Raw genomic sequence first — 72,089 nt, forward strand, 5'->3', positions numbered from 1 at the left:
CACGAACTTTTTCAAGTACCCTCATATGTTTAACTTTATACAAAACTGCCAAACTTGTCTACAGTGGTTGTACCATTTTCTATTCCCACCAACAATGTAGAAATGTGCTAGTTGCTCCATATCCTCACTAGCACTTGGTATTGTCAGCTTTTTTAAATTTTAGATACTCCCATAGGTGTGTAGTGTTATCTCATTGTGGTTTTGATTTGCATTTCCCTAATAGCTAATGATGTTGAGCATCTTTTTATGTACTTATCTGCCACTCATATATATTTTTTTGGAAAAATGATTCAAGTCTTTTGTCCATTTTTTGTTTTCTTATTGCTGTATTATATGTATATATAAAGTCATTATATATCCTAAACATGAATATTTTGTTGCATGTATTATGCAAGTATTTTTTCACAGTATGTAACTTGTTCTTCCATTCTATTAACACTTATGCAAAGCAAAATTTTGATAGATTTCAAAAATTTTAAAATCTAGATGAACAGAAATATGAACCTAATACATACTAACCTAATATCTGAACACTTAAATTCTACTAAAAGAATAGCCTTAAATCACAGATTTACAAATGAAGGAAAAAGGCATCTTTAAGAGCAAAGTTTTGAGCAAACTGTACTGGTTTATTTACAATTGTAATTTATAAACAGTAACACAAACATCTTTACACTAATATGAAAAAGTCCATGGCTGAAATGGGTAAAATATGAGACTTCAGGATATTTCTAAAGGAGGTGCCAAGAAAAGGGAAAAAATGCAATACAACAGTTTGAGGGGAGAGTTATAAATATCAAGTATTGCACCAGGTACCATTTCATGCAAATGTCTCCAACACTCAAACTGTTTTTATTAGACGTTAGAATAAAGTTTCTTGAATTACTCATATGTTGCCTTTTATCCCCTTGATTTCCATTAAGTAAATTAAAATAACTGGCTGTTAACAGGGTACATATGAATATTTCTCCATCAACCCCTTAAAGATAATCCATTATATTTTAGGACATGACAGATTGTAAGTAAGTATTTGCTATTCCCAAATACACTGTATGAAAAATCATTCCATAGCCCCAAATGTGTCTAATATGAACCACAATAAATTAAATTGAGAAAGCTGCAAAATAAAGCAGATCACTTTTCAGTTTTGTCACATTAACAAAATAAAAAGTTTCAAAACACTAGAACTTTAATGAGAAGATAAAACCAAAAGAAAAGAAAGAAATTTCAGAAAGTGATGATAAAAACAATTGTAATTTATACAGCTCTCTGATTATCTGGCTTTTATTAAAGTGGATATTTAGTGTGATCAGAGACCATAATCTCAATGAGGATAACTCAATGTGTGCGCAACACTTGTTCTGAGATATCCTAAATCAAATAATCCACTTGTAATAAAGACCAATGATATTTTTACAAATACAATTCTGTCCCCAAAATGCTAATTTTAATCTTAACACGACTACCTACTTATTGTAATGCTTTTAATTGCTCCTTAGAAACTGTTACGATGAAGTTTAGTATCTCTGAAGCACTTAGCGTCCAAATAATTAGCTAATGAAGCAAAGGTGATTTAGAAACTGATGTTTCAACATTTCACTAGCTGGATTGTATTTTGAGTTGGCTGGAATCTTCATCCATCTCATTAAAAATATTTCACTCTTTTTAAGAAGAACAGAAACAGTGAGCTGATTATTAACCTATGTTTTCAGTTTGTGATATTGCTCAGTGGGTAAAACTAAATGCAGCAATTAAGGAAATCTCTTCAACTAATTCTATTTCTAATTTTCAGTGAAGACATTGCAAATATATATGTGTACAGTTGTTTTTAAACCTGAAAATAATTCATGTCCCCTTAAAACAGTTCTTCAAAATAGAACTGCATTCTGTACCCTAAGTCCACCACAGCACAGGGTCAGTTACTTTAAAGTCATTTAATAACTGACCTTCATTAGAAATCATTTTATAAAACCAAAAATGCAAAAGAAAAATTTTAAAGAAAGGTTAACTGTCCAGAGATTGATTATAATAATTTACACTTTCTTAGACTTGCTATTTAAGCACCCCTGTGAGCAAATGAAGGGTTTCCGGTTAGTATTCACTCAGGAAATATATGTCCTTGTTTCTCTTGGTTGCCTTAATTTCTTTTTAAATAATTTTCTTTTATATTAACTTTCCAAAGCATCCAAAACTTTCATGATCTGTTGTTTTATGGCTTTGGTTGCATCCCCTGCATTTGGAATCAAATACCTATGGAAAAAAATATATACATATATTAATATAGTGCTTTCCTTTGAAGACTCACCTGAGATGTCACCTCCAATGGGAAGCTTTCCCTGATCCACAAAGCCAGCAGAGATGCCCTCCTATATATTCCCCATAACTTATTTCAACATATACTCAAAAGCTTATTTTGAAAGAAAGAAAATCTAAATGTAAACGCAGTGTGATTTTCCATATAGCATAGAGCTAAAATTCTTTGAGCCATTATTAATTATACATTATACCTGGATAATAAAACACAAGATAAAAAATGTAATATTCTGCTGCCCAGTATATATATAATTTAATCAGCTACGAAGTCCCAATTTGATGGTATCTAATTCCAAAGACAATGACAACCTTCAATACTTAATAGTGTGACCTTGAGCAAGTAATTTAAGTTCACTAAAATAGATTCCTATATATAAAATAGTTATAGTTATCCCAATTTTACAGAGGTTATGTACATTAAATAATGTTACAGGATCTGAAATATTAAAAAAGACAAAATGCATGGCAATTATTACAAAATATCAACACCATAGATTAAATATCCATTTTCTTTCCAGGAGCATAAAAATACAATTTTTTAAAAAACATTTTCTGTAAAACCTAACAAAAAATTCCACCGTGTAAATCATCTTAAGTGTTATATGTGCAAGGCAGTAGACAGAACGTAAGTATCTAAGAACAAGGGATGGGGACAGAGAATCTGGCTAATTTATCTTCAACTTTATGACAATCTTTGAAAACTTTGGATTAAAAATAAAGTCCTGATCTATATATAATAAACTTTAATTTGTATAGCAAAATTTATGGAAAAACCTTTAAAACATAATTCTCAACTACTATCACATGAGAGAGTCGTAATTCAAATGTCCTTTGGTTAGGATTAATTTATAAGACGATATTAAAATATGTGTAACCTCTGACCCACTCAATCTATATGTTCAAATTTATCCTGGGAAGACTAACTGGACAAGTGTGTAAATATGGATTTTTAAAAGGGCTCATTAAAAGAATGTTAACAGTGAAACTCTGGAAACAATCTAAATGCCAATAGGGAATTGGTTAAATCAATCTCCTGAGAATATCCAGGTAACAGACTATCTACCATTAAAAAGTTAAGAACTTATATTTATTAAAATGTAAATATATTCACACTATACTAATAAGTTTTAAAAAAAATCAAGATACAAAAAAAATGCATGTATCTCATTTATCTAGATTTTAATATATGTATATATATGCACAGAAAGATATCTGAAAAGATATTCACCAAAGTGTTAACAGGATGGGATTTAGGTGACATATTCTTTTTTTTTTTTTTTTCATTATTTGAATATTTTCATATTATAAATATATTTATTATTACATAAAACAATAAAGCAATTTTTATTTTTTAAAAAGTAGGTATTATTTTCTTTTAGTGTTACATATAACAGTATATATTCCTAAAGTTTGCCACCTGTCAGTACAAGGTGAAAGAAGTTAATTTTCCCTTCCAATTGAAGTTGATTATTTAAAAGTGCTCAAACATTACCTTGAGCTTACTATTTATCCAAGCACTCTTGTAAATAAATTAGTGTAATCCCAAATCTCATGAGAAGAACAACCTGAACTGATGCAAAGTGGAATAAACCACAGATTAGGAGTCAAGAGGGCTATACTTGCTTTTATCACAAGCGAGGTGTCAAGATCTGGGAAGTCATTCAACCCCTCTAGGCTTCACATTTTTATCTCTATAAATTAGAAGAGGTTGTACCAGATTGTAAATCAATTTCACCCCTCGGCACACTGCTTATTCGCTGCTAATTTGTCAAAACAAGAATTTTTTGATGAAGGAAAACAAAAACATTGACTTACATTCTGAGACAAGTTTCTTATTTCATTGCAAACCAGCATTTAGGGCAGCACTGGTATAGATTATTCTTAAGGACCCTTAGGTCAGAAAGTTTATAAACTTAGCTATGACACTTACTGAAGTCATGTACTAAACAGCTAAACGACATATAACTAAGGATTGGGAAGAAAAAGACAGCCAGGAATACTAATGAAACGGTTCAAGTATCCTATTCCACCATCCAGTCTCCAAACTAGAGAAACTATGTTTAATAACGAACTGCAGTAATTCAGATGTCATCTTCAGAAAAATCTTACCTTTCGATTGCCAAGATTTCTATTCCTGAAGCACTGCTGTTTCCATACTTGAAGGTAATTAACTCAGGATGTTTTTTTTTGGACGTGATTTTAACTACAGAATTTAGTGCTTGTCGAGACTGTATATAAGCCAATCCTTTCCGTGAAAGAATCTCCCTTAAACAGTACATATGTGTTGCAGTAATCAACAGATGACTTGAGAGAAAAAAGAGCATAAAAAAAAAAAAACTTAAATAAATGTAATTCAAAAACAGGTGTTGCTTCAACAGCCCCAATTATAAAAAGTGTTCAACTCTAAATGAAATTACTTTGGAGTTAAAAAATTTAAACAAAGGATGATCTATTCACAAATAACCTACATAATAAAAACTTTTAATTTTCCTTTCATTGTATGCAAAATTAATGTTTTATTAAAAGGTAATCCTGTAACTAAGATAAAAGATATAATATTCTACAATAAAAAGCACAATTCAATATAGAAACCTTTAAAATAATAGACTTTTTACTGTGATGGAATATACTACCTTTCAGACTTTTAAAAGTATTATCTATACTCATAAGCTGTTCTTGTTCAACACACATAGCCTATATCTAGTATCAAAGATCAGAATGCAATAGTTGGGCTTTCTTACATATTTTATAATATTCTGTAACTGAACCCTAAAGGCAAAATAAACACAGAATTATTAACACCTCCTTTGTATCACAGCTCACCTTTAATACATTGATAATACTCTTACATTTTTATGTTACACAATAAGACAAATATCACACAAGTCAAGAATATGGAACATTCTGCAGGACAGTTGGCCTGGACTCAAAGGATTCATTTATCATGAAGAAAAATGGGAAGCAAGGGGGATTGGGCAAGTACTGTTGTACACTGGGTGAGACTGAAGAAAAATAACAAATGCAATGTGTGAACCATTATTGGATCCTGAACCAGGATGAAAAAAACAGACTATAAAAGATACTTCAGTGACACTCTGAAAATTTTGAGTTTAGTCTGTATGTTGGATGATGTTAATTAAAAAAAAATTATTAGGTGGGTTAATGGCATCAGAGTTGTGTAGGAGAATGTTCATATTCTTGGAAGATTTATGCTGAAGCGTTTAGGGATGATGGGTCACACCTGTAAGATTCTCTTGAATGGTTTGACAAAAGGGAAGTATATGTGTAAGTGTGTGTATACATACATAGCCAGATGAGATGGTGTAAAAAGATGGTGACAGCTGGTGAATTTAGGAAAGGATTAAAATGGTGTACAATGTACTATTTCTTCAATATTTTTGTTTAAAGTTTTTCAAAATAAAAATTTCATAAGAAATATTTTCAAATTGAGACATAATAATACAAGTGTGTCAAAAGAAAATTTTATCTTATTGTACTTGGATAAATAAAAGTTCTTCTGCAGTTCAATATTATTTTATTAACTTCTCCAAATTCAATTTTACTTCTAAAGAAGACATTTTTAAAAGTACCTAGGAAACATGTGTCCACTTTCTTTCACTTCTTTACAAGGAAAATGATGCTTGACATCTGGCTTGTTTATCCAAGTCTGAATGTTTACAACCTCTTTTCTATCATCATCTGACATTGAAGAACTGTCAATTTCATCTGTAAAAAATTGAAAGTGTTAAAAGTGGATATTACCAACTTTTTAAACGATACATTTCTTAATAGCCTGAAAAAATTTCAGTAGTATTTTGAACATAGGAGTTAAAAAAAAAAAAAAAAAATTCTAATCCTAATCTACTTCCTAATGCCACTAATACTAATACAGAAATATTATGAAATATCACTTTATATGGTAAGAAAATTAGGTGAAAATATTAAAAAACACACTTTTAAAGATTAAATTATTTGGAAAATTTCAACTTTTTTGATATAGATAACATATGATCTGACTAGTTGGTAGAGAGATGGCAAATTTGTCTAACAATAATCACCTATCTTGAGGATAAAGATGGCAGAGTTATTTTTCTCTTGCCGGTTTCTGATTTTAAGAAAAATAAGTATAAAATTAATCCTGGGATAAATAAGTAAAAACCTATTCAGTTTTTTTTTTTTTTTTCGTGAAAGAAATATAAAGCATTCTAATTATTTGGTTTTTCTAATTTAAAAAAAGGGAATTACAGTCTCTAGGGTTAGTAATTATAAATGTTCTTCCCTTTGCCTTTTAATAAATACTTCAAAATATAAAGAGACACAATGAAAAAGGAAATTCCATGTATCTACATTCCAGCTTAAATAAAACTGAAGCCCTCATGTATCTCTCTCCAAGCACATTCCCTTCCATCCTCACCAAGAAGTATTTACTACCTGAATTTGGTGTTATCAGCCATCCACGTCTTTCCTTTAACCATATATGATATTTCTAAATAATATAAGTAGTGTTTTGCAGTTTAAATAAAATGTATACAGAAAGTAGACTATTCAATTGCATTCTTCTGCAACCCTTATGAAATCTATGCATGTTGATATACATAGTTCTAGTTTTCTCAATTTCATTACTGTCCAATTTTCCATGGAGTAAATATGTGTGTGTATAGACATGATAAGTGTAAATATACCACAATTTATTCATCCATTCACCTCTCCCTTTTGTTAACACAAGAAGTTGAAATGTTAAGGGAGAGACAGAGACTGATAGATAACAGGAAGATGGCAAGAGAGAGGGAAAAAAAGAACAAGAAGCTATTAGAAATAGCACATTTACCTCAATTCAAGTTTTCTGGAAAATGATTTTGTAATATCTACTAAAACATCAACTGTGATTCCCTCTAATCATGCAATCTTACTGCTAAGAATTTACCTTCTGGATATATTTTCAAAAATTCACCTAGATATATGTATAAAAATATCCACTGCCATTTGAAACAAATAATTGGAAAACCACCAGTATCAACTGGAAGAAGACTGGTTAAATAAATGATGGTATGTTCGTGTGACAGAAAGAGAATGAAGAGCTATATGGGTGAAAATGGAAAATATGAAATATGTATTTACTAGTAGAAAAAGCAAGGTAAGATTTAGGAGTCTTTTTCTTATTTTGTGCATTTATATACTTTTTTTTTATAACCCTATACGCAAGTTAATCAATATTAATTATGATTACTTAATCAAGATAATCTGGAAAGTGGAATTATAAACCAAATAAATTTTTAAAATATAAAGACAACGACAACAAAATATAGAAACAAATTTCCCTGACACAATATCCCCATCTTGTGGCCCTTCAGAATATTGCCTCCAGTTTCAAAGGGCTTTGAAAAGATGTCTCAATTTTGAAGTTCTCTGAACTTCAGTCCCACAACTCTTAAATCTCCTAGGTGGATGATCAAAGGAATTTAAATACTATCCCATGGATTTAAATACTGTTTCTACACTGATAACCTACAAATTATCATCAGGTAAGACCTCAGCTGAAGACTTCTATAATGAACTGCCTCTGCTTGGATTTTTATTTTTTTTTGTTTTATCAGTATACAATGTAGTTGATTTTCATGTCCCTTTACCAAATCCTCCCTCCCGCCCATCAACGTCATATCTGTTTGCTTGTCTTAACAAGTTCAAGGAATTGTGATTGTTGTGTCTTCTTTCCCGCCCCCACCCCCATTTGTTTGTGTATTTATTTATTTTTAGTTCCCACAAATAAGTGAGAACATGTGGTATTTCTCTTTCTGTGCCTGACTTATTTCACTTTATATTTTTTTCTAAGTCCATCCATGTTGCTGCAAATGTATTTTATTCTTTTTTATAGCAGAGTAGTATTCCATTGTGTAGATATACCACATTTTCCGTATCCATTCATCTGATGATGGACATTTGGCTGCTTGGATTTTTAATAAGAACAAATTAAGATGTCTGAAACCAAACTCTTAATAGAAAGCCACAGACTCTCCAATTCTCTCTACGGAATCTTTTTTTTTTTTTTAAGCAGTTGTTTGGCACGTTCCAGAATAACCTCTATAATTACTCCTGGTGACTGAGGAAAGCAATCTGTTTATAGGAGCATTACTATACCCGTGTCATACTCTTCTTCATCCCCAATGCTGAAAACAGGCTTTACGCCACGGTAAGGCTTGCCCACTCTGTCACTGCTGCTCACGTGCCTATAATCAAAGAATTTTAGGGGTGAAATCATCACTTCAGAAGTTATCAAAGATTTTCACCAAGAATCATTTGAATATTCAAACAAAATGTAATGCTCTTTGCCCCTCACATACCACCTATAGTTTTAGGATAGCTAAGTTATTGAAAAAAGATAAAGAAATTGGTAGTTGAAGTTACAAGTTAGTAAATTACAAGTTAGGCAGGGGACCTGATATGCTGTATGCTTTCAAATCTGTAAAAATTAAATTTTAAACAATTTCAATACTCATATTAAAACCAATGTTTAGATTCTGTTTGGCCTTAGGGAAGTTACTTAACCTTTCTGTGCCTCTGTTTCTTCATCTGTAAAATGGTGATAACAGTATCTACCCCTTAAGGTTACTATGAGAATTAAATCAGTTAATTTTTTTGTAAGGATCTTAGAACAATGCCTGGGAGCAAGTGCTTCACAGGAGAGTACTTCAAAATGTTCATGGAAAGACTCATATCTTTTACTTCTATTTTTCCACAAGCTTTTTGAAAATAGGTTATGGAACCAGATACCAAATTCCAATAGCAGTACTTTTAAGGCATCTCATATAGGTACAAATGTCTTAAGGTTTTTACTCCCATTTTTTATTACCATTAGTTTTAATAGAAACTAAGATTCTACTTCTGTTGTGTAAATATAAATAAACCATGAAAATAAATCTGCCTTTCTTTTTCAAATGGTAGAAGCATAAATGACACATAAACTAAATTTGACCAGTTCTACAGGATGTGTGACCTCTCTTTTTAAAATAAAAACTAATACCTGATTACTTTTCAGGTAATCCCAAATAAACCAAGAGGCAAAATTTAAATATTTCAACAAAATATTACATGTGTCTGGGGGAAAAGCATTGTTTTATTTGTAGGATAAGATTCAGCTGAGATTATCTACTACAAAGGAGGACTCTATAGCTTTCTTTCCTCTTTGTCATATATGAAGACACTTAGAACCTATTCTTTTCAAGAGAGATTCCAATGTTGAAAAAAAATCGTTACATGTCTTTACTTAGTTTTAGAATTCAATTTTCCCACAAGATAAAGATCAAATCTATATTTTAATAATTTTTAATATATATCATCAATAAAAATCTTATTGTAACCTAATTTTGTTGAAATATGCTTAAATCTTTACTTCTTTCACAACATTTCTCAATAAAAAAACCAATGAGAGTTTAGTGTGTAACAGATACTCTTTGGAAATTACAAGTTAGGTTGGTTAATCGATACACAGCTTAAAGTTTAAATTAAAAGTTATAAAATCACTTGATTTTATGTTAAAACATATCTATAAAATTATCCTGTAAATTACCAAATTATGCTCATTAGAGAAAGACAGAAAATGAAAGAAAGAATTCAAATACTTGTGAAATTCAGACTCAGCTTTCTTACAAAAGGCAAGGACAAATGTCTTACAAAAGGCAAAGACAAATTATCTAAAAATGCTTTATTGCCACCTAGATTATAAAATTCAATGAGATTAAATTATAGGTTCTCTCCTGATATTAAAGCATAATTAAACTGCTATAACATAGAAAATAACAAAGGTAGTACTTACAGTAAATGCTTGAACTATTAAGCAAGTATAAGTAAAGAGACATTCCTAAAACACAAGTTATTCCTTACTGATCTAGCTTTATAATACAGTGCAAGGTTTTTATGAATAAGAATGCTAAAGATTATTGAGATATTTCATAAAAAGACTGGCTAAAAATTAATGAAATTCAATGACTGAACAATTCTTAAAAAGCAGTGTCTATATGGCTTTTGCCAAAGTGATAAAAGAAACATCTACAAAACAGTTTGACCAGGACTTAATTTACTGAGCTCAGAAAGAAAACCAGTTCATTCTAACTTTTCATTAAATTCTATTTTCAAAATAAATTTATCTGTTTACGGACCACAGAAGATAATTTAAGTTAAAAAAAATCAAGAAATTGGAATAAAACTTGGCAGTTAAATTAGACTGATTCAATGGTCCTGTAACAGGAGAAAATAGATGATTCACAAATAAATAGATTATGCTTTTAAAAGAAGCAATCTCCGTTAAAATATTCTTAGGTAAAATTATAGGAAGTCCTGTAGTTGGCACTGTGTAGGAACAATCACAATAAATAACTTACTCTTACCTGAAAAGAGTAAGTTATTACAGAGTAACAATTGTTTTTAAAAATACAGTTTCTAATCACTGAAAATACTGAAATGAGCTAAGAAAAAATCAACTCCATTATTCCAAAGCTTAACTTTCATGCAAAGTATGACTAGTTTTTTAAATTTCACAGGTATTGCTACAATTGATATTCTGATTTAAATTTCAGACATTCTGTTAGTATAAAAACTGTAAAGCCATATAGAATTATTAAGTTAGTAAAGTTCTTTTGCTCTTCCTAATTGATGATCCAGTAGATTTTTAAACCTTAAACTTATGAAATCTTTATCTTTTAATGACAGTAAGATGGGGTATCTTATTGGGGGCTAAGAAATGATGGATTATATATTAAAATGTCCACCATGACCTAATTTCTTTTAAGGAAAACCAAAGGTAGAACCTCAGAACTGTGGTTCTTTGGAATAGTTTTATATATGTTAACTCGCCAACTTAAGCACCTCTATCTTATTAAGAAAAATCTAAAAATATTATAAAATTACATAATGTACATTAACAAAAATTTAGAACCATGAACTGTCCCTGCTTTTAGGTGCTGTAATTTTCTCTCCTGTTAGAGCAGGAGATTTGAGAATATGATCTTCAAAACTAACACCCTGCCAACTCTTGACTACATGCATACTTTGTTTCACCTTCCCCTGTCTCACAATAAAAACTGCAGGTTTGATGAAATTCTTGGGTTTGAATGAAGTTGATTTTCATCTGAGGCATGGGAGATATAAAGAAGCATGCAAGGAAAAAAAATCTAAATGATAAAGCAAAAAACAAAAAGAAAAAAAGATCAATCAGCATGACACACTCCTAAAAGCAGAATGAGAAAAGTTCAGCATTTGAAATAGCTGATGAAATTTTAGCCAAGACAGCAGAAGGCCTACAGGTGGCATGAGGCATGCTAAAGGAAAAGTATGGTTCGATACAGCTGCTCTACTCATTGGCTTACCGCTCTGTACATGATCTGTCTGGCCAAGGGAGATTGAAAGACATTCTATAGCAAATCGAGGCAGAGGACAGAACAAAATGATTATTGAAAAAAGCAACAGCTTTAAAAAATATATATAGTATAATCAGTTTTCTAACCAAGAGTATACATTATAAAGAAAATGTTTCAATCATCCCAAATAAAAGAAAACTGAAGAAAAGTCAGTTTCAAATGATAGGACAATAAGGTTTTACAGTTATCACCAGTTCATTTTAAAACAAATGCATCTTAAAATAAAATTTCAAATGTCTATACTACAAAAGGTAGCAATCATAGGAATTAATACAAGTAAAAGGGTTAGTTAGGCTTTTGAGGGTAGACATAACTTTATTGAGCAAACATATCTTTCAGGCTTGATAAAACAGTTATCAGTTGACCATTTTAGATAAGATACATTTTTTTGTATTAGTGAAAATAACCTGTTATCTTCTTTGCTATTTACTAATAAACGGGAAAAAAGGTACTTTTGTAGGCATATGTACTATACATAATAAAGTGACAAACAGCAAATTCCTGACATTCAGTGCCTAAAGGCAACTATTTCAACTTTCCCGATATACTGCAAGTAAGCCATAATAGTGAAACCAAATAATGTAACACATTTCTAAGATCTAGCTTGGTTAGAAACAAATTCTATGTTGGAATTAAATGTAGCTTTGAGCTCTAGGAACAAGAAAGATCAATTAGACTAATACATGGAGAAAAAAATATATACTCACAGTCACAATAACAATGCTAACAGACATTCTTAAACTTGCTTAGCAATTGTTAGCCATGCCCCTCATTTGTAACTCACCAGAAAATGGGGTTCACTTATATTCTGTATACAAAATTGTAAAATCTCAACTCCTAAACTTGAGAAAGTGGGTGTCTGCCATAATTAGCACGAACAAATTTTCTGGGTTTTAAATTCCTGCAGCAGAGTAAGAAATTTCTGCTATGAGACTGCTGCATTTAGAAGATAATTCCCCATCCATTTGATATTTGAGAAGCAGCTACTACATGAAGGAGGCCTAAATGTTTTTTAACAAATGGCATGAAAAGGCAGATTCATTATTTGCATCTTTTTTTTTTTTTTTTTTTTAAAGATGACCGGTAAGGGGATCTCAACCCTTGACTTGGTGTTGTCAGCACCATGCTCAGCCTGTGAGCTAACCGGCCATCCCTATATAGGGATCTGAACCCGTGGCCTTGGTGTTATCAGCACCGCACTCTTCCGAGTGAGCCACAGGCTGGCCCTTATTTGCATCTTTCTGAGCAGTGGGAAAGGAGAGAGTAATCTTTATAGCCAAATTTTGCAGCAATAAAGCATATCCCTGCAATTATAATGAAAACTACAAAATCACCTAATAGAAAATGTACAGGAATACTTCAAAAAGTTCATGGAAAGATTCATACTATCTTTTAATTCTATTTTTCCACAAACTTTTTGATGTACCGTCGTACTTTATGATCCTTTTTCTAGAACACATTTAATTCAGCTAACATTCACTTACTGTAAGACACATTTTCTTAGTTTTGATTAGTCATCATAAACTCATTCTGCACAAGCAACTCACCGGTCCACAGGAGTTGATGTATTCTCAATAAAACTGATAACTTTTTCCCTGACATTAACAGATTTTGTCTTCAAAGCCACAGTCATTTTATTTACTAGTGATTTCATTCCTCTATCATTTGACCCATTAGAAGATTCACCCTGAAAATATAGAACATAAATGGATTAACTGCTTTCCAAATGATTAGCAGACACACTACATACAGCTAAAGGTTATCTACATGTTACAGACTGAATTGTACTCCCACCAAATTCATATGTTGAAGTCCTAATTCCCAACATACCTCAAAATGTGACTGTATTTGAAGACAGAGCTTTTATAGAGGTAATTAAGGTTAAATGAAATCATATGGGTGGGTCCTAATCCAATGTGACTGGTGTCTTTATAAGAGGGAAAGAAACAGAGAAAAGACTATGTGAGGATATGATGGGGAAGGTGGCCATCTGCAAGGCAAGAAAAGAAGCCTCATGATAAACCAAACTTGCCAATGCCTTAATCTCAAACTTTTAGCCTCCAGAACTGTAAAAAAATTAATTTCTGTGGTTTAAGCCACCCAGTCTATGGTAGTTTGTTATTGCAGCCCTAGCAAACTAATTCATTAGGTGAAACCATTTTAAGAATGGAAGGTCGAAATGAAATATTAGGATATCTTCACACATACATAGATGTGGAGTCTGAAATTACTTTCTTTGTTCAATAAGAAATACAGTTATAGACCTTTTTATAAAATTACATAATGTACACGAATTAACAAAAATTTTGAACCATGAACTCTGCCTATTTTTCAGTGCTGTAATTTTCTCTACCAGTCTTAACTCAGACGAGTCTACAAAAATAAGTGAAAGTATAATCAAACTCCCATTAATGCAGTTAAACTTGGAAACATTTATTCCTTGTAAATTTTTGCTTCTAAAAACATTCTCACTTAGGCCTTTAATCTCTGAAGAAAAATTATCCTGAGATACATAATGTAAAAGGTGTGAGTATAATTCTTAAATTGCTTAGTGGGATTGCTCACATATACCCTAGAGGGCAATTTGGTGACAGGTATTAAACATTTTAAAGTGGTTCTATCTTTTCCCCATTAATTCCTCTTCAAAGCTTATAGGAAGGAAACAATCAGAATGTGAATAAAGATTTAGGTAGTATTTGATAAAAAATTATACAGCCAGAAAAAAAAAAAAAACTTTAAAAAAAGGATTTTAAAACACTAGAAAATGCCCATGTTCAGTGAAGCAGCAGAAAATAAAACTATGTACACTATGGTTACTACTTTTAAAATAAAATACTAAAATACACATGTGCATTAAAAAAGATTTCATGAAAATATTTCAAAATATGAATAGCAATTATCTCTGGTAGAGTTAAAGGTGATTTTGTTTTCTTTATACTTTTATTTACATATAATGCTTCAAGGAACATGTGTTACTTTTGTTTTTTAGAGATATGTCATTAACAACACAAACCATGTATATTTCCACATCTCAACTCAAAACCAAATTAAACTGACTGTGGAAATTCTTTGGTACTTTTGAATAGAACACGTCTTTAAGATAGTTTCTACAATGGCCTCATCAGTGTTTTTCAAATCTGAAGATAAAAGCTTCAATGGAAAGACTATCCAATGCTGTGGATGAGAATATAAATTAGAATAATGTTTTCTGGAGGGCTATTTGATAACAATGCAGAATTCTAAGGATTTTGATAAGTAATCTTTTATCAAGTTATTCCACTTCTAGAACTAAAAAATCATGGAATAAAATATACCACTATAAAAATCAATTGTAGTAGTGTCTGTAATAGAAAAAGACTAAAGGCAATGTAAATACAACAAGGGGCTAACTGAATAAATTATAACACATACATTCAATGGAATACTATTTAGTTATTAAAAGTGAAAACAACAAACATTTGTTAAATAAAACGTGATTTCACTAAAAGAGCTCTAAGATACCTAGAGGATAAATTTAAAAACAAAATTCTCAGAGAAGACTTATCTGCTGATAACGTGACAAAAATCTGTTATGATTTGCATGGCTGAAGATAAACTTCAATTAATACATCTAGTGAGTTACAATTGTAATAACTACTACTAAATATTTGATGATAGGTCCTACACCTTACATGCACTTGCACATTTAATCCTTAAGTTATCCTTATGAGAAAGATTCTGTTACCATTATCTCTACTGCATAGGTGGAGAAACTATAGCTATTACTTGCTAAGAAAATGATTTAATGCCTAATTTAACTGAAATGGCACAAAAAAGTTATTACCAAGTATTTCCAAAGTAGAAGAAAAAAATGTTTTTATGCAGTACGGCACATCTCAATAACTAAAAATCAAATATAATAGGATTGGCAATTGGTTTCTTTCTTCCTCTGCCTGGCCCATTCTCAAATGTGGATAGAATGAAGTCCTAATTATGTAAGTTTGTGGTGGGGAGAGGTACAGACATAGTGGGTAAGAGGTGTGATCATGAGCCCCAGTATTTTCCTGGCCAAAACTAATTTGGAGATTCCTGAATCAGCTTGCTTAAGTCCCAGCTAGTCAGAGGACCCAGAGTAATCTCCATTGATATTTAAGCTGGAGCATAAAATTGTCACTAGGTGATAGCAAACTGCAACTGGACAGGGAGAAATTCAAATTTAACAGCTGAACCTTGAGAACTCCTGTTAGTTTAGCAGTGCAGGCTTGCTCCATCATTTCATTAACCTCAAAATAATACAACTCCTCACTGTATATGTTTGAAATATTTTGACTCCATTTCTGTTATAGTAGGGGTTTAGTAGCTAATTACCTTTTATGTGAATGTACCCAAATCTGGTGACATACTCTACACATACACTTACATCAACAGAAGAATTGATACTGCTTCTTGAGCCTGAGGTACTAGCAATCCAATGGCCATATCCATTTTCTGGTCCATCCACATTAATGTCTGCTAGGTGCTGCTGTAGTGCTTAAGATAAATAAGAAAAACAAAACAAAATACGTACAAGTACTGATACTCAACACTGTACCCCACAGATATGTATAATCAACTATGGTTGAATACATTTTAAACAAATTAAATAAAAACAAAAGACATAACGTGACATATCAACTCCCTTTGGAAAGATTCATTACCAGAGAAGTGTAATAAACACGTCAAAACAGAGTGAGGAAAGACCCAAGGACATAATCTCGGGTATTTATTTCTGTGCCTCTAAAGAGGAGTAAAGGACTCCAGGCTACAGAAAACCTTCCTCTTCTCCTTCCTGCTAAAGCCCTCAGTACATGTATAACTTTTCTTAACTGACCATATGGGTGATGATAACTATACAGGCTTTATGTTTTCCTCTTTGGAAGGTAATCTTTTAAGCATTAACAGACAATCTCCGTGGACTTTTTTATGACATACAGGATTAATAGAAAACCTATGGTGGCTTTTGTTATACCATAAGGAGACATCAATCAACCTTTCCATAATGAAGCAGTTTTAGGCATTAACAATTGTGGGAAGAGAGATTATGTATTTCTTGGTAAAAGAAGTACAGTTGGCCCTTGAACAACACGGACTTCAGCTGAACAAGTCCACTTATACTCAGAATTTTTTCAATAATTCTACTGGAAAATTTTTGGTTAGACTTTTCATGAATGCATGGGATACCTAACCAAACAGTTAAGTACTGTACCCAACAGTAGTCTATTAGTTAAGACCAACAGGAAACAGATCCTAATTTACCAAAAATTCCAAGTTAAAGCATAAGAAAGTTACATTAGGTCAGATCTTCTTAAAATACTTCCATGATTAAAATCCAAGATTCTGTTACCTTCAAAACATATTTGATTCTAACATTGCCTTTTCCCAGCATTTATAGTTCAGTATTTTTATGATACCTTTTCCTAATGTAAGATGGGCTCTTTTTTAATCTTATTACACTGACCTAATCCTTCATAACTTTCAAATATTTCCCTGCAGAGATCATGCTAATTATTTCACTATCCTGGATTACCAGGTATTAGTCTGCAGACTTGAAAACATCAGCTTATTTATTTTATTCCATTCAGCCAACATTTTTTGTAGCAGTAAATACCTTCAAGTAGTTCAGAGATGAAATAACGAAATACTCAAATAGTACAGAGGGTATACTGTTAAAAGTATTCCTCCAACTCTTGTTGTTCTAGTCCCATCTAATCCTTTTTCTCCATAGAGGCAGATAATATGGGCAGTTTTTCATGCATCTTTACAGAAATACTTTTTGGAAACACAAGCTAATTAAATACATCTATTTAAATAGTCTTTCATCAAATATTCACTCATTTCAATTTGCCCATTATGTTTTTCTGTTATCTGTGCATCCTGCTGGCCTTGTTTTTTCTGAAAATATTGTATGACCGAAGAGAGAGTCTACCTATTAACGCATTTGATCACTCCAAATCAGCTCTGCTGATAATCAATAATTTCTTCTAAAAAGTGGAGGCAAAGAAATTAATAAATTGAAACCTTACCCATAAATCCTCCACTGGCAATACTCACATATTCTTTGTTTTTCTGTAATGGAAAATAAAATTAAAATTATTCCAAAACGCAATTTAATTAAAACTTCTGATAGTTCTAAAACACTGTCAACTGAAATATGTGGTTATATATTAAATTTCCAGACTTTCTTTTTTCCTTGACATTTTAGACTTTGGCATAGAGAGGTATGTACATTTACCTTGTGTATGGTATGGTTTGGTGCTCGGGTGGAAGACGGAGACAACTTCCTGGCTATTAACAAGACTGTGAGTTTACTTGTATTATAGTCCCAATAGTGCAACAGCCAAACCAAAATTAGTTAAATGATATTTTAGGATGTAATCAGAGCGTTTTTAAAAAAGCTTTAAAAATATTTTGTGTCCTTTACAAAAATGTAATATAAAAGAAAATATTGCAGCTAATTATGAAGAAATGACAGAATATTACCATTTTGCAAACTAGTAAAAACATAATAAATCTAAGTAATGATAAACAAAACAAAACAAAAAAAGAGAGATACAAAAATAGAAACATCTGGACAGTATTTGCTACCTGACAGAAGCACACACCACCTCCCCAGGATCTTCTGGTCCCCCACAAAAAGCAATCTGATCGTGTCTCTTCATCTAACTACCAGCTTAAAGGAAATACCAGGGATAGAATCTGACAAATAAAACGATGTGAATGTAATCACCAAAATCCAAAATGTGGGAAACTCTATAAGACAAATTACACCGTGCATATATTTGTTGAAATTGGAAAGGGGAAACACACAAATTAAGAAACTTAAAAGACATCAACCAAATGCAGTGTCTTGTTTGAGACCCTATGAAAACCAGGGAAACTTGAACACTAATTAGATTTCTTTAATAATAAACTATGATAACAATAATGTGGTTATGTCTTTATAAAGAGTTTATGCATCAATTCTCCCTACTTCTCAACTTCTTTGAAATTTTGTATAATACAAATTGGGAAAAAAATTTTCTAAAACCACATCAAACACTTGAATAATAGAAAAAAAAGTCCACAATATTTCAGTACTGTCATAAAAGAGCTCTCGCAATATATGTTTACACTAAAGCATTTTTAGAATAGGCCGATTAAATTTATGATTAAAATGAGTTTAGGTCCCTATTTTTGCTACTTTGTATATGTTTCTAAACTATTTCCTTTAACAAGATTTAAAATGATCTTACAATTCCTCCCCCAAAGAGCTTGTTCCTTCTCTGATTTTGCCTTTCAGGGATTCTGCTGTTAGACTAATTTTCTCAAACCAGATTCCCAGTGAAATACAACACAAATAGAAATTAATGCAAATTGAGTGGCCTGTGTAACACCATGACTACTGTCTTTCTGATTCCATAGTTCAGGATCACACATTGTAAGGACTTTAATGTATAAACTAACAAAGAATACCTAATAAACAACTATTTTTTATAAGGAATGAGCCATCACTGAATAAGGCTTTGCAAGAAAGCAGAGGGACAGGTTGCATAAAACCACTAATACAAATTAGTTGTGCTGAAGACACATTCAACACAAAAAGGAAAGATGGCTATGGGCCATGAATAAATATGCATGTATATTTTTTCAATTTCAAAATGAAAATATTAATATGAATTATATAGCTACTGTAAAAAATACTAAGGCATAAATAGGCATAAAGATCAATGCAACAGAATAATCTAGAAATAGATCCTGATGCACAGAGGAATTCAGTATATTAAAAAGGTTGTATTTCAAATTGATAGCACAAAGTCTGGCCTGGCCGATTAGCTCAGGTGGTTAGAGCGCAGCCCTATAACACCAAAGTCCTGGGTTCAGATCCCCATTCTGGACTGCTGCCAAAAAAAAACAAAAACAAAAAACAAACAAAAAAATCAATTTGATAGCAGAATTGGTTAGCTATCCAGAAAAACATTTTTTCTGATTTCTATCTCACTTCTTACACAAAAACAAATTCCAAATGGTTCAATACTTAAACATAAAAAATAAACCACATAAGCATGAGAGAAAAATCTGAAGATGACCTTTCTTAACAAGACAAAAAACCAAGAAGCTGTAAAAAAATACAGATAAATCTGATAGTGTACATAAAAGCAAAAATTATCTATACAATTTTCTTAAAGATGATAGCAATAACCAATAATCTATATCAGCTTACCTGTAAAAAGTGTGCCAGAACCATGTTCATATACATGTCTTCTTCCTCCCTGCCACTACCCATAAAACAGAGGTGCTCCCCACCAGCTATGGAGCCGGACTCAATGGACTGCTTCTGTGCTTCCAGCAAGGATTTTACTGACTGTGCAAACTCAGATGGATTCTGGAGCATCTAGAAAATTTTTTTAAAAATTATAAACATGGCAAGCCTGTGTTTCATATACATTTGCAAAACTTGAAAAATTTTTCCAGGGGAAAAAACCCAACATCTAAAGAGCCATCATGAAAACAAAGGAAAAAGAAAGAAAAGGCTCCTATAAACAGGATCTCTGCAAAGGTCACATGTTACTTTAGTGATTATAATAAATGTTATTTAAAAACAAAAATCTCTGGGATGAGATATATAAATTTATCTATAACATGTTACAACAAAAGTTGAAAATTCCCAGAAGTATTAAATATATAAAGAAAATACTTCTCTACTAGAAAAAAATTTCTTTTTGTTGTTTTTTGTTTCTTACATAACAACCAGCTACAGTGTCCTTGGGTATCGTAACAGAAAGATTTTAACACTGAGTGGAAGACCCTGTGAATACAAACAATACAGTAGAGCTCAAACAAGCTCTATTTTTTAGTTTCCATTTATAAGACAAGCCATGTATTTCTTACAGGACCCAGTCAGATATAGTAGAAGCCATTTATCCATTTATTTATCAACACTATTTTATGTACTGGAGATACAAGGATAAAAAATTCATTTCTTACCCTCAAGTAAACAAGTATGCCAATAACTACAAAAATTTTTAAAAACTGTTATAATGCAGCTACATAAAAAGTACAGTAGAAATCCAACAGAAAAATGGACTGACCATATAGAAAAGCAATTTAAAAAAAAAAAAAAAAAAAAAAACCAACAACAGCTCACTTGGGAGAGTGTGGTGCTGGTAACACCAAGGCCACAGGTTCAGATCCCTGCACCAGCTAGCCACCAAAACACCAACACAAAACAAAACCAAAAAGCCCAACAAATGTAAACAACACACAAAAAAAGATGTTCAACCTCACCAGTAATTATCGCTATTTTTCACCCATCATTCTGGTAAATAAAAAGACTGATAATGTCCAATAATGCTTTTGGCATGAAACAATCACTCTTTACAGTTGTGAAATGGAAGGTGGTTCAGCTTTTTTAAAGGGCAATATGGTGGTCTTTAGTAAAATCATATGCCCACACCCCTCAATCCAACAATTCTACTTTTAAGGATCTATTTTACAGAAATATTTGCCTAAGTTCACAAAATATGTATACAGATGTTAACTGCAACATTATTACAAAAAAACTGAAAATAATCCAAATGTACATCATTCAGGCAATAAATTATGGTGTACCTGTAACACAGACCACTATGCACCTTCTTTTAAAGAATGTACGTAAATGGAAAGATCTCCAAGAAACTGTTCAGTGAAAAGCAAGTGGCAGAGCAAGAAATATATAAATATGTATTAAAGGTCTGGAAGATTAAACAAGTTGATAATGGTGGTTAACTCTGGTGATATTCTTTGAAAATTTTTTAAAAAATTCAGTTATTCATAAATCACTAGAGCAAATTTTTAAAATAAGCATTAGAGAGGAATCAAAGAGAAAGGTACAGAGTTCACCTACAGGACAAGAATGAGTTAGGATGGCCTTTCTCACCTACAGTGTCTAAAACTCAGTTCTTCTACCTTCATTTTCCATAAGTTTCCTCTCAACTATACCAATGCTTTTCTACACACATCTTCAGCCTCAGCATTAACTTCTTCAGACAAGTTGGGAAGGAGTAAACTGCACAGTCAACAGAAGGGGTTACTAACCTACTCCTCTTTCTGTTTTTCCCATTGCTGAGACCCTAATAACCCAAAACAGCTTAAATGATGTCAGTATCAGTGATGTCAACAGCTCTGAGCATCTGACAATATTTAATTTACTTTATCCACTCCTTCAACTGAAATGAACCCAGGATAGTAATTTTAACAACTGAGCGTTTATATGCCAGATACTACCCTTATTAAATATTAGTTTATTATATGCATAAATACTCACAATTTTTAAAAATGCCTTTCAGTAAAAGTTTTTAGAATTCTTACTCAATTACAATAAGAGCTGAAATTTATAGCGTACTTACTAGGTGCAAGGCACTATGCTAAGTGCTCTATCAGGTAGCTCATAGTAAGTTTAGAATTTACTGACATAACAATGGTAAGCAATAGTAAGCCACAGCTAACAGTGTCGTCATCTACCCTTTATGATGCCAAAAGGGTGTCCTGTGTGAAAAGGAAACCTGAGAGCAACACTTTTCCTATAAGGGCAGAGATTCTTTCCTTAAGCAGAAAGAAAAACACCCCTAATCCAGGACATATTTATTTAAGAACTGGAAGAAAAAAAATTTACCTCCTCTCTTACTTTTTACAAAAAAATTAATAATCATTTATACTCACCAGATCTGAATCTAAGTGGAAAGCAGTTGATAAATGCCCAGCATTATACTGTTCTGCAGGACGGCAATCCACCACAAAGAACCGGACTCCTTCCTAAAGGGGAAACAACATTTGAGATAGTGGAATTTGCCATGAGGTCCACATTACACAATATAACATTAACAAAGAAGGGGAAATAAGTTTAAGAAAAAAATGAATCTCACATAGAAAAAGAGGACCCAATTAGTACAGACACAACACACAAGGCCATAAATACTTTTACTCATTTTAAACAGTTAAAATATTTTTTATATATTGCTCTTGACCAAAAAGTTTAAAAATATTTATGTAGCAGGACAATGTCAGTTTAAGCTACAAAAGTAATTATACTGGAATTTGACAATTTTTAAATGTTTATTATGTAAACACTATATAGTTAGAAACACAATTCTAGATATACTGTTCTTATTTTTGCAAATAATTTACGAACTTATCAACAACTCAATTTATGTAAGAACTAAACCTCTTTCTTGTATGCTGAAGCAGGACAGGGAGGTTCTGCAATGCCAGTTTGAACTGAAGAAGTACAGATGGAGCTCTTTAAACTGAGTTGTATGTTTTCATTTGTTTTTTAATATTTTTTCTAATAAGAAAAAGATGAGACGCTTGTATTTTGAAAATTCTGAACCACCAGTACAGATACAGTGAGAAGTCCAATTGAGATCTATCATAAAAGGCCTGGTTTCCCATGTTCATTCCTTTCCCCTCATCAACATCAGAAATACATCCCACTTTCCAAGTATATACACCCATGGCTAACTGTTACACTACTATTAAAAAGAGCATATATTGAAAATGCCACTGGTCAAACTAGCTCATTAGATTTTCATAAAGATCGCAATGGACAGAAAAGTACGGTATATTTTCGCAATTCTCCTTTGCTATATGCTTTATGGCTTTAAATCATGGTATTGAATTAGCTGTATAACTACACCGAATTTAACAGTTAAGTGCTAAATTCACCCTTTTAAGTAGTTTATATGATGCCACATTCACCTGCTTTGCTGAAATATGAAAAAAGATATGGCAATTTATAAAAACTGGTGTCAAGAATGACAAGAATAATTAATTGTTGCCAATTAAAATAACGCACAAACTGGTAGTTTAAAAATGACCATCTGGACAGAAGATTTAACATATAAGACATTCAAAAATGGCAAAATAGCCACATTGTTGTAGTAAATCGATTTTGTGGGAATCAATGAACAGGGAGAAAATGTCAGTTACTTGTATTTGAAAGGGATAGTCCCCTGAAAAACTGTGTTTCCATGACTTACTCCTTGCAGCTGATTTGCTTGGAGGATCTCTGACACTGAGACAGCGAGACAAAGAGCCTGACTCAGATCTGCATCATCATCCTTAATTCCCAACAAAGTACTACCAAAGAGATGGTGATTATCCTGTTTGAAGAGAAATTTTTAAACATTACAAAGAAAAAACAAAGTCAAACCTTCTTCCTAAAAATATTCTTATTAAATCATGATAAAAGGTAAAATAATTATATAACATCCTTGAATCATGTGATTTTTAAAATTTATTATATAATTTCAAATCTTACAGGTTGAAAGCTACAAAAAGGCCATAAAGTCCCGTTCAGAGTTCACACAAGATGAAAGACTAAGAAAAAAATAACACATTCTATACATCTGTTTTCTATAGTATCACATATAGTTAAATATTAAATTTTAAACACAGTTACTCACAACTTGTCATATCTTAATAACAAAAATTTGGCAGAAATAAACTGCACAAATTATGTAATATACTGACCTACAGCCTGCTCTAATTTGCAGCTCCTAGTGCAGATTATTTACTATGTCTAAAGAATAAAAGGTGCTCTTCTTAAAAGACTGAAAAAGAAAAGAATAAGACTTCTTTTTCACCTAATATCCTAAACTAGCAACCCACAATCTGATTTACCCAACACTGTTGGGAACTGAAGTAGTCTCCATGAGGAAGTTATTTAAATAGGTGAAATTATCCCTAGAAATAAATCTTTTATAATTAATTATTTTTGAGGGAAGTGTTCTTAAAAGGTTTCTTTTACCTGCCTTCTGAAACATACTATAGTGAACATAATTTAACCTTATCTTAATATTTCAGTGACATGATGACTGCCAACTAGAAATTATTACGGCAAAATGCTTTTTTAAAAAAAAGACAATAATGTTCTCATGGGTACCTGAATTCACAGACAAACTTGTTTGCTTTATAAATATAAACCTGTGCCTCTGCCATAAACTTTTGCTTCTTAGAGTTTTATTTTCTAGGAGTTCATACCACTCATGCTTCTAATCTGCTGTCCTTTATTGAAAGCACCTGTCTGGACTAAGGATCTAATTCTCTATGGGGCTAAGTGACCCTTTTTTGTTTAGAAGATAGCTCTGAGTCACTAAGGTTGTACAAGGCTGACCTCCAGATAAAGGAAGCATAATTACACTTACTCCTCCATCGGATTTTTGTAATATAATTTTTAAAGTCAAGAAAGAACTAATTTAAGAAATATCTGTCATTTTCTCATGATCAAAAATAACTAATAATCAGAATAGAGATAAAATGGTTCCTACAATCTTTTTTAACCTGTCTGTTCCTCCACTATGGAGAATATTAAAACACAAAAAGAAAAGAATGACAACCAAGAATATTTTAACTGAAGCAGATACAAAGTAAGCAATAAAACAATGTACAAAACGTGAAATATAGAATAGCTGGTTATTTCTTGTCTTATACCTTCCTAAAAGAAGCTGGTGTTTTACTGCAATAATACTGAGCCAGAGAGAAAAGGTCTTCTATATCTTCTAAATTCAGACTGGATGGAGTATTTTCCAAGAACTCTGAAATATGATTTTAAATATGATATTTAATAAATTGTTTGTGAAAAATACAATAACCAACATTATTTATGTACCAAAGCTGAAATATCTTCAACATAATAAATACTATATGAATGGAATCTCAACAGTGATGTTTTTAAAGCTGCTGTGGAAAAGTGGATTCTCCAAATGAGCTGAAACTGTTAATGTAATTGTTCTGTTAATGAAGGACAGTGTCAGTCAATTAAATCAAGTTACTTAGCCTTAATCAATATTTTCTGATTTATTTACTCAAAAAACACACATGAAATGCCAGGATCCCTGGAAATAAAAAATGACTAAGAAATATCCTGAGTTAAGGAACTTTGTCTTATGTAAGAAAATAAACCATTATAATGTACTAAGATGAATGTCATTAGATAGACAGTACAAAGTGCCAGGCATTATAGAAAGGAAGTTACTATCTGTGTGGGGGCTAGAGTGGGGAGAGTCCAAAAGAAGAACCAAAATTTCACAAGAGATACGTAAGCTGAGTATTGAAAGGTACATTAAGGAAAGAACACTGATGGAGAGAGGATGACATTCTATTTGAACACTGAAACCAAAGAAACAGTATATGGAAAGGAATGAAAGAGTGAAAAAATACAAAGGAATGAATGAGGATGGCAAAATCAGGGAAAACAGTGTTTAAGGTCTGAACCTGGAGAGTACTTAACAGAATTTGAGGGTTGAATGAAACCTCAGAGCTCATCTAGACTAATCTCCTAAATTTATGGATAAGGAAACTTGAGTTTTGGAGAGATTAAGTGACCTAAAGTGTTTTCTCTAAATTAAATGATACTCACGGATAACTTCTTCTTTGCTGTCTGACTCTTGTGTTAAAATAACTTCTCTGTAAAGGGAATCAAATGAATTAGAGTTAAATATTAATAGAGTACCCTGAGAAAAGAGAAGGAAAAAATCTAACTAACTTGATACTTACTTTGCATTAACAAGTATAATTAACATTAAGAAATAAATAAAAAATGGATCTGCTTGTTGAAGATATCCATCCCATATTGCCTGAGTGACTTCGACAGAACAGTAACATGCAAAAAGGCTTCCAAGCTGTAATCAGAAAAGGAGATGAGGGACATAAAACACTGGAGCTGACTTGTTCTTTCTAAAAGTATTAGCAAATGAATAAGCAACATACATCACATTACTTCCACCTAATATTTAATGTGTACCTTAATTTTAGTGTATGAAATCCAAAGGCAAAACATGTGGATTCAAAACACAATGGAGCCATTTACTAGCTGTGTGACTTAGGGCACGTCACTTAATCTCTTTAAATCTTCCATTTCTACTTCTGTAAAAAGGAAGGAATACTACTACCCATGTTGTACCACTGTTGTAAAAAGAGAGATAATTAACCTAGAATATCTAAAGTAACTAGCACATATCTCTGTCATAGCATAACTAGTATAATTACCTACAGAGCTCTAGAAAGGTAACTAGCATAATTATTACTAATAACAGCACAGTATTTAACTTACAAGGTAATAATGAGGCTCAAAATTGGTAATTTAGGAGCATCTAATAAAATTTTAATGACAACATAAATGTGAATTCATCCCAAAGCTTACTTGTACATCATTTGAAAGAGATGAAACAACATTCACATCCTTCAATAGATCTCAGGGGCTCTATGGTTGTGTATTTCAAACAAAAAGAGTTGTTAATTTACAACAGGCTGGCCAGCAGCTCATTTGGTTAGAGTGCAGTGTTATTAACACCAAGGCCAAGGGTTCACTTGCCATCTTTCCATTCTTCTGAAGTGAGCGTTTAATGCAATAAATTTCCCCCTCAATACTGCTTTTGCAGTATCCCACAGGTTTTGGTATGATGTATCATTGTTTTCATTCGTTTCAATAAATTTTTTGATTTCCTGCTTGATTTCTTCTTGGACCCATATGTCATTAAGTAGAATGCTGTTTAATTTCCATGTATTTGTATAGTTTCCAGAGTTTCGTTTGTTATTAATTTCTAGTTTTAATCCATTGTGGTCTAAGAAGATACATGGGATAATTCCAATTTTTTTGAATTTATTGAGACTTGATTTGTGACCTAATATGTGATCTATCATGGAGAATGATCCATGTGCTGATGAGAAGAATGAATATTCTGAGGTTGTTGGGTGGAATATTCTGTAGATATCTGCCAATTCCAATTGGTCTAGAGTCTTGTTTAGATCTTGTGTTTCTCTACTGATTCTTTGCCTAGATGATCTGTCTAATATTGACAGTGGGGTAGGGCCAAGGGTTCAGATCCCTATACTGGCCAGCTGCCCCCCAAAAAAGAGTTGTTAATTTATAAGTTTCTCTACAGCTGAACTGTGTTTTAAACTACAGTAATTCAGTGATTATTAGGGCACTGAATTTCATTAGATAAAGAAACAAGTCCATTTAAAACTTTCAATTTAAAACATTTTTAATGGCTAAAGGCAGCTGATGTGAACACATACACTTAGTGCATATTTTGTACCAGGTACTAAACTACTGTCACAGATTTATTAATTAGCTCATATTTTAATTCTCACAACAGGCCTGCAGAGTAGACATTTTTCTTCCTATCTGAAAGGTGAGGAAATAGACTTGGATTAAATAACTTACCCAAGTTCACAGAGCTAGTGAGTGGCAGTGTTGGGAACAGAAAAAAGCCTGAGACTCCACAGTCCATGTAATCATCACTACACATGACCACAGGCTTTTAAAGTACATAATGCTACTAATGTTTTTTGTTGCTGTTTGAGAAATTACTATTATAAACACAGATTAGAAGATATAAATACAAACAGAATAATAATATACACCCATCCTTAAACTCACTTAGCTAAACTAAAGCTACCACTGCATTGCTTACGGGTTCCCAGGTTTGAGAATTAGTTTTTAATTGTTTCATCTCATGATTTAAAAAACACCAAACAACAACAACAACAAAAACTCCATTTCATTGACATAATACTAGTAGCAAGAACAAACTATTTGGCACATCAGCTGAAGAGAAACCAGTTGTTTTAGTACTCAGTTAAAACCTCCTGCCACCAGCACTGAGTACTAATTTAGAATTCTGACAACCGAAATGGCATTTCCTAGGCAGAAAGACTTCTATTACTTATTAAAATGCTTAAGAGAAATAGTTTCTTACTTTAACATAAATAAGTAGACTTAATGGCAACATATGACTCTTGGAGAAACTATAATTTTATAGGTATTTTATTATTTTAGCTCAAAGTAACAAGACTGTGGCTAAGAGGGAACTAAAGATAGGTTACTGAGATTGAGATTTAATGAGCCCAGAAGTAAAACCAGTTAGGATTCTCTAATTACCATTTCCTGATTGCCACCTCACCCCTTCATCCTCTGAGATAGGTACTATTATTATTCCCATTTTACAGATGAAGCTCAGAGGCTAAGTGTCTTAGATCATACAATTAACAAGTGGCAGAAATGGGATTCTTCCTGAAGAAAAGTTAGGTAAGACATGATCAAAAAATGTTTAATTTTTGAATATACTGTGTAGTCTTCTAACAATCATTGTTTTAGAAAGACATTCAAATTAACCTAGAACAGCAGTTCTCAAATTGTGGTCTGAAGGCCCTCAGATGTCCCCCAGACTCTTTACAGGGGAGTCTGTGAGGTCAAAACTATTTTCATAATAATACTTAGACTTTGCTTGCCTTTTTCATACTCGTTCCCTCATAAATGAACAATAGAATTTTGCAAAGGCTACATGACCTGTGCTATCAACACCGATTGAATAAAGAAGCAAATATGAGAATCCACCTGTCCTTGATTTAGCTAAACATTAATGAGATTTGCAAAAATATAAAACAATGCCACTATTCTATTTTTCTTTTGGAAAATATAATTGTTTTTCATTTAAAAATAGGCTATTTATGTTAACATATATTGGGTTTATCATTCCTCTTAAATGAATTAATAAATGAATATTTAAAATTCCTTAGTTTTAATTTCTAATCAACATAATCCACATAAACAATGAATCATCAATAAATTTTAAAGTGTAAGGGGTCCTGAGACCAAAAGGTTTAAGAATCACTGACTAAATAAGACTTCCCACTGAAAATACAAACACAGAATTACGGAATACTGAGTTGTACTTTATATTCTTTTACATTAACCACTTGATCTTAAGTTGTTTTTCTCATGATTGGATACCAATTTTTATACACACCATCAACAATTTAAACACACCAAGTTTTAAAGAGAACTGATATATACCATATGTTTACATATATTACACACATATATTACACTTATGGGGGTACAGCAAAAAGTTCACAGAAAGGTTCATATTATCTTTTAATTCTATTTTTCCACAATTTGTTGAAGTACTCTTGTATGTAAATATACTAGTTATACTCACACAAATATATGTAAAACACCGAAAACCTAAACTTCACATCAAATAATCTGAACTAAGATAAATGAAGAGTAAAAAAAGTTATTTTGAAATGCGAATAATTTCACTCCTTTGGTTTAAGTAGTAATAATCTATAATTTAGTAATTTTCTTTCTCTCCCTTGAAAAAAAAAACTTCACCTAACTATAGTTTTACATAAATCTATTTTTCATTAAGTGTTCCTACTTTCACTTTATTACCCAGTTGAGTGCATAGGAGTCTGGAGTAATTTTCTTTGTATCAAGTAAAGAACAAAGCTCAGGCTCATGGTATTGGATGAGTAATCGGAAGAGATGAAATGGTCTTCCCTTCAGGGAACAATCCCTAAAAGACAAGATAAGTGAAGATTTTTGCATTAACAGATCAGAAATGATTACATCAGTAAATACTTCTCCTGTAATACCCACCTCCTTTCCCCACCCCCAAAACACCTGAACACCACAACATTCACAGCAAGCCTACCTGATAGAACCAGACAGAGCTCTCTCATTAACACCTTTTAATATAACTGACTTGACAAAAGTTTGTAGTAACCGCAAGTCTATAGCCACCCTAAAGAGATTCTCTCCACGTGAACCCAGGAAGTACTCAAGCAAGAGGAATACAGGGATCACTGAAAATAATACTTTGGTTATTTTGATAAGGCTGGGATCTCAAAAGGAGATCTGGAGAGTCCTGAAGAACTCCAGCCCACTCTTTCCTTCCCAAATATGAGGAAACTCACAGAAAACTTCAGGGTAGCTCCACAGTTTACATACTCAACTAGGGATGTCCTCCAGCAAAGGTACAATTCTGAAATGGCCACAGATGAACATTTCAGAAGAGTGGGCCAGAGCCTTACAAGCCATAGAAGTGGCCTGTGTGCTCAGAGAGAATTCCAAAAGGTATCAAATACTCATCTTGTTGAATATTTGTCCTACTTCAAAGGGTTATGTGAGAGTAAAATGGGAAAGTTGAATGTGAATGTTGTTTTCTAGTAAAAGGAAACAAATATATACTCTGCCTTTTTTACTATCACAATGTCTTTTTTTTTAAAACCAACAGCACATTTCCCTGCCAAAGACTTCAAAAGTAGAAATTATTTCAAAAGTAGAAATAATTATAAAAGGCCTAGGGATACATTCTGGGCCATGGATTCCTGGCAGTTCCTAGCCATTATCTCAAGAAGCATCTCAGCCTGCTCTGTTTAAAGAAGGCTCCTCTGCCCAGGGTCATGGTAGCTACTCACAGCTCTGACCTGAAAGGTATCATTCCCACACTCAGATACCCAAGCATCCGAGCCCAAAGAAGACAACCCACTGGAGCAGGTCCAGACCTGGTCCATGTACTAGGGTCACCCTAAGAAAGCACAGTTGCTTCCTTCTTCCCACGCTTAGTCTCTGACTTCAAACTCAAAAGCCTTATCTTCTAATTCCTACACAAGCAGCACTCTTAGAAAATCTTTTGTGCCTAGAGGATTTGCTAGATACTATCATATTCACATTAATTCGTTTTAGGGTGTCCATGTTTGTAATACCTCAAAACTTAACTGAGTTACTTCATGGAAAAAGAATCTCTCAAAAAATACTAGATTTCTGGTATTATGACCTTACTCAATATAGGGAGATTATTACTCTTTAACCAGTATAGTTAAAACCAAAAAGCAATATTACAAACAGTTACTTCCAGACAGTTTGGTTGGTTAAAGTATAACGTTACCGTGAACAAGGTGATGACTAACTCAGTCTTCATTTGGACCAGTAGGCTTTACTAATTCCTCAGCTACTAATTATAAACTTTATTCCATTCAGCATTTGTACTGAGATGCATTCTACTAGTCACAAGGGAACGAGGCAAGAATGTACCTAATGAAGCAGCAAAAACTTATGACAGCTCAAAGCACAGGTCATCATACAAGCATTTAATGAGGAAATACCATGTTCCAGACACTTTAATAAGCATTTTACAAAGCCATTTCATTTTATCTTCACAAACAATCCTATGAAACATATATCCATTTTACAAATGAGAAAACTGAGGCTTAATTGAGGTCAAGTAGTTCACCAAAAGTCATACAACTAAGTGATAGAGCTAAGACTTGTACACAGAAACTGGGCGATAAATCATTATGCCATACTGTCCTTCCATATGCAGATGCTCTTCAACGTACAATGGGATTATATCCTTACAAAACCATCACAAATCTAAAATATAGTAAGCTGAAAATGCATTGAATATACTTAACCTACCAAACATCACTCCTTAGCCTAGCCTACCTTAAACATACTCCAAACACTTACATTAGCCTACAGTTGGGCAAAATTATCTAACACAAAGCCTATTTTATAACAAACTATTGAATATCTCATATAATTTATTGAATACCATACTGAAAGTGAAAAACAGAATGGTTGTATGGGTACTCAAAGTACGATTTCTCCTGAACGCACATCACTTTCACACTATCATAAAGTTGAAAAATCTTAGGCCAAACCACTGTAAAATTAGGATTATCTGTATGTAATTTGATATTTCAGCAAGTGGTGTTTTGGCAGGGGTACAAATCCCTAAAAGAGCAAACTGTAACAAAAATGAAATAAGGTAAAAGCCTTTATGTAAAAAAGTTAATAAATGAATGTCACAGTTTTAACATTAAAGCATTGATAAAGAATGTTTTAAAATGCTTTTCAAGGAGGAATAATGAAAAATAATTTCTACAAATCTAAGATGTGAGGTCAATGCTAGGATTTGGTATGACTCTCAATATACCACTTACTGATATTGCAGCTGGCAGGGAAATTTTACAGAGAAGGCCCCAGGTTGGCAATTCAGATACCCAGAAACAGAACCGGATTTATATTGGCTAGATTACCTCCTAAATCTGAACACTTCCCCCACTGTATAAATACAAGGCAATAGAACGCTGAGACAGAACACAGAAACAGGCAGTGAATAGGGGCATAAACTGTAGGAACAAATGTCTAGTTCATGGTCTCATCTTCTGAAAAACTGGGGCATCTCTGGGAGTCAGCCATTGCAACATCTATTCATTTAATAGCTGTATGCTGCAAAGCTACTCTCAACTGCAAGGCACTGTGCTTGATGCAATCCTACCCATCTTATACCTGAATCTATACTAAGAAGGTATGTTAAAATGGAGTTCTCCTAGCAGCATTCTGAGCTCAGTGTTCTCTTTCAAGGGGCATTAACATCGACTCTGACTGGAGTGCTGTGCTGCATGTGGAATTCATGGAAACAGTAACTATAGGAACCTGACAAGACAGTGTTACATAGCTCAATGTAAAAGTTTCTCCCTCTACTCCTAACTACCAGTACCACCTTTCTCTAGAAAGATAGGACATTATGTCCCTTGCTATTGCTAGCTCTGTTACAGTTAAAGGTGGCAATTAGAATGATAAAATATGGGCAGTTCAGAGACCTAGTTAGTATAGGAGAATGACTCCTAAATATGAGTTGCCATCTCAGTTCTGCCATGACCTGAGCCTTGTCTTCTGGCATGTTTGGGCCTGTTTTCACTACATAAAGCAGTATGACTTTAAGGTAGCACTTAGGCTTTTAAAAAATAACTATGCCTATGCTCAACTCAGTCCTCATATATTTGAAAGTCCGGGGACCAGTATGTTTTAAAAGTTCTTTGGCTGAAGAGACATTACTCCCAAGTAATTATTTCTAATAAAGACATGAAAAGATGCTCAACATCATTAGCCGTCAGGGAACTGCAAGTTAATAACTGTAATGAGATACCACTTCACACTCACTAGAATGGCTATAATCAGAAAAACAAATGTTGACAAGGATGTGAAGAAACCAGAATCATCATTCACTATTGGTGGGACTGCAAAATGGTGCAGTCACTGTGGAAAAGTCTGACAATTCCTCAAAAGATTAAACAGTTACCATACGATCCAGCAATTCCATTCCTAGGCACATATTCGAGAAAAATGAAAATATATGTTCACACAAAAACTTGTATTGGAATGTTCACAGTAGCATATTCATATAAGCAAAAAAGTAAAAACAACCTAAATGTCTATCAACTAATGAATGGCTAAGTAAAATGTGTATGCATACAATGAAATATTATTTGACCAAAAGAAAGAAAGAAAAATGAAATACTGATACATGCTACAATACGGATGAACTCTGAAAACATTATGATAACTGAAAGAAGGCAGTCATAAAAAAAGACGTATTATATAATTCCATTTATATGAAATGTCCAGAATAGGTAGATCCATAGAAGCAGAAAGTAGATTAGTGTTTGCCTAGGACTAGGAGTGTTGGAGGAAAATGGATAGTTAACTACTAATGGGTAAGGGGTTTCTTTTTAGCTGATTAAAATGTTCTAAAATTGACTGTGGTTATGATTGCACAACTCTGTGACTATATTAAAAACCTGTGAATTGTGTACACATTAAAAGGGTAAATTTTATGATATATGAATAACATATCAATAAAGCTATTACTAAAAAAGAAGAAAAGGTTGTTCTTCAATTGATTTGAACAAGCAACCAGGGTGGAGAACCACGTTAGTAAAGCATGTGTTTTCCATCCAAACTTCAAATCTTAACTCAGCCACACACCAGAAGTGTAATCCTGGAAAAGTAATTTAATCTCTCTCTTTCTTTGCTTCAGTTTCTGTAGTTGTAAATCAGAGATACCTACATTAGAGTGGTCACTTTAAGTGAGAAAAAATACAAAACACTTACACCTAGTATAGTGTGCTATCACATAGAAACTAATAAAAAATAGTTAACTTTCAAGGCCCAGAATAGTGGTTCTCTACTTTGGCTGCACATTGGAACTGGGAAACTCTTAAACAGTGATGCCTGGGTCCCATCACTGAGAGATTTTTTTCTTTTTAATTATTTATTTTTTGGTTTTGGCCACAAAACAAGTCTTAATACACTCTAAAAGACTAAGATCATAGAAAATATATTCTGACCCCAATAACAGAAGGAAGTTTAGAAAATTCACAAATATGTGGAAATTAAACACTATCCTAGATAAACAATGGATAAAAAAATATATATCACAGGGAAATAAGAGTACTTTGAGATAAAAATCAAAGCGTAACATATTAAAATTTATAGTATGCAGGGCTCATGCAGTGCTTAGAGGAAAATCTACACTTGTAAACACCTATATTAAAATGCCACATTCTTTTTTAAGGTATTATTCTCTTTGTAAATTTCTTCTTTCATATCCTGGATTTTTTTGTTGTTGTTTCATTGTGTCTAACTGAGTCTTCTCCTATCTCAGTGAGTTTCCTTAAGATTGTTGCTCGGAATTCCTTTTCAGTCATTTCAAGGGTTTCCTGTTCTATAGGGCCTGGTATTTGAGAATTACTGTATTCTTTTGGTGGTGTCATATTTTCTTGGGTTTTTGTATTTCTAGTATCTCTACATTGATGTCTGGTTATCTGGTAGAGCAGTTGCTTCTTCTATTACTCTGAAGTGGGCTTTGAGGAGAGAGATGTCCTCTTCTTTTGCCGGTCTCCACTGGTGACTCTTCTTGTGTCAATGTAGTCAAGTGTCTGGCAGGCTGCCTGCATGGTAGCTGTGGCTACTGCTGTGGCATCTTCTGCTTTGGCAGTAGCTGTGGCTGTGGCAGTAGCTGTGGTGGACCACCCACATAGAAGTAGTGTTTTTAGTTTGCTCCTGGGGATATTTCCCTCAGCTCCTGCCTCAGGACCCTGGGCATGCTCTGTTTCTTGCTTGCTTCTGGGTGGAGGGGGCTGGCCCTAAGCTCCTGCCTCAGTACCCCAGGTGTGCTCTGTTTCTTGCCTGCGTCTGGGCTGAGGGGGCTGGCCCGCAACTCCTGACTCAGGACCCTGGGTGTGCTTTCCACCAAGAGATTTTGATTTAATTAGTTAGGTATGCAAAAAGGCAGTAGAATTTTTAAGAGCTCCCCCAATAATTCCCATGTGCATCCAAAGCTGTACAGCCAAGCCACTGTTTTAGATTATGTCTAAAGTTTCTTTTGGCTCTAAAATTCTATCTGACCCCTAGCACTGGGAACTAGAACAACTCTTTTTGGCCTCATGAATGCTCCTCACCACCATAACCCCTATCACAACACCTACACATCTGTCTGGTCTCAACTGTAGCATTAGTTGCCCAGGGAAGCCATCTCTGACGTCCAGGGTAAGTTAGGTCACCCCCATTATTCATTTCCATAGCACTCTATATCTCACCTTCCTAACACTCAGCACAATTCAACTTACTTCTTCAAGGTCTGTGTTTGTAGGACTTCCAAGCTGTAGACCCAGCACCTCACATAGGGTAGAACTCCAAAAATTTTGCTTTTTACTTTGATGTTGTTATGTTATTTTATTGGTAAAGAAATTAAAGTAGGGATACTAATAAGTACATTTGGAGAGTACTTCTTAAAAGTAAATTTTATTGTATATACTTAAGGTATACAACGTGATGTTATAACACACACACATATATATTAAAATGGTTACTACAGTGGAATAAATTAACATATCCATCATCTCACATAGTTATCCACTTTCCCTCTCTGTGGCAACAGCAGCTAGAATCTACTAATTTAGCAAAAATCCTGAGTACAAAAAAAAATCCTGAACAGAGTACACTGTTATTAACTACAGTCCTCAGGTTGTACATCAGATCTTCCATCTTGTTCATCCCTACATATCCAACATATTTTCTATTTCCTTCCCCCAACGCTGACCTGGTAACCACCACTTAAGAAACATAAATTCTTAACTAAAGAATCCTTTCAATAATGCTTATAACAACAAAAATAAATTCAAATAACAATTATGATTGAAACAACCTTAAAAATTATTTGAACTTTTTACTTTACCACCAAAGTAAATCTAACAACTTTAGTTAAAGCAAACTAGACCTTTATTCACTTTTAAAAACCATAAAAATTAAATCATATCTTACCTGGGAATGTACTTATTCATGATAGCATAAAAGCAGTTGTATAAATCACTGCGTGGCAGTTGAAGATGCACCAATGGTTTGAGTAGATGTATCCAGCTAAGGGATGTGCTATATTTAATGTTACGTGATTTACAATAAAAGGTAATTACAGATTCAATATCCAAAAGTAATTCTGCTGCCTTCTCCTCTGGCACTGAAAGCTGGTCTAGAAAATAAGTGTGAAAATAAAGTTATCAAGGGCCTGTTAAAGGCTCAGTTATTGCACCTAACACTTGTTTACAAATATCCAATACTATGTTTGTTCATTTAACATAGGCATGGCAAAGGCAAAGTAAAACTTCATGAAACACATTTTTCCTTATACTTATTTTAATAATTATTGGTTCACAGACACAAAACCCAAGAAAAAAACATAGTCAAAGCTCTTTATAATATTCTTGTTTTTAGCATTAAGCAAGATAGTTGTTTAAAGAAAAGAAAACTTAAAATAACAATCAATTTCACTTAAGTATGTGTTTTCTTATCTAGTCCCTTGAGAGAAAGGAAAGAGACAAAAAAACTATAATTTAAAGATAAGCTTCTGGAACACAGCCCCCTTTAAGGACTGCATACAACCATATGGTCTTCAGTTTTACAAAAACCAGGTTTAAAACTGCAAAACTGTAAAAGTACATGAAAAAGCAAATATACAATGCAAAGAAATGGCAAAAACTAGGCTCTCTTTCTTAAAATTATTAGACATTATTTCATGAGAATTTCCAAAGAACAGTTCTAAAACTATTTACAAGCTCTCTACAAATTCAACATAGTATAACAAATTATAAGAAGATAATTCTATTAAAGAGTGACTTCACCCAAAAATTATTTCCAAAATTTTTCCCTTCTTGGAAATGATTATTAACTTACCAATAAACTGTAGGCAATCCTCGTGAATACTGTTCTGTTCTGGAAGGTCCAAAATTCTATCCCATGATGCCAAACTATCACCTTTTCCTGAAACATTCAGAGCAATCTGAAAGAAAGATAAAAAAAAGCAACTAGTTTCATATGTTATTTCTTAATCTTGGAAAATATGCTGTAATAATGAAAGGCCTGAATTTAGGAATAACACCAAAAATTACATAGTAAAGTATCTATCACCAAATGCTGAGCCCTTAGTCACTTAACAATGTACCAACAGAATTATTTTAAATCCTCCTACATGAGATATTACTACTTCATGTCGATTCAGTGAATAGATTACACAAAATATATATTTACATATGTAAATTCCTTTCAAGCAATCACCTTTTCTGTTATTTTTTAAAAATGCAAAAACAATATAGAATGTGATATTGGATATGTGCCATGTACAATTAAAATTATACAAAAGAATACATGATAAAAACATGTTATCTATAAATTTTTAAAATTTTTTTAATTATACAGAAGAACATTTAATTAATTGAGAATATATTCTTCCTATTTTGTAAGTCTTTTTTTAAGAATGTTAAAAAACACCGTATTGATTAAAAGAATCTTAAGTGATGTATCAACCAAATGCAACAGGTGGGTCTTCTATAATTCAGATTTAAACAAATCACCTATAAAAATATATGTATGAGACAACTTAAGACAAATTTTATGATATTAAGGAATTACTATTCTTTTAAGTGTTTGGTGGTACTGTGGTTATTTAAAAAGAATCCTTATCTTTCAGACTTTCATATTAAAGTATTTTGGTATGCTACCAAGGATTTTCTTTAAAATAATCCAGTGGGTGGCGTGGGGAAGAAAAGATAGGGGTACTAATCAAACAAGACTGGCCAAATAATAGTTAAAATTGGGTTATGGGCACATGGGGGTTCAATATACAAGTCTCTATACTTTTGTATGTGCTTAAATCTCTATAATAAAACATTCAGAATGCTACGTACAAGCATAATTCCACTTTTGTTGAATATATATGTGCACAGGGAAAAAAGTAAAAAGATATACATTAGGACATTATTACATGTTTTACCTATAGGTGGTAGAGAAAAGATCATTTTTATCCTTTGTGCTTATATGTTATACAGGTTTTCACAAATATATGTATTTCTTTTGTAATCATAACAACATTTTAATTAAAAATTTTAAAAATAACAATATACAAGCACTGGAGCACAGGTGAAAAGAGGAAAATAAAGCAAAGAAAAATCTCCTATAACCCCAACACCCAGAGACATATTTCCTTTTTTCTTCTTTTTAACATAGCTGAGGATCACTCCATATCTGCAACTATATACCCTATTTCACTCATTGGTTGTATTTCCCTGTTTCATTAAAGAATCAAAAACCCCAACAATGTTACCTTTCAAAACCTAATCCATTATTATCAAATATACCAAACACTACAAAAACACACATTTTAGTAAGTTGTTCTATTTGACAAATCTAGATGTGGCATGCTCATAAGATAAGGTTTGTCCAAATGAGACAGCTGAAAATAAACTTTTTAAAAATACTATTCTTAGGTGATAACATTTTATTAATTTTAGTTTCCAGTTACCTTCCAAACTTTGGCCCTCAGATCAGCAGGCAGTGGTCTCCCTTGAATTATATTTCTTAAAGTTTCAAGATCACAACCTCCTGCTTCCAAAGCTTCTTCAAGATCTTTTTCCCTAAAAAATAAGTCGTATTTATTATGATAAACTTTACTTCATATTTTTTCCTATTCACGATTCATTAATAAGCATGGCCTATTATTAAAGGCTGTGTCTAAGGAAAAAAGGGTTCTTGGCAGCCAAAATGTAATGCCACAGCATACATAGCATTATACATTCTGTTTCCTTGAAGGGGAATCTCATGTGTCATACAGTCAATTAATTCTTATTTTGTACTTACTTCTAACAAGTTTGGTTATCTGTTTTCCCAGATTAGAAAATTTAAAGAGAAAATTTTCTCAGATCAGAAAATTTGGGGCAAACAGACTGACAGTATTGAGATGTCATAGTAATAATATTATTCATGGTAGCAGTAATAACTAACACATTATGTTAGCACTATCTATCTGCCAGGTAACACTCCAAACATTTTGTGTTCTTTTAAATCCTCACAACAACTCTATGAGGTAGGTTACATCATTGGCCCCAGTTACAGATGCAAAAATTGAGGTAAAGGGGGGTTATGCACATTTATGAGACAACTGAAGAAACCATTTTATATTTAAAAATTACTATTCTTTCAAAAGTTTAGTGGTGAGATGGTCACAAGTCTAATTAGTAGTAGAGCCAGGAATCAAATTTTAACAGTCTGGTTCCTGAATTCATGCTCTTAACATTATACTCAATAATGGCAAGAAGGAGATACCATAAAATTCAGCGAAGAATTCAAAGCAGTGCACTCTGAGACTATTTAGTACACAACCACATGGATATCATGCCTAGAGCAAGTGCCTGGCTTACAATAAGTATTCGATAAATGTTAGAGGAACAAAAAAGACTCTACTGGTATTATATATTAAAGCAAAAATAATAATACCACATCAAAGTAAATTATCAAGTAAATCACCAAGCATTGATGTCCAGTCTACTATATTTAAAGAGAAAAGTAAGTAAAAAATGAATTCTATTTTCATTTGTGTATAATTAAAATAAAACTTTCACAAAGGTATGAATGCTTTTTAGCCAAAAAAAATAACCAGTTAAATTAATTAATTCCCTAAGAATTTTCAAAAGCTGAGGTTTCAGTCATTTATAATTTTAGTATACAATACATTAAAAATCTGTACATAAGGGCTGGCTGGTTAGCTCAATAGGCAGTGTGTGGTGCTGATAACACCAATGTCAAGTGTTCGGATCCCCTTACAGGCCAACTGCCAGAAATAAAAGTAAAAATCTGCACATATTTAAAATTTTTTCATAACTCAGCCAAACAATTTCTAACATTCTTTGATGCAGCCTAAAAGGTACATCATCCCACTAGGATCAGGAAATCAGAATTTTTGTCCTATTTTTGCGGTTCTTAATAAAATAAATTACTCCCATTCCTCAATGTAAACCTTCCCCATTGATAAGATTCTAAGAATATTAGTTTAAAAGTATAAATTTCATAAAGCGCTGCCCTCTTACAGGAAAGTAATTAAATGAAAACATAATTATTTGGGACCATATTCAACAGAAAAGTGCTGATCAAATTTGAAAGGTTCCTTAACAAAGCTACTACAAATTCACATGAACAAGAAAATAGACCACACAAGAAACATTTTGTTCTTCTGCTATATGGTTAACAAAGTGTTGGAAGGGAAGGGAGGGAAAGAGATTTCAAGTTTATCACTGAGAGGCAGTTCAGGCCTATAGTTGATAAACACTAGGGTTTATATATTCTATTCTGGACAAAATATAAAAGACAGCCTATTAGAATTTGAAGGACTGCTTGTAACTGTGAAATTAAGAAAAATTTAATGGCATCTTTGGTCAATAAATACCATATATTTAAGTGGTCAAATGTGTAAATGAAATGAGAAGCTGAAAATACCATTTAACGAGAGGAAATTATTTTATCAAATAAATGAAGAACTATAATTTTCCATTTTTCAGTGCAAAATCCTTATTTTCTTTTTGAAGTTACTTTGCCAAGTCCTTACTATTCCAGACAACAAAGTGAGTATTTTGGGGTAAAATGCCCAAACCTCAAAGTACTTTTTAACTAACAATGTACAAGAACATCTCTGTTGATACAGCTGCTGTTGGATTCTTTGATGCTGCCCCCAGGGAACAACACACGTGGTCTCCAGAAGTAAGTACAACCTTGAGCAACAGCTCCTTTGGAGACCAGAAAGTGCTACTAGTAAAGGACACTTATCACAAACCTAAATAATTAAAAGTAACATTATCTTCTGAACAAGGCATTCAAAGGTTCAGTTATGAGACCTTTACCATTACAAACATGCTTGTAAAAGTAGCAAAGAGCTGAAAATTGTGCAGTTAAATAATTCATAGAAGGATCAAGCCAAGATTGGAACTCCACGGCATTTAGCTCTCAAACAACTTATTTTCTCCCTAAACCATGTTTCTACTTTAGAACAAGCAAAACAATTATAACATACAAAAGCAAAACGCATGTCTGGTCTGACCTTACAAGGCTGGTACTAGACATGCAAAGTCTTAAGATAGAAAAGTACAGGCCTTGTCCATTTATTTTAGTAAGTATGAAAAACAAGTAATGTTCTCCTTTTCTCAGAAAGTTCAGGATAGAGCAAATGCAAAGCTTTGGGAATGGAAAGGAGGAGAAATCCACCTCCTCCTGGCTCTGTGACTTTGAAACTTTAAAATGTTAGTATAACACTAGAGGTTATCATCAATGATTTATCAATGACATTTTTTTTTTCTGACCGGTAAGGGGATCACAACCCTTGGCACGGTGTTGTCCGCACCACGCTCTCCCAAGTGAGCTAACCGGCCATCCCTATATAGGGATCCGAACCCTTGGCCTTGGTGTTATCAGCACCACACTCTCCCAAGTGAGCCGAGGCCAGCCCAATCAATGACATTTTCAAAACCAAAATAAAACATAACATCTCCCCTCACCTGTTGTTTTGTGGCAAAAATCTAAGCACTGAAACCCAAGGTGCTTTATAATTACAGCCAGGCAAACAATGTGACCAAATTTATATGGAATTAGTTTAATGTTTATACTCAAGCTAGCAACTATCTTAGATTTTTTTCCCTCAACCAAATGGTGAGTAAATTCTAACATATGTAAGTATTTGCACAATGTTAAGAAAGAAAATTCTGACACATGCTACAATATAGGTGAACCTTGAGAAAATTATGCTAAGTGAAATAAGCCAGTCACAGAAGACAATTACTGTACAATTCCACTTACATGAGATTCATAAAGACAGAAAGTAGAACAGAGGTTACCGGGGCTGAGGGAAGGAAGAATGGGGAGCTGTTTAATGGATATAATCAAGTTTCAATTTTGCAACACAAAAAGAGTTCTGGAGATTATCTGCACAACAGTGTAAACGCGCTTAATATTACTGAACTGTACACAAAAAAACAGTTAAGATGGTAAATTTCTCATGTGTATTTTACCACAATTAAAAAAAATCATTTTTGCTGAGTATATCATGAAAGTTCATGATTTTGGGCTTTGGAGCCAGATCTGAACTCCCATATTGGCCCAACTCAACAGCCATGTGATTTTATGCAAGGAATATATGTAGAAATACGTGTCTACCCTAAAGGGTCAATAAATGCTTAAATAAATATCTGAACACGAAGTATTAAGTGTAATACTTGGCCACATAATAATTCTTCAATAAATGGAAGCCATGAATACTATTAGTCTTGTTATTATTACCAAACTTTTTAAAAATGACTTTTTTCTTACCATAGTCATTTTAGAGAATTGGCCAATGTATAAAAAAATAAATAAAAATTCTACTACCATGAGAAAATCACTGTTAACATTCTGTGAATTACTTTCCAGTTTTGCACACGTGTATGTGTATATGAATGAATGTGTGTGTCTATATATATAGAGAGAGAGAGACATACACATAAAACAAAACTTAATTATACTGAAAATTTATTTTTGTACACTGTAGGTTTCACTTATTTATATTTCTCAAAAAATCATGAACATTTCTCTGATCATTCAATATTTTTTAAAAATAGGATTTTCAATGGCTGAATAATTGATTTGGCTATTCTTCTACTGCTTGGTATTTGGTACTTAGTAAATTTTCCTTGCATTAATCTTTTCCCACTTCTCCTTAGCACAAATTCCCTCAAGAGTTATTCAATAATCAATAAATATGGTTTCATGTTAATAATCCAAGTAATGAAGGCATCAAATATTATTTAGAATTATGGCAATATCCATAAGAACAAAAGACAAAATCATGAAAGGTGGATACTTCAGAGAAATGAGATGGGAAATAGACTTTCACATCTCACATGGCATCAGTCGGTACACCTTGTGTATATTTATACATTATATTTGAATGTACTGTTTAACTAATTTAAATATTTATGGATTCCTTTTTAACATTTTACCTAGCAATAATTGAGAATGAGTAAAATGATTTAGCTACAAGCATGTTCAAAGCAGTGCTTATTATAACCATGAAAAATACAAATAAAGTAACTATCCTAAAATAGAAATTGATTTAAATCAACAGATGAAATTCTAAATAATAATTTGAAATGCTGAAAAACAATTAATGATACACAAAAATGTTTACGATATTAAAGACATATGTTAAGTGAAAAAAAGTTTTAAAATCAATGTACAAATATATATGCATCTAAAAGAAAGTATACTATTCCTACCCACTCTTTGCGATACACATTAGGGAGGATATTTTTTAAAACATTCATTTCTAGTGGTATGCTTATCGAGGAGTTTTAATTTCTTTTCTTTTGGGGGGAAGGTGGTTTCCTGTATTCTCTAAAATGAGCAAATATAATACATTTGAAAGGAGAAAACATAGAATGATAAAAATTCTCACCTCCAACACATATTTCTTTGCTTAGAGTATTAAGTAATTGCTACTTAAGAAAGGACACTTTACATAATCATTAGGAAGGAAACAATGCGGCAGATGTGCTACTTTTTATATTTACTTCTCTTTATATTCAAATAAATATAATTTACTTTATATTTATTTGAACACTGGAAGCATAAACAGGATAAAAAAGCTCAACCCGTAGCAGACAACACTATCTTCTAAAGATTTACATATATAATTGAACTTGGAAGAAAGTTAAGAGATACAAAAATATTTAGTTCAACTTTTGAATATGTTAGAAAATTTATTTTGGGCTGGAGGTGGCCTCCTCATGCTCGCTGTGGATAGAGTCAAGGGTAAAGGGTGGAAGGGTGGCATGGATTCGTTAGAAGAGCTTTTGTGAGGCCGGCCTGTGGCTCACTCGGTAGAGTGCGGTGCTGATAACACCAAGGCCACGGGTTCGGATCCTATATAGGGATGGCCGGTTTGTTCACTGGCTGAGCGTGGTGCTGACAACACCAAGCCAAGGGTTGAGATCCCCTTACCGGTCATCTTTTTTCTAAAAAAAAAAAAAAGAAGAGCTTTTGTGTGGCTTTATGTCCTCACTCTTGATTGCATGGCCCAAGACTTTTAGCACATTCTTGACAACACCCTCAACTTCTTTACTACTTGGTCTTTTTGCCACATTCAGAAAGCTGAAAATACCCGACATTGGGTTAATCTAACCAGTTCTGCCTTCTTTGTTCCTACAGTCTGCTCAATGCAGAGTTTGTGGGAAAATAAGACTACTTTGTGATGCTATCATAAATTCATCACCTTCTATGTCTGCTAGGCATCAATGCTGCCTGAAAATCTTCTATCCACCACTTTCTTCAGACCCCTTACACAGCCACTTTACCTCAGGTGACTTTATTTCTGATTCCAAAGAGAAAATATAGCAAAGCAAGCTTCTGTTCCCTTTGCTCCTCTTCCCTCAGCTCCTCTCCAAAAACAACCAAACAAAAACAATGTATCATCAGCCCAGACATCATTTCCTTCTTTCCCATATTCACAGGAGACTAGGTATCCTTTCTCTAGTCTAAGACTGACAACTTCACCGAGTCTTATCTACCCCGCCCCAACTCCTCTGGAGCCATGTGCCATCAATTACCCCTCTCTCTTACCTCCCACTTCCCTCTCTCTGCTGGCTCTTTTCTCTGAGCCAAAATGCTCAAGTATTGCCATTAGAAACAACATCATCAGCAATGGCAACCACAAAAACTCCTCCAAACTTTCCCTTTCCATCTAGCTACCAAACTCTTATTTCTTCTTTTCACAGCAGAGCTTTTTGAAAGAATTCTTCACAATATGTCACCATTTCTCCCTCATCTTAAACCTACCTGCCCCCTCCCTTACACATCTCCATCATTTCTCATTCCTATTTGGCCCCCACCACCCACAGTGACCACTCTCCCTATCATCTCTGCTTCTTTCCTAATAATCAAATTCAAAAAACTTAAGATAGGATGTTTTCTGGATTGAAAATTTTTTATAATTCATGAAACCTCTCTATCAACTTAGTCTATCAACTAAGCTGTATCAATTGCACTGCTTCTCAAAAATCTTAAAATCTAATCCTTTTCTGTAATCATAAAAACAATGAAAGAGTACATAGTATGTCAAAAAGACCACTTAGGACTAAGAATATAAGTAATCACCCTAAACTTAAATACAGAGTACAGAGAAATTACAAAGAAAACCCAACTACCAAATTAAAAAAATAATTTTGTGTCTTAAAGTGGTCAGGGTCTAAGATATATTATTGTTTTTTAAAAATATACAAAAGCTGCATTACTGGGAAATCAATAAAAGTCCAAAACCCGCTGTGTGAACATCTTAAATACATTATTTCTATTGCATAGGATACTGTTCAAAACTTTGAGTCTTCTAACAGTATTAAACAGACCCAAGAGAAAAAAACAGATGCAGACATCTTCACTAAAAGTACTTCTAGCATTTAAAAATATAAATGCAGCCTGTGATGATTATTCTCCTTTCCTCAATTATTTTCACATTTACTTATTCAAAAGGTCCTATACATAACCTACTCCCCTTCAAAAAGTCATCTATCCTTCCCTTTACAGTTCAGCTCTCTGAAAACAGTGGCCTCCACTCATCTCCACTTACTCTCTCCTCATTCACTCAAAACCTCCATCACTCTACTAAGACTGTTCCATGAAGTCATTAGTCATCTTTCGCAGTCCTCGTCCTCTTTACGTACTCTGCAAAGTTTGATTCTCTTCTTAAAACACTCTTTCAGATATTCCTCTACCTTCCTAACCCATACTTTGAATTCCTTCCTTCCCTAAGTAGTCTTTCATTCAAACCTTCAGTAAGTACATATCAAGCACCTACTACACTAGCCACTGTGTGAGGCACTGGGGATGGGCAGCAGACAAAAAGTCCATGCTCTTGTGTAGCTTACACTCTAGCTGCCTATCCTAAGGGTCTAGCCCAAGTCCTATTATCTAAATCCTGTTGAACAGAGGTGGGAGCAGCTCTTTCTGGGGTACAGTTCATTTAGATTTGTTTAGAATATAAATTACCATTAAGCACAGATTAAACCATGACAGCCCAACTTGCCCATGTATATATCATAACCATGCTCAAGCCTCTGACCAATTATTTAAAACTCTACAGCTCATTAGTTGTAAGTACTAGCAATTGTGTGACAGTGAATAAGCAGTGGCAAGCTGAGTTGTGGTCAAGTTGTGTCAAGTTGTGGTTTCATGGCTTAATTTGTGCCACCACATTTCTGGTATTTCTTAATGCCCAGGTCATGAGACATCAGCACCAAAGCTTTGTCTGAACTTATTTTGCTACTATTGTTAGCATACTGGTTGCAAATTGCTACCAAAACTCCTTAATCAGTTCCTGAATATTTTGTGTAACCTTCAATAGAAATGGAAAGAGGAAAACCTCATTACAGATTCACTGTACAGTAGATATGGATGGAATTCAATGACCACAATATGTACACGTACTGTGCAAGTCATTATTTCTAAATACCAACTTCAAACCATCAAAACTTTCTAAGTATTTCAACAATAGTATGATAGCACATTCAGAAAAGACCTTGACAACCTATATTGTTATGAGAGCACAATTTGATAATTTGAAATCTTGAAGGTCTCTGAATTTGCATCAAAATCAGACATGCTTATTACAACGTTTTAACAAGATATATATTTTATGCCAAGGGGAAAAGCACCCCATTCATCAGCTTAAAAAAATTAATAAAATTCTGTATTAGGATCAGATCCACAAAAGCAGCTTTAGGAGATTCCTTTATCAAATAACGTAATCCTCTCCAGAATTTGTGTTTTAACCAGGATCTTGAGCCAAGTAAAGAAGGTGCTAAATCTAGTCCTCCTGGCTTGACGAGCCAGACAAACACGATAGCTACAGTATTTCATCACTGTGCAATAGGCAGATAGAAATCACAGAAATGTTGTTCAGTAAACTACTAAAATTAACTACAAATGGAACAGATGCTTTAAATCTTCTTCACAGACTTATTTTTGGTAAAAAAATACATGTAGCTTAAATTGCACCAGTGGTACCAATGACACCCCTTCCTCTGCTAGGAAAAAACTCAGGAGTTGCTGCTATAACATTTTGCCTACAAAATTAAAAGATAATTTCTCTACCAATGAACAGTTTACTTCAACGAGTGCTCTAAATCCTTTCCTCTTCCATGCTTTCTCAAAAATCTTCAACACTGTCCCTTTCCATCCATGTAAGGTGACTTTCCAGCACTTTTAAGGCACAAAGAAATGCATCTGTTTTTTGGGTTTTTTCTACCACCAAAGCAGTTTATTTGGGAACCGAAAGTAGAGTGTATTCTCTGCCTAAGATAAACGATGATATGAAAACAAAATTCAGAAAGAGACAATACATATGGTCTATCACAAATTTCCACTTTATCCAAAGTGTAACGATAAAAGAAATATCATCAATATTCCTTTTCCTGAAACTATCATTTTGGAAAGTAAAGGGACAACTATTGCAAATGAAGTGATAACATTTGGGCAATTCTTTCCAATGGTATTTTGCCAATGAGGATCACAGTTTGACAAAGAAACATGCTGGATTTATTTTCTTGACCTGGATTTCAACCATCAATTTAGATTTATTTGATAAAAGAGTATCTCATTTACTTTCATGTTGATGGTTAAATCTAAATAGTATTTACAAAATAAAGCCCAAGAATTTCTGCTATTTGATTACACACCAATATGAGATGTATACATCGTTCGAAACATCACTTTTATACTTCAAAACAAAGGCCGGAAACTCTTCAAAGGGGAAAATAAACACACAGGAATTATTTTAAAAGCAAGTTTCTTATTTCTGCAACATCATTAAATAAAAACAAAATATTATTGAGCTCATAAAGTTATTAAAGAAGTATCCTTGCTTATAAGTTCTAAATATTGCTGCAAATCAAAACAAACTAATTCTATTTTAATATATATGATATAGATACATATAGCATAATATAATTACTTATTATATTTATATAATTTATTATATAAATACACCTATTAAACATATAATCTATATTTTCTAGATGATATATATAACCATAACATCTTAAAGTTATGAGAACATATTATGAAAACAAAAGGAGTATAAAGCTGTAATATATAATGCTCTGTATCATATCCCACCATATCAATTATGAATTGTCCCTTCTGATACATGCAAAAGAGACAATGTGCTACACAGCTTATACATATCCTTATAGCCTTACAGGCGCCATAGATAATCAATACACACATACGTTCAACAATGCACATCTTTGAATACATCTTTCAAAACACGTGGTTGACTGAGTATATGATTGGCACAATTTTATGTAAGCTCCCTCTGGATGCCATTAAAGTATATGTGAAAGATACAATATATATGTAATCGACACTAGAAAAAGCACAGGGCTTAGAGTAAGGAGACATGAATTTAAGACCAGATCTTCCACTAACTGGGCTTGTCATATGACCACACTAAGCCTGTTCTTTAATCTCTAACAAGGCAATAACAATAATTCATAACTTCCCTCTCTCACAGAGCTGTTGTAAGATCCAAATGAGATGATACACATAAACATTATATATATTATTTATATGTTATATATCATAGATATTATATAATTATATAAATATTATATTATAAATATAAAAGTTATATAAAGGGTAAAGCTCTATGCAAATGTATAATATTCTCATACCTCCTTATGAAAATGATTAAATATCACCATAACAACTAGTTTTATGTAATAACTACATTAAAAATAAGAAAAGAACAACACACTACAACATTCCCACCCAACTATGAAATGCTTTGTCAGTCAGAGGACAAGAAAAAGCTCCTTTAACCTTCAAGAAAAAGGATGAGGACTTGAGACAAATGACTTAGTCATCATTTTCTTAGCTCGAGTTAAAGGGTTAGGTAGACACTTAAAAACAAAATATACATTAAATTTCAGGAAATAAGATTTTTTAAAAAAGTATCTCAATGTATTGCTCTTTTATTTCCACAAGAAACCATCTGATCTTAACCTAATGTAAGGGGTTCATTTTTTCCATTTGTAATTCTCAATATCTAAGTAAGTTACTTGAAGTACTGCCTTTTTTCAAACTGTATAATCCTACTCTGCTAGAGCATGCAATTTCCAAAATTTGTATTTAGATATCTTCAGAAGGTATCTTGACATATTATTCTTGGAGATAAAATGATGAAAAAATTAAAATGCCCAAGCAAGACACCACAAAGTACAGTTCTGGTTTTAAAACTGTCCTAAAACTCTACATAGTGGCATGAATATAACCAGTATTCAGTGAACATTTGCTGAACTGTGAACGTTTTGTTAAACTCTGTTTTGCTTTTTGATACATGAGGGAAGGCATTGTCTTTGGTTTATACCAAGCAGATTCCACACTTCAGCACCATGCAGCAGAAACGCTTTGTCAAACATTTTAACAATTCTGTTCACAAGACTCCCACTCATCAATTGGCTGTATATTGCAATACACTTAACTGGGTGCTCCAGAAATACCTTTATTACCTCACTATACTTATACAGGGAATGCACTTGCCCCCTCTCTGCAGTGAGTACATATAGATGAAAATGAATTACTTGAAATACATTTTTAGCATGCAAAAACCAATGACTAACTATAATCTTAGGATATTAAGACATCTACAAGAAACAGAATCCTAGAAGTGAATTATTACTTAGGAATTACCTCTAAAAACTGTAAAATCTGAATTATAATAAAGACTTTAATGTAAATAGTATAAACAAAATAAGTCTTAATTTCTCATCTTTGCCTGCCTTGTAATTATGGTTTACAAAATCAAACAGCTGTCACTTAATAACCCCTAATTTAAGAAATAAAGTTCATTTTCTCTTCATTTTTCCTAAGGTTATATCTTGCCTCCTGTCCCACAAACTTTCAAAGTTCTCCTTAAACAAAGGGTTCCTTTCTCTTTCATATTTAACATATTCTTTATTGATTATATCATGTCTGAAATTGCAATCACTGATCAGTCCTTATGTGACACTTTAAATCTTTCCTCATATTTTAATACTTATGAAGTGGGGAGCATCAAGAGTACTACTGACAGGGCCAGCCTGTGGCTCACTCCGGAGAGTGTGGTGCTGATAACACCAAGGCCATGGGTTTGGATCCCGTATAGGGATGGCCGGTTAGCACACTGGGTGAGCGTGGTGCTGACAACACTAAGCCGAGGGTTAAGATCCCCTTACCCGTCTTAAAAAAAAAAAAGTACTATTTACAGAGTGCATAATACTTTGAAAAAGAACCTATTATTCTCAAAACAATTCCTATTCACATCTCAAATTAACAACAATAGAAGCTTCTTCATGGAATTGATACTTTTACAATTCTAAGAAAAGTTTAGCAATAATTAAAGAGTTTAGCAATAAATTAGAACCACTAATTAGAAGTGAATATTGAGTAAAAATTTTGAATTAAACAAGCTCAGGACATCAAAAGTTGTGTAACTAAAATCTAAAAAGTTTTTTTAAATTATGACTTCAGATCTTTAGGAATTATTCCAGGAAGAAAGCCTCAGAAAATAAGGAACATATGTTGAAATTTGAGGCCGGTTTCTTCAATACTAAGAAAGAATAATTACCAATTTTGAATTGTAACAATTTAAACTGTTTGATTTTACAAATACTGATTCTCATAATTTATACAATTTTTAAAACTAAATTTAAATAATTTCAAACCATAAAAATTTTTACAAGAATTTCAATTCTGTTCACAAGACTCCTACTCATAAATTGAGCTTACATGGCTGAAGTCCCAGTAAGCTTGAGAGATGAGGTAGTTTCTGATCACCTTGGCTTTCCATAATGAATGGGAATTATACCAGCAGACAATAACACAGCTCACAAAAACACTGGAGTCAGGAAATTTATAACAAGTGACAATTGGTATGCTATATTGCACATGAGTATACACAATTCTGTATTCATTCATGCATACATTCATTCAACATTTACTGAGCCACCCGATATCAGTCATTGCCCTTGAGAAGTTCACAACCTGAAGAGTAATTAGTCATGTAATTAGATAAATTATAGTATAATGTTAGGTGATACAATAACATTTAATAAATAATATAAAGAGATAAATTCCTCTGAGCTATTCACTCTGAGATATACATTATCTAGTACCTTACTAACTAAAGTGTGGTTCATGCACCAGAATTGGCATTACCTAAGCGCTAGTCAGAAATACAGAATCTCGGGTCCCACCCCAAATCTACTGAATCAGAATCTACATTTTAACAAGCTCCCCAGCTAATTCTAACATACATTTAAATCTTGAGAAGCACTGATCTAGAACATAAATGAAAACCAGAAAATAAGTAAAAGTGATACCATGGAGTCCATGTACTTTTAAGATCTTCAAACCCTGTCCTGAGCCTTAGGAATGTATATAAAATTTTAACAAGTTCAACGACCTAGTTTCACAGATTAGGAACAAATTGGGAGATACGAGTGACAACAAATAAAGAAAACAGGAAAAACTTATAAAAAAAAGCAATCTCAAGAAGAAATGGCTGTGTGGGGGCAATATAACACAGCAATAATCTACCGTATGTGCCTGGATAGGCCCTAAAGGTCTCACCATATTACAGTAGCACAAAATTGATGTTCTTAAACATGTCTCCTGTAACTAGACCATAAATTCCTTGAGGACAGGGATCTAGTTTTATTCTTATACACTTATATTTGTAAACTAAAGGACTCTAAGTCATTAAGATGAGTTTGGTTTAGGCAGTGAGATGCATAATACATTTTAGACAAACTTCCACCTGACAAAGTTAAAATAAAAACATTTACTCTTTTTTTAAAAAGAGAAGGAGAATAGAAATCACAACAGAACATCTCAGGGTTCCTCCACTCATGGGGGAAAAAAAAAAAAAGAAGAGGAAAAATAAGTAGCCACACCAAAGATACAGCAAAAAAGAACATATGCTACCCCTAGCAACCATTCACTCCACTGTCCCTTCCCCTGTGAACCAGACACATGCTCACAATCCTCATAACCTAAGAACTCCCCAAAGACACATTACCTCTGAAAACATTTCCCCTCATGACCCTCAATCAGCTGATTACAGCCAACTTATGATACAACAATTCCCTCTTCCAAAAGAGCAAACTTCATGTTATAGCCAGCTAGGTCATCTTCTGAAAAGTTTCACGATGTCTGTATCACTGAAAGGTCTCTTTAAGTGGTTAAGAACTTTTTGTTTTTCCAGACCTATTTTTCTACAACTTCTCTTCTGACCGGCAGTTCTAGTTATTACTCTCCAAACAAAGCATTAGTTGTCTTTCCTGTGCCCTTGCTTATGCTTTTACTACATTCAGAGGCCTTTCCCATTTCTTAACCTGACTCTGCACTATCCAATGTTAGCCATCAGCCATGCATAGATATTTAACATCTGAAAGGTAGCTACACTGAATTGAGATGTAGTGTAAATGTAAAATGCACACTGGATTTTGAAGACTCAGTACAGAAAAAGACGTAAAAGTGCCTAACTATTATTGTCTGACAATGATTACATGTTGAAATAATAATATGTTGGATACATTAGACTAAAGTAGATCATTAAAACTAATTTCACTTGTTTCTTTATAGTCTTTAATGGGGCTCCTAGAAAATTTTAAATTACATTTGTGGCTCACACAATGTACTTCTATTGTACAGCGCTGGTCTAAATCCTACTCATTCGTCAAGACTCAATTAAAAAATCACTGCTTCCATCAAGCTTTCCCCAGTGACTCCAAGTGGAAGTGGCTTTTGCTTCCCTGAACTCCCATAACACTTTTATTCATACTCCCAAAGAATGAGGTTAACTTTTTCTTGTTACTGAGTGTACATGTCACAGCTCCCCCCTCCAATGTAAGCAAACTAAAAAACTACATCCAGGTCAGCAGAAGTTTTCCTCCTATACCTTGGAGAGTATATACACTTAGGTAATGTTTGTGTCTGCAACATTGAGAGTTGAATTTATCAATTACTATATTACCTATCCCTTTCAAAGATTTCTATTTTTTCTTAGGGATTAATGCCAATGGAATGTCTTGTACCATATTTAGATAAACAGAATGCCAGTGAGCTGTATGCATATAATACGATGAACAAGCAAATCCAAAACTAACAAATGTATGTGGTCAATACACTTAGATTAATCGTAAAAATTAGACAAGCGTTTAAAAGTTCCTTATTTTTATGATGTTGTCACTAACAGTGTATTGTGAATGTCAACTATTTCAAAAGAAGGAGTCTTTCCCAAAGATTAACAACACTGAGTGAGTAAAGTCTCGAGTATAAATCAGGTAAGCATGCAAAGGCTTGGGAGCAGCAAGAGCAAAGCACCACGTTGCACCCAAAGATGTGAAATCTAACTCTGAGGAAAGTGGTAGGAAGGAAAGAGACTTGTGTGAAAGAGACAAATGGTGTAAACAGTAGGAACGCGAAACGAGATAAAAATCAGAAAAAAAAAATCTCAATTATGTGGAAGGAATCCTCCCTGGGTGTATCTCTCAACCTCTGAACCCTCAGGCAAAGGTCGAGGTGGTAATTTCAAAAAGTCCTTTTTTTCAAGTGGTATTCTTGTGCCTCAGACCTGTATCCAAGAAACTTCCTTAACCAGCCTTCTCCAACTCCCCCGGCCAGGGACTCCGGCCAAACCTAGCCCTGAACCCACCGTCTCAAACACTTTTCGGAGACGGGTGGACGAAGCGGAAGTGCAGGACTACAGCCCAGCAGGGGACTACACACCCTCCCTTCCAGTCCCGCCCCAGCCCCTCAAGCAGGACTTGGCACGCAGGGGCGCAGGGGGACCCGGCAGGCAGAGGGGGCGGGGCAGGGCACCGGACTCTGCGAAGACGGGTCTTCCTGTTCCATGCCGACACTAGGTCGGTGCCTCTGAGGGCGGCAGGACGATAAGAAGGAAAAATAAAGCGCCAGTGGGAATTAACCCCTGGCTTTCTCTCACCAGCCGTCGCCGCTTGACGTTGGCAGTGGCAGGACCTCTTCTCCTTCCGCCATTGCTGTTGACGTCCACGTCACTTTGCCGAAAAGTGGACCCGGAGCCCAGGACGACTCTGAGACCCAACGTCGTAAAACGTCTTCAGGAGTCCCAGACTGAGCTTCTCCAGAGGGAAAGAGGGAGGAGGCAAGGGACGCGAGGAACTCTACGTCACGACGCCCGAGGGCGAAAGGCGCTGTCGGACGCTTTGGGGAGGAGACTTGGTGGAGACGGCTGCTCCTCCAAAGACTACACGTCCCAGGATGCCTCGGGGCTCGCGCCAGGCGCAGTGGGCGGAGCTTGGTGGGGAAATCGGTCCCAGTAGGGACCCTGTCTGTCTCCAGCGTTGCTTCTTGGCGTCCTGCTAGCGTCTCCGTTCCAATTGGGCGTCGAAGTGAACAAGGTTAAAATTTGGAGTCCTAACTAATGGAGAAAGGAGGGAAAATGGGAATCACACAGGGAAGATGAACATAGGAGGAGAGCCACATTTCAGTAACTTCCTACAACTGGATTTGAGGAAAGAGTGTAAGGAAAGGGCACACTGCCATTATTTGTGGGGCCCGGTCAAAAGTACAAAAGGAGACGCACAGGGCGGGCCCGTGGCTCACTTGGGAGAGCGTGGTACTGACAACACCCTTACCGGTCATCTTTATAGAAAATTAATTTTAAAAAAGACAAAAGGAGACCCACATACTTTATGTCTGAATATTTAAGAGTTGTAAATCAAGCATAATCAAGAAAATATGTTCTAGCTTTCTACGTTATATCTTCCTAACAGCTTGGGAGGTCAAGCCAAAATTTAAAATTCTAGAACTGGAATTACAGTCAGGGAGAGCTGCCAAGATCCTTCTCAACCCACCCCACGTTCCCTTTACCCCACATGGATGGACACCTTGGACTCTATCTTCAAGCTCCGTCCACACCAAAATACTGGCCCCTGACCGCCCTTGACCACCTTGGGAGCCTTGGGGTGCGCTCGCTCAGGATGATAGACCTAAGGCAATGCTTTTGCAAGCCTTGGAAACAAAAATGAAGTACAGCCACATCAAACTATATGGATAAGCCTGAAAAATATGTTAAATGAGCAAAACAGCAGATGGATAGGTAAAGTAGGGTGTAATTTATATTTAGTGTTAAAAACAGGCAAGACTATATTATGAATAGATGCATATGTGCTAAAATAAAAATACATGGGAACGATATATAGGAAAATCAAAATGGCAGTTACATTTGGAGGAGGGGAGTAGATAGCTTCCATTAAATTTTTAATATTTTATTTCTTCTTAAGAGTTGAGAAGTGACTGCATAGGTGTTCAGTATTCTTTATAGAGTCTATAATTTGGTGTCTAAAATGTTTCATCATTTTAAAAACTATTTGATTAAAATAAACACAAAACATAGTACACCTATCTCATTTACAACCAAAAATATGCTCACTTTCTTCCCAAAAGGGAAATAATACAGAGTTGCGTGTCATTGCACTCACTTCCAAGCCCAGGATCTCTGAGATGTTAAGTTCTTCACTGGGGAAAATTTCTTTTAACACAGAAGGCGGCTTTAGATGCCTGCTATCAAAAAGAATAAAAGACGTGAATCTAGGTCATCTTACCGTACTAATATTCACGACCTCCACTGGTCCCTTCATTTATTGCCAGTAGGTTTTCAGAAGCTTTTCTAAAATGGCTTTAAAAACTATTCAGTCGGTGACATGATAAGCCAGTGTCCACTGGTTAAGGTGATTCTAACCCCTAATTGTAATTTATTTTGAGTGTAATTAAATCAGTGACTTTTCTGTGTGGTAAAAATATTATTCCATTAAAAATATGTCACTTCACATTTTCAAGCATTTCTTCATTCTGTAAAAGTTAAGTCAAAACTTCAGACTTCCAGGGGCCAGCCAGTGGCTCACTTGGGAGAGTGTGGTGCTGACAACACCAAGTCAAGGGTTAAGATACCCTTACCGGTCATCTTTTTAAAAAAAAACAAACTTCAGACTTCCATTCTCTTTAATAGGGCCAGAGCCAGCTTCACGGGCATGCAACCTGTGCAATAGCATAAGACCCCATGCTCAGCAGGACCCTGTGCTTGGTTTAATGCTCTTCTGTTGACATCTTGAAATTAATAATTTTGGAACAAAGGGCCCCTCACTTTCATTTGCACTAGGCCTCACAAATTAGGTAGCCTGTCCTAGATAGGGTCATGTATTAGTCTGTTTCTTATAACAAAATACCCGAAACTGGGTGATTTATAAAGAAAATGAAATTATTGCTTACATTTTCAGAGACTGAGAAGTCCAAAGTTCAGGGAACACATTTGGTGAAGGCCTTCATAGTGGTGACAGTGACCCAAGAGTCTCACATGGCAGAAAATGGCAGAGAAGAGAGAGAGAACGTCTCTTCTTTTAAAGCCCCCAGAATCACACCCCTGACCACCATTATTAATCCATTCAGTATGGCATGGTCCTACAATCTAATCAACTCTTCAAGGCCCCACCTTCCAATTACCATAATAGGACTTCCCACCCTTTTTATACTGTCACAGTGGGAATTAAGTTTTGGGAGGACATTCAACCCAAGGCAGGTCAATAGCACGTTGATATATAACCCATGGGAGACAAGATTTCAACTGAAATTGTTTGATAATGATATCTTCTGGGGTATTTGTATCATTTGTTCTTTACTCATCAATCTGATCTAAGTTCTAGTAAGTATTCACTCTGATGTCATGATATTCATGACTGTGATGATATCCACTTTCCTCCAGTGATAATTCTAGGAATCTGTGAGGTCGGTCCTTGAAACTTGGTATACCTTTGATTCCTCTTTCTTGAATAGGTTCCACTGGTTCACTCTCTACACTGCTTGTTTGGGGATTAATGTCCAGGCTGCTGAGTTATCACAGATCTCAGTGGTAGGTAAGCCTTTTGCCCACAAGCCTTTTCTTTCTTTTGCTCTGTATCAGAATCATCCACACCTTCCCCTCACCTTGCCTCATCTTCTGAAAGGACAAAAATCACATTGGTGCAGATTTCCCTGGTTGTTCAGTCTTTTGATCATAAGACCTTCCTTTTGCTCTGGATATGGTTTATCCACACTTTCTCCTAACATGCCTCACTTCCTGAGGTGACAAGGATCATGCTGTGCTCTGAGAACATTTTCTAGCTGGCTGCAAATTTTTATGGGTGTAACTTTATGAGTATTTTTGCACTTTTAAAGAATCTCAAGGTCCTGCTGTTTACCTAGATTGTTGTGTACTTAAAAAAATATTCATTCAATTACAAGTAGAATTGACTAAGCTCTAGTAGTGGACTTCTGCTTAAAACCAAACCAAACCAAACCAAACAAAAACACTTATAAGAACTAAAGAAGATTTCATTATGAAATCATCTACCTGTACTTTCTTACAATATTCTTCTAATTGTAAAAAGATTTCATCAATGATGCTAGGTGCTCCCATAGCTTTAGTATTTCTTTATATCCCTCTGGAGCAGATGGAGTTAGAATTTCTTTTTTTCATGGAACTGATGCTGTGCTAAGGTGATGGTAGTAGTGGTGATCATTAGATCTGCACACAATGCAGCCATTCCAAGATGTATCACCAAGATAGGGACATTCAATCACCACATCATCCACAGGGCTGTGTTGTCTGCCTGCATTTGTGCATTTAATTGTAGTTCCCACATCCAAATGGGAAGGTGTGGTATTATTTCATATGATCCTTGGATAAAATCAAATGTCATTATTTATAAAGGGAAAATTAAAGTTTCTTGATTTGGGGGCCAAGCCCGTGGCGCACTTGGGAGAGTGCAGCGCTGGGAGCGTGGCGACGCTCCCGCCGTGGATTCGGATCCTATATAGGAATGGCCGGGGCACTCACTGGCTGAGTGCCAGTCACGAAAAAGACAAAAAAAAAAAAAAAAAAAGTTTCTTGATTTGGGGTAAAATTGTAAAAAATATAAAAATTGTTTTCATCTGTTATTTGGTGCTCTGTACCACCTAATTATGTAATTTATATTGTTTTATATGTACTTAATTCATACTACACCTATGACATATAGGAGATTGTAGGGGCAAAAAGGTGTGATACCTTTCCTCACCCATCATAAGGGTCACAGCCAACATGCCTATAACTAAAGACAGATTAACGAGAGAAAACATAACAAATTTATTTAATCAAAGTTTTACGTGACATGGGATCTGTTACACTTCTCACTGTGGAACAGAGACAAAAAAAGGATTACTCAAAGCATTGCGAATGCTATGAGAAGCCCGAAGGGGCTGCACCTCAGCAACTCCTCTGTTAGGAGGAAAAAACTGGGTACAGCCCTGATTCAAAGTTAGCTTCTGTTTTTTATTGTAAAGACAAGGAAGTTTCACAAGAAAAATCAGTTGATTCAATCATTACAAAAGGACACAAAGACATGGGCAGTGTTACAAAAGTTATCTATGGCTAAGTATAGCTTAAACAATGGAAACTAGTAACATCAGTAAAATTAACCATGTGAGATTCCAAAGTACAATTGTGAAAAGCTAAGTTGGTCAAACTGTGCTCATTATCTAAAGAATAACCTCTCCTTAAGCAAAAGTTACATTCTTATGATAAAATCTAAGTATAATTATCTCTAAAGTTTTCACCAACAGACAGCTTGCCCCTAGCAAACATTTTTTCACCTCTTTCTCTTCAGCAATTCTTAAAACCTCTTAACAGGATCGATATGACAACCACCTGTTAGCTCTAAAATCATTGAAGTATACAATCCCATACCTAAGCAGTGATTAGAGTTGATTAGATGGGCTGTTGCCCTCTGGCTGTAGGCTGTGGCCTCCTAACCCAAGGACTTTTGCCCCATATATGTATTTACCTAAAAACCCTATTCTAAAAATCAAATGAGAATCAAGTTTTCTAACCCTCCACATTTCCCCCCTATTTATTTATTTAAAAAATCAGAAGCGATTGAGGAGTTGGAGTCAATGGTGGAAGAAAGAATGTTCTGATGAAGAAGAGTCAGCATTACTTCAGCTTTAGAAGTCCATTGGAACATGGAACATAACGATGTAATCACTATAAGAAAATGCAAGATACATAAGACACTAATTACAGCAATAATCCAAATTCTTGTGTTTAACCAGAAAACCAATGGGTAGGATTAAGCCAATGGGCCAAATAATTTAAATGATAAATAGTAATCTTTTGAGCTTCTTCTTGAAGCTATGTCATTTGTTGTTGAATTTTAATTATTAAGTTTTGAATATCTCCATGTAAACCAGAATGAAAAGCTCCAGGTAAAAGTCTTTGTACGTCCTTCCGCATAGTGGAGGAATTAAAGTTTAGTTTGAGATAGAAGCTCAGGGGTCATATTTTGAAAAGAGCCATTCTTTGTGCTGTTTGGATAGAATGACAATAGTCACTGCTGTAGCAATTAGATGGAGTTTGGATGTGTTGTCCCCTCCAAAACTCATGTGGAAATTTGATCTCCAATGTGGCAGTGTTGGAAACTGATTGAGTCATGGGGGCAGATCCCTCATGAATGGATTAATGCTCTCCCTGGGTAAGGAGGGGTAATGAGTGAGTTCTTGCTCTCTTAGTTCCCGCAAGAGCTGATTATTTAAAGGATACTGGCACCTCCTCTCTCCTTCTCTCTGCTTCCACCACCTTGCAATGTGAGATACCTGAGTCACTGTTGCCACCACCAGACTGACTTTGGACTTCCCAGCCTCAGAAACTGTAAGCAATAAATGTCGTTTTTCTTTATAAATCACCCAGTCTTAAATATTCTGTTATAGCAACACAAAATGAACTAAAACACAGTTGTAACTGTAGAGGCAATAAGAATGTCTAAGAATCTCCTAGGGCACACTCTCTCTAGAGCAGAGGTGACTTGTTCCAGGGCAGAATTTCCTATTCATTGTCATGTGGGATTAACAGGTAACCTAGCTTCTGCTCTCTGTTTTAATATAAACACATGAAAAATATTAAGATTAGAGATATTAAAGTGTAGAGGAGATGGCAAATATATATGGATCATAATTTAGTTAATGATATCATTAGCTATCCAACAGGGATCCTTCAGAAATGAAGACCCAAAGTACCAGAGAAAATGGTTTTTATGCTTAGGTTTGATGAAGAATGTATAGCCCAGTAGAAATGTGATTGGACAAAAAGGGTGTGATCTAATGGTGATGGGCTGAAAGAGGAACCAACAAGACCTGTCTGTTCAGATTCTTCTTGGCCTCTCTGTGTAGCATTCCTTTCTCCTGGGTATAGGGCATGACCACTCTGGAATAATGGTGTTACTGTCTGACAAGACAGGTCAGAAAATTTCTTTATGGCCAGCTCCTACACAGAAAGGAAGTTTAGAGTAATACACAGAGGAATGTTAGAGTAATCTTTCTAGGTTTCATACCTTGCTTTGGGGGAGAGGGGTTCAAGTTTCTATGACCCACCTTGGGGAAGAGGAATTCTGGTTTCTATGTCTCACTTCAGGGGAGAAAGGGGAGCGGGAGACAGGAGGGCAGGAGAAGGTCAGAGAGACACTTTGCTTCTGAGGCTGCTTCTGAGGGCTTCCAATCTCCTTTAGTTCAAAGTACTCAGCATGCCAAATGTCATACATTGGGGTATCATTTTCTGAGCCCCAACAAGATTCTCAATATGTATTTATTAAATGGACTAAGGGGTATTTTTTGAAGTATTTTTGGAATGAATGAAGCCATTCCCTTACATAGAAATGGCTGATTGGGATTGGGGCAGGTAGGGATTATGAACTCATTTGTGTGGTCATAGTTGTTATATTAGTATAGTAGGCTTTACTCCATTTTTCATTATAATATGATAGATTTGAAAAAAATGAGAGGGAAATATTGATTGTTTATTCCATATTCACTTAACCTTTCCTTGACTTGCAAGTGTTCTTAGGTAAAGATGAAGAACTAATAGGATGTATTAATTAATTGCTATATAACAAATTATCCCAAAACTCAATGTCTTAAAACAGTCAACATTACTGTCTCACATTTTCTGTGTGTTGGAAATTTAGCAGCAGCTTAGCTAGATGTTCTGGCTCAGGGTCTCTTGAGGTCATGGTCAAGATATTGGCCAAGGATGCAGTCATGCAGTCCTCTGAAGGCTTCACTGGGGCTGGAGAACCTACTTCCACGACAGCTCACTCATATGCCTGACAAGTTGGTGTTGGCTATTGGCAGGAGGTCCCAGATCCTCTTCAAATGATGCTCTCCTTGGGCTGCTTGAATGTCCTCTTGACATGACAACTGGCTTCCCTCAGAGTGAGAGTTTAAGAGATAACATGATCAAAGCCACAATCTATTTTATGACCTAACTTTAGAAGTCAAACTCTGTCATTTCTGCAGTATACTATTGATGAGGTGTATTCAACATAGGAGAAAACTACACAAAGGCTTGAATTCTCAAGGGCAAGAATCACTGGGTGCCATCTTAGAGGATGGCTGCCACATGAGGTAATATTAAATCCAGACCATTCTTTCCTGTCCAGCCATACTTGCCCCAGAGGTCCCCACCATATCATATCAGTGGTCCTTAAGCTCTGCCTTCTCTGAACTTGTAAAGACCTGTTAACAGCTCCTGTCATCTGGGCACCAAATCATACGGCATCTTGTATTCTTTAACTCAGAATGGCAGCTCTTTTTAAGTTCTTTTATAGCCTCCACTACATAAAATGCAGGGATGAAAGTATAGGATGTACCCAAAAGTTTTTGTTAAATAACAAAATATTGACTTTTGTTTCTGCAGATATTGTGTGAGAGTTTCAGAATTCTAAACTTTCTCAGGAATTTTCCTTTTTATCTTACAAGGACAAATGTTTTCACAATTATCACAATTACTGCAGTTATTTGTAACTTTAAAATCCCATCAGGACCTGCATTCCAAGACTCTTTGAACTACTGAAGCCTAACATTTAATTTGATGATGAACAAAACCAAGTTAATTCCCATTCACAGATGCAAGTGAACAGTTGGCAGCAATTTCAGCATCTGCTTTTAATTCATTTAAAAGTGTTGAGCAAACAGTGATAAAAGAGGTGGAAACTATAATTCCCCATTATCCTTCTAGTAGTTGTCTTTGCTAATTGAAGTTGACTCTCAATACGTTATGTAGACACAAAGTAAACATTTGGATAGGGATTGACCCATCCTCGGGTTTGGGATGTTTGTGCCTTAACGTGAGAACCTGTTTCACCCTTTCCTCATTCTAAATTTGTTCCCAAATGTCCCAGGCAAAGGCCTTTATTGCGGGTTGAGTCACTTCTGGTTGGAAACAGGGATCATAAACAGCATGTTAGGTGGAACTAGCCTCAGATTTTTAAAACTTAACTTCCTGATTTTTGTGAATTAATACCACTAAGGAGAGACACATAGGCACATGCATGCGTGCGCGCACACACACACACACACACACACACACACACACACACACACACACACAGTCTGTAAACAGGATCCTTTAGACAATGGCAGTGCTATTCTTCAGTTATGATCTGTTTCCATTAGCCTCAGACACTTGTACTCACCATTTTTTTTAGGTGAATATCTTGCCAAATAAAATAGGAAGGAACCATGCAGGATAATTGGATGGAATTACATGATATATGCTTTTAACAATGTATATATAAAAAAATAGGTATGTGTTACAGTTTCTATGAATATGTTATTTACAGGCTGATTAATACACATGTTAAATTGTACAGTTTATCACTGTCATTTGTATAATCCAAATTTACATGAGAAAAATACAAAAGTAAATAAAAAGAATTCTTAGGACACTATGGTAATGAAAATGACCACAGATGCAAAGCATCCAAAAGTTTAGTTAAAGAATTCCTTCCATATAATTTTTTTTTCTGAACAATATTAACTATTCTCTGTTGTTAATTCCCACCTATAATCTGATAAATTCTATATCTGTATTTCCAACCCTGTCCTTTGTTTTACAGTCTGAATCTATAAATCAAGCCATCAATTGGGAGCTTGTACTTGGCTGATCAACATACACTCCAAACTCAACATTTCCAAAACCAAACTCATTGTGTTCACCTACCCCAGTCCCTGCCTGTCATTTCTACAGAGTTGAATGGTTTCATCATATATTCAGTCAGCTAAGACAGAAATGGGAATTATTCTAACTTCTTCTCTTTTTCCTTCCTATAGGTTATCAGGGCCTATGGATTTTTTTTTTTTTTAAAGATGACCGGTAAGGGGATCTTAACCCTTGACTTGGTGTTGTCAGCACCACGCTCTCCCAAGTGAGCTAACTGGCCATCCCTATATAGGGATCCAAACCCTCGGCCTTGGTGTTATCAGCACCGCACTCTCCCAAGTGAGCCACAGGCCATCCCTGGGCCTATGGATTTTTACCTCCCTAAATATTTTTCCTTTTTTCTTCTTGTCCATTCCCACAGCTTTTCTTTTGTTTTTGTTCCTCGTGTTTTACATGAAGGGATTTATTAGTCTCTACCTCCTTGCACTCTCTTCCCTGTGCAGTCAACATAGCCTTTTCACCAGAGGTTCAAACTGGCAGCCCTCAGGCTGAATTTATGTGGCAGTTTTTATTTCACTGTTGTTTTAAAACACTTGGTCCTTATTTAATTATCACAAGTAGATGCACTTGCTCAAAAATCCCAATTGGACGTTTCTGCCTCTGCTTCATGAAATCTTTGCTGGGAGAGGCAAAATCTTGTGTCATTTTTTAGCCTGAAGCAAAAGAGTTTCTTCCTGCCATAAAAACATCATCATTTAAAAAATTATTGATCTCTGCAAAGCATTTGATGATAATCTGTCAGAAGAGACAAAGCCTATATTCATATGTAATGATAATGCTTAAATTTTACCTAGTCATACTCTTTACAATGTTCTATGGTGACCTACGTTTGTAATCTGCAACCTTAACATTTCCTCCATCTGGAAAGCTCTTTTCCCAGATATCTTTATGCCTTACTTGGGTAAATAGTGTTCAGGTAGACAGAGATATGAGAAAGAACATCAGGGAGGGACTGATATAAATGATCAAATACAGAAAAGCACTTGATTGGTTGGTGGTTGGGAGAATAGGCTAGTCTGGCTGGAGAAGAGTGTTCCTCTATAGGGGTGGGGAAGAACAGCTCAACCAGGATTTAGCAGGGAATGGAGAGCCATTGAAGTTTCTCGACTAGGAGAGGACCATATGATCCAAGAAGAGTTTTATAAAAATGAATGGGGAAGTGAGTTCAGGTTGGACTGAAGGTGGAAGAGATTAGAAACAGGTCAGGTAGGAGACAGTAAAATCCTAAACTGGGATACTGGTCACAGAACTAGAAGAAAAGTAAAGAAGGTGAGAAAGATTGTAAAAAGAGAAAGGTTATGAGAGACTTAGTTTCTGATTAGATATGAGAGACAAGAGAGGTATGACAAGGTGGTACAGATAATAGTGGGCAAAACAGGACCAGAGCCCTCAGGAGGAGGATCTGTTAGGGCATAGAGGTTTGATGGAAATGGAGTATATTAGGTAGCTGGAAACAGGGTTGTCGCCCAGAAAATGGATAGGATCTAAGAATGTAAATCCTGTTAAATTCTGACTCTGGTTATTTCTGTTAGATGGAAGGTAGCCAATCGGGAGACAGAGAATGGAAACAGGCACGCCATATGCTGTTTATGGGAAGTGAATTGGTGCGACAATTTTGGATAGGAATTTGGAAATTTTAATCAACATTTAAAATATGGATACCCTTTGAAACATTCTCTTCCAGGAATTTATCTTACAGAAATGTTTGCATAATTGAGCAAAAATATATGCAAGGATGCTCATTGCTATATCCTTTGGTTTGTAATGCAAAAAATCGAAGTCAGCCTAATTGTCCATTACTGAATGAGTTCATCAGTATGATGAAATACTATGTCGATGCTAAGATAGAATGTGATAAAGCTCTGTATACTGACACAGAAAGATGTTTATGACATGTTAAGTAAAAAAAGCAAGTCGCAGAACAGTGTGTCCAGTATGATCCCATTTTTCCCCAAAAGTTGGGATGATATTTGGATATGCAAATAAAAAGGCCCAAAAGAATATATGTGGAAATGTTAACAGTGGTAGTTTTTGGTGTGTAGGGTTTGGAGGGATTTTCACTTTTGACATCTAAAAATCATTAGAATTTTTTTTTAATGATCATATATTAAATTTGTAATGAGAATAAAAGTTTGGAATTCTAGAAAAAACACATAGATTTTCTTAAGGAGGTCTGTTAGCCACTGATACTAAAGGTGAGATAGTAAAAGCAGGTCAAAGCAAGACAGGAAAACATGTGATGGAGGTCATCGTGAGAGTGCATAGTATGTGGTGTATGTATATGAAAGCTAATGGACAAAACTCTGCCTGCTTTGGTATCTCCTGAACATTCTAGTCCTTTGTCATACCACATTCACCTCCCTGTCACCTAGCCTCCTCTGTGTTCCTTGAATAAGCCATATTCCCTTCTAACACATGGCCTTTGCACATGCTGTCTCTTCTGCCTTGAGAGATCCCCCACCCCTGCACACACACAGACTCCAATACATATATACACTTAGCATGTAGTTAGCCCCTATTCTTAGTACAGATCTCAGCACAGTCGTCACATCCTCAGAGAATGACAGGGAAGCCTTTCAGAATATGGCAGTTCCCTTTATTGTATGTGTCTCTAGATATACTACATGTGATTTGAATGGAGAGATCAAAAAATTAAAAATGGGGTACAAGAAAAGCAGAGAGTAATGTATACTTGAATGGTATTTATGTTTCAACACATTTCTTCTTGATCTCTATGGACTTGTCTATCTGCTTCTCCTACTTTTAAGTGTACTTGTGGTTCTACATAGATGTTTCTCATATGGAGCTTGTATTAGTCACGGTTCTCCAGAGAGACAGAATTAATACGATATGTTATAATTATATGAGAGGGATTTATTAGGGGAATTAGCTGATGTGACTATGAAGAAAAGTCCCACAATAGGCCGTCTATAAACTGGATGCCCGTAGCATGGCTCAGTCCAAGTCCAAAGGCCTCAAAACCAGGCAAGCTGATGGTGTCCTTGGTATAATTTCTGGAACCTGAAAGCTGAAGAGTCTCGAGCTCTGATGTCCACGGACAGGAGAGAAGAGTGTGTCCCAGCTCCAGCAGATTGAGAGAGAGCTTCACCTCTTTCTTCTCTGTTTTGTTCTCTTCGGACCCCCAGTGGATTGGATGGTTCCCACCCACATTGAGGGCAGGTCTTTCCCACCCAGTCGGCTCAGACTCTCATGCTAATCTCTGTTGGAAACACCCTCATGGACTCACCTAAAAAGATAGCTTTACAAGGTTTCTCAGCATTCCTTCAGCTAACCAAGCTGACACCTAGAATTAACCTTCACAGAGCTGTAAGAGAATCCTGAAATCATTAGTAGATTGTGAACTCCTTCAGCATCATTACACCATCTGGACAAGTTTCTTTCAACAATCATTTATTGGGTACTTTAGTACAGACCAAGTACTGTTCAAGGCCGTAGGGGAAATGAACTTATGTACCTTCCATCTTTCCTCCTTTTACCTTTCTAATCTTATTCAGCACAAGCTCAGGCCATTACTGTGTTTTTCAATCCTCTCAGCATCAGAATAATCCAGGGAGCTTAAAAAAACAAACAACCCCCCCCCCAAAAAAAACCCCAACTATGTGGGAACATCGTCACCCACAGGGACTCTGACTCTGCTGGTCTAGGGTCAGACCCAAGCACACGTGTATTTTATTTTATTTTTTTATTTTATTTTATTTTATTTTTTCCAGTTTAAGTAATTTATTGTTTTGGTGATTAATGCAGGAATTAGTAAACAATGCAATTCATATTCATGATATTCCTAATATGAAAGCCATTATCTTTCCACAATAAAAAAGGAAAACAAAAATAAAACTAGAGTTCTGCCTTGCTTAAATATGACTTGCCCCTCCCATCAATCCTTCTTTTTTTTTTTTATTTTTTTATTTTTTTAAAATTTTTATTTTATCGATATACATCGTGGCTGATTATTGCTCCCCATCACCAAAACCTCCCTCCCTCCTCCCTCCCCCCCTCCCCCACAATAATGTCCTTTCTGTTTGCTTGTCGTATCAACTTCAAGTAGTTGTGGTTGTTATATCTTCTCCCCTCCCCCCGGTTTGTGTGTGTGTGTGTGTGTGTGTGTGTGTGAATTTATGTATTAATTTTTAGCTCCCTCCAATAAGTGAGAACATGTGATATTTCTCTTTCTGTGCCTGACTTGTTTCACTTAATATAATTCTCTCAAGGTCCATCCATGTTGTTGCAAATGGCAGTATTTCATTCCTTTTTATAGTTGAGTAGTATTCCATTGTGTAGATGTACCACAGTTTCCGTATCCACTCATCTGATGATGGACATTTGGGCTGGTTCCAACTCTTGGCTATTGTAAAGAGTGCTGCGATGAACATTGGGGAACAGGTATACCTTCGACTTGATGATTTCCATTCCTCTGGGTATATTCCCAACAGTGGGATAGCTGGGTCGTATGGTAGATCTATCTGCAATTGTTTGAGGAACCTCCATACCATTTTCCATAGAGGCTGCACCATTTTGCAGTCCCACCAACAATGTATGAGAGTTCCTTTTTCTCCGCAACCTCGCCAGCATTTATCGTTCAGAGTCTTTTGGATTTCAGCCATCCTAACTGGGGTTAGATGGTATCTCAATGTGGTTTTCATTTGCATTTCCCGGATGCTGAGTGATGTTGAGCATTTTTTCATATGTCTGTTGGCCATTTGTATATCTTCCTTAGAGAAATGCCTGCTTAGCTCTTTTGCCCATTTTTTAATTGGGTTGCTTGTTTTCTTCTTGTAAAGTTGTTTGAGTTCCTTATATATTCTGGATATTAATCCTTTGTCAGATGTATATTTTGCAAATATTTTCCCCACTCTGTTGGTTGTCTTTTAACTCTGTTAATTGTTTCTTTTGCTGTGCAGAAGCTTTTTAGTTTGATATAATCCCATTTGTTTATTTTTCCTTTGGTTGCCCATGCTTTTGGGGTCATATTCATGAAGTCTGTGCCCAGTCCTATTTCCTGAAGTGTTTCTCCTATGTTTTCTTTAAGAAGTTTTATTGTTTCAGGGTGTATATTTAAATCCTTAATCCATTTTGAGTTGATTTTAGTATACGGTGAGAGGTATGGATCTAGTTTCATTCTCCTGCATATGGATATCCAGTTATCCCAGCACCATTTGCTGAAGAGGCAGTCCCTTCCCCAGTGAATAGGCTTGGTGCCTTTGTCAAAGATCAGATGGCAGTAAGTGTGTGGGTTGATTTCTGGATTCTCTATTCTATTCCATTGGTCAGTGTGTCTGTTTTTATGCCAGTACCATATTGTTTTGGTTATTATCGCTTTGTAGTATAGCTTAAAGTCAGGTAGTGTTATGCCTCCAGCTTTATTTTTTTTGCTCAGCATTGCTTTGGCTATGCGTGGTCTTTTATTGTTCCATATAAATGACTGGATAGTTTTTTCCATTTCTGAGAAAAATGTCTTTGGAATTTTGATGGGGATTGCATTGAATTTGTATATCACTTTGGGTAGCATGGACATTTTCAGTATGTTGATTCTTCCAATCCAAGAGCATGGGATATCTTTCCATCTTCTTGTATCCTCTCTAATTTCTCTCAGCAGTGGTTTGTAGTTCTCATTATAGAGATTTTTCACCTCCTTGGTTAACTCAGTTCCTAAGTATTTTATTTTTTTGGTGGCTATTGTAAATGGGCAGGCTTTCTTGATTTCTCGTTCTGCATGTTCACTATTGGAGAAAAGAAATGCTACTGATTTTTGTGTGTTGATTTTGTATCCTGCTACTGTGCTGAAATCATTTATCAATTCCAACAGTTTTTTTGTAGAGGTTTTAGGATGTTCGATGTACAGGATCATGTCATCTGCAAACAGGGACAGTTTGACTTCATCTTTTCCAATCTGGATGCCCTTTATTTCCTTCTCTTCTCTGATTGCTCTGGCTAGTACTTCCAACACTATGTTGAATAGGAGTGGTGAGAGTGGGCATCCTTGTCTAGTTCCTGTTCTTAAAGGAAAAGCTTTCAGCTTTTGCCCATTCAGGATGATATTGGCAGTGGGTTTGGCATATATGGCTTTAATTATGTTGAGATACTTTCCCTCTATACCTAACTTATAGAGGGTCTTTGTCAAGAATGAGTGCTGAACTTTATCAAATGCTTTTTCAGCATCTATAGAGATGATCATATGGTCCTTGTGTTTGAGTTTATTAATATGGTGTATCACATTTATTGATTTGCATATGTTGAACCAACCTTGCATCCCTGGGATGAATCCCACTTGATCGTGATGAATAATTTTACGTATGTGTTGCTGTATTCTGTTTGCTAGTATTTTATTGAGGATTTTTGCATCTATATTCATCAAGGATATCGGCCTGTAGTTTTCTTTTTTGGTTATATCTTTACCTGGTTTTGGTATCAGGATGATGTTTGCTTCATAGAATGAGTTTGGGAGATTTGCGTCCGTTTCAATCTTTTGGAATAGTTTGTAAAGAATCGGTGTCAATTCCTCTTTGAATGTTTGGTAAAATTCTGCTGTGAATCCATCTGGTCCTGGGCTTTTCTTTGTTGGGAGCCTTCTGATAACAGCTTCAATCTCCTTTATTGTTATTGGTCTGTTCAAATTTTCTACGTCTTCATGGTTCAGTTTTGGGAGCTTGTGTGTGTCCAGAAATTTATCCATTTCCTCCAGATTTTCAAATTTGTTGGCGTATAGTTGTTTATAGTAGTCTCGGATGATTCCTTGTATTTCAGATGAATCAGTTGTAATATCGCCTTTTTCATTCATAATTTTTGTTATTTGAGTCTTCTCTCTTCTTTTTTTTGTTAGCCATGCTAATGTTTTGTCAATTTTGTTTATCTTTTCAAAAAACCAACTTTTTGATTCGTTGATCTTTTGAATTGTTTTTTGGTTTTCAATTTCATTCAGTTCTGCTCTGATCTTAATGATTTCTTTCCGTCTGCTAAGTTTAGGTTTGGATTGATCTTGTTTTTCTAGTTCTTTAAGGTGAAGTGTTAGGTTGTTCACTTGCCATCTTTCCATTCTTCTGAAGTGAGCGTTTAATGCAATAAGCACATGTGTATTTTAAAAGTTCCTTAAGTGATGCTCATGTGCAGGCAGCATTGAAAACCACTGGCCAAGGATAATCTTGAAATGGGAACTCCTACTTGGAGAACTAGAGAACACCCGACGTCTGCAAATCAAAGATTGACTGGTTCCAGTAGCATTTTCTGTACAAGTGGTTTCAAAGATGGTGTCAGACCTGCTTCATTCGGAAAGTTAGAGGCTGGAGGTAGAAAAGCCTAAAAAGGCTACAGCTGAGGCATCACCCTTAATTAAGGCTGATGACTTTGGAGCAGAGCACTGGTTGTAGGAAATAATTTGATTACTTGTATAGCTGGTTTAAAGGCACTTGTTCATGGTGAAGATGAGCAGACTAAATGCCTGCTCATATAGTGGGGATCTATAAAAACTTTCAGATTCTGTTCTCTGTCATTCTAGTGTCTCAGAGACTTAAGAACGAGCAAATATTATTTCAGGAGTTTAAGGCATGGGGAGCCTGAGGCCCTGGAACGTTTAGGCTTCATTGTTTGGCACAGTTCAGCTTCCAGGACACCTGACTCCCAAACTCCAGTTATACAGAAGTTATCTCCAGTTGAGGAGACAACGAAGCAGGACACCTGTCTGCTAGTCCTGGCTCAGCCACTACAAGGTAGATGTATGGCCCTGTTTAAACCATCTTTGCTCTCAGGGCCTCGGTTTCCTCAGATGAGGTAAATTGAGTTAGGCCTCGTTCAGCTTTAACAAGTGACACTAGGTGGCACTCATGTAACTCCAGTAGGGAGCAATTGGAGCAAGTTCACTGCCAATCTCCTTCTGTCCCTAAAAGATCCAAGGACCTGCCAGGGGCGACTTGGGAAATAATGCCATTTTAGGGAGACTGCTTGGGACTCCTATCAAGAAGAGCTTCTGAATTTGTGGACACCTATTGTATTTTACCAGTTGCTTTTACTAATTATGTATTCTGGTTTCATATTCTTCTCTTTTTTTATCATCTCAAAATTTAAAATACTATATAGAATCTATTTCTGTGGCTTAGCTACATTTGTAATGTTGTCCAGGTATACATGTTTTGGTGACATAAAAGCATGTGGTATTATCTTAGCAAATACTAAACTCTCCCAGTCACATGCCACTGTATGAGTAACTGAAAAGGAGAGAGAGCCACTGTCCCAACATAGAACTTTAAATGGGATT

The 72,089-nt window shown here is 34.7% G+C and overlaps 1 protein-coding gene across 2 annotated transcripts; it reads right to left on the bottom strand.

Annotated features, from left to right (window-relative positions):
* Positions 1-630: 630 nt before the first annotated feature.
* On the bottom strand, positions 631-54,946 carry TBC1D23 (TBC1 domain family member 23). 2 transcript variants are annotated; one of them, XM_063094965.1, is made up of 20 exons: positions 54,722-54,780; positions 42,505-42,547; positions 39,188-39,299; positions 37,564-37,669; positions 36,658-36,862; positions 29,938-30,061; positions 26,253-26,377; positions 26,116-26,162; positions 25,188-25,291; positions 23,735-23,857; positions 22,419-22,511; positions 19,942-20,112; positions 17,765-17,807; positions 16,123-16,232; positions 13,271-13,410; positions 11,673-11,717; positions 8,449-8,537; positions 5,904-6,039; positions 4,423-4,617; positions 631-2,250 (listed from the first exon to the last, which is right to left on the bottom strand). In XM_063094965.1, the coding sequence occupies exons 2-20, from the start codon at positions 42,513-42,515 to the stop codon at positions 2,169-2,171; spliced, it is 2,061 nt and encodes a 686-aa protein (XP_062951035.1). In that variant the 5' UTR covers positions 42,516-42,547; positions 54,722-54,780; the 3' UTR covers positions 631-2,168. The 2 variants fall into 2 exon arrangements, with proteins under 2 accessions (XP_062951035.1, XP_062951029.1); XM_063094959.1 differs by lacking the exon at positions 42,505-42,547 and having other exon boundaries at positions 54,722-54,946.
* Between the last annotated feature and the right edge of the window lie 17,143 nt (positions 54,947-72,089).

Source organism: Cynocephalus volans, chromosome 1 (genome assembly GCF_027409185.1).
Source record: "Cynocephalus volans isolate mCynVol1 chromosome 1, mCynVol1.pri, whole genome shotgun sequence".
Taxonomy (NCBI): Eukaryota; Metazoa; Chordata; class Mammalia; order Dermoptera; family Cynocephalidae; genus Cynocephalus; species Cynocephalus volans.

Bases quoted from the DNA above. Each gene is read 5' to 3' on its own strand.
- TBC1D23 (XM_063094959.1), bottom strand. From the start codon at position 54,774: ATGGCGGAAGGAGAAGAGGTCCTGCCACTGCCAACGTCAAGCGGCGAC. The intron at 30,062-36,657 runs GTAAGATATGAT...CTTGTCTTTTAG, and splicing joins ATGAATAAGTACATTCCCAG to GGATTGTTCCCTGAAGGGAA. The intron at 13,411-16,122 runs GTAAGTGTATGT...CTATATTTTCAG, and splicing joins GTATCAATTCTTCTGTTGAT to GGTGAATCTTCTAATGGGTC.